Raw genomic sequence first — 60,948 nt, 5'->3', positions numbered from 1 at the left:
AAACAGATCAAATGGAAAGGTGACTCTGTAGTGATTTCTCGTCTCTTTTCTCACATGCCTCCACTCTATACCCCTTTTTAATAGAATACTGCCCTACCTAGAGGTGTAGGCAGGGATCCGCAAGCTGAACTCCGTGTGTCATGTTACCAGTGTGGATTTCAGTTCCATTATAGCCTCCCATCCCCATTCTGAAAATCTGGGTGATTCTGGAGCTAGCTCATCAGATACAATGAAATGCTTTCACCCTGAGAAAAATCACAGAGCTGATGAAGTCTTACCATGACCACTGATAAGGTCACCTAATTCTCAAAGATTTATATCAGCACCTGGTTCCTTTCTAGGCTTTTCCTATTAAATAAGATATTCATGCCATAATATATAAAATTATTCCTCTGAAGTCAAGACATTAAGATTATTTTTTCCTCTCTTCAGCGGAAACCAAGTTTTGGCTCTAAGATTTAAAGAACTTTATTACTTTAAAGTCTCAAGGTATTAGTCTTTATTTCTCCACACTGCTAAGGGCAAAAGTACTTTCAAAAATTTCATCTTTACAATAAATGCAAATATGTTGCAATTGAGATATTTGTGATATGAAAGCACCCAGCATCACTCTTGGCACATAGTAGGCACTCAAATACTTTGAGTTGTGTGGGGCTCCTTTCTCAATAGGTGTTGTGCTATAAAATATGCAAAACTCCTGAGCTTCAAATTAATACCAATCACACCTAATGTGTAATCACTTTATGACTGTCTTCTAATTAATCTCTGGCTGTGCTCCACCCAGACAGCCTGTCCCTTGATAAAGCAGTTAAAGTCCCTGATTCTCTGCTGTAAAAGAACTTATTTCAGGCCCATCCTCACATCACATCCAATTTGTATTCTTCCATACCTTCAACCAGGGTGTTTTAGAGTTGTACTTATACCCACTACCAAAGTTAAGATTTTTCTCCCAACTCTTCGCATTCATCATTACATTATTTTCCTCTAGAAATAGAACAGCTATAACCCTGAAACAGATTCTTAGTATTTGGAGGTAAAGGTGTTGGAATTATACGAGATAAAGTGTTTATAATTGCAATTTTAAAAAACTCTCAATATCCAATAACAGAGAATGGACAAAATTGTGGATGGCTATATAATGGAATGTTACGCAGCCAGTACAAAAGATGAGAGGACTCTACACACACTGATAATGGAAGAACAGTAAAGATATTAGGTGAAGAAAATCTCAGTGCCAAAAAGTATAGGGTACATTTCTAAAAACACATATAAAAGTATGTTTGAAATACTCCATAATAAAATTGCTTAAAATGAGCAGGAACAGAGGGGAAAGTTAGAAAGGAGGACCAGCTGGGCAGTAAAGTTACCCACAGAATTTTAAAAACAGATATATCTAAGGATTGTTAAGTTGTAGGGTAACCACAATTAAAACTCCTTCCCTCTCCCTGAATTGCATCAGGTTGTCAATCACACATACACACACACACACACTCACGCACAGAAAATAACTGAAATAGATATTTTTTAAAAATATGCTAACTGATTGCCTTGAGGGAATCAGAACTAGGATGGGATTGGTCTTAGCGGTATCTTTCTGAACGTCTCCTCAGGCAAGGGAAACAAAAGAAAAAATAAACAAATGAGACTACATCAAACTAAAAAACTTCTGCACAGCAAAGGAAACCATCAACAAAACAAAAAGACAACCTACCAACTGGGAGAAGATATTTGCAAATCACATATCCAGTAAGGAGTTAATATCCAAAATATAGAAAGAACTCATAGAACTCAACAACAAAAAAAACAAACAACTTGATTAAAAAATGGGCAAAGGATATAAACAGACATTTTTCCAAAGATGATATACAGATGGACAACAGGCACATACAAAGATGCTTAACATCACTTATTAGGGAAATGCAAATCAAAACCATAATGAGATATCACCTCACACCCATCAGAATGGCCATTACAATGACAAGAAATAACAAGTGTGGAGAGGATGCGGAGAAAAGGGAACCCTCATACACCGCTAGTGGGAATGTAAATTGGTAGAGCCACTATGGAAAACAGGTATGGAGATTCCTCAAAAAATTAAACATAGAACTACCATATGATCCAGCTATTCTACTTCTGGGTATTTATCCAAAGAACACAAAAATACTAATTCAAAAAGATATATGCACTCCTATGTTCATTGCAGCATTATTCACAACAGCTAAGACTTGAAAACAACCTAAGTGCCCAACGATGGATGAATGGATACAGTGGATGTGGTATATATATACAATGGAATACTACTCAGCCATAAATAAAGATGAACTCTTGCCATTTGCCACAGCATGAATGGACCTGGAGGGTATTATGCTAAGCAAAATAAGTCAGATGGAGAAAGACAAATATCATGATTTCACTCATATGTGGAAGATAAACACACAGATTTAGAGAACAGACTGGTGGTCACCAGAGAGGAAGGGGAGGTGAGGGACAGTGAAAGGGCTAAAGGGAAACGTGTACGGTGACAAACGTCAACTAGACTTTTGGTGGGGAACACAACGTAGTCTATACAGAAGTCAAAATATAACGATGTACACCTGAAATTTATATGTTATAAAACAACATTACCTCAATGAAAAAAATAAAAAAGAACTAGGATGGAAGACTTTTTTCATAAAATACTTTTTTATACCTTTGAATATTTTTGCCTTGTGCATATTACCAATTTCGATTTTTTTTTTTAAATTTGCAACACAAGGCAAGGTTCTTGAACAATCTACTCTCTCCTGCTTGTCAAACAGGTCAACTATGCTCCCACCTTAGAGTCTTTCCATCTGCTCCCTCTGCCTACGATGTTCTTCCCTTCAAATATTCAAACAGTTATTGATCTCCCACCTCAGAACTCCATTTATATACTATCTTATCATATAGAAAGAGAGACAACATCCTCCCATTTAAAATAAACATACCTCCTGCAATTATGCTACTCTATCCCTCTACTGTTTTATTTTTCTTTATGGCATTTATTGCCATCTGACATTAAATTTCACATTTGTTTACATTATTTCTTCATTCTTTATATTCACTCACTAAAATATAAGCTCCTTGAGACTAGGGTCATTTGTTGATTTGTTCCCTCATAGCCGCTAGAATACTGCTTGGCACAAACCTACATTCAAAACATACTTACTTAATTTAAGGAATAAATAATTTGAAAGGTGCACTGGATCTCCAAATTAATTACAGAGCATTGACATATACTCTAGTGTTTCTCAACCTGTACCGTCTACTCATTGGGGGAAGAAATCTGTAGTGTGGTTGGAAAGAGCCCCCCTTCCTCTTTTCTGAAAGACACACTTATACAGCACAGCAGCTAGTGTTGAAAACCTTGGGTTGGAAGTTTAAGGATGTTAGAACTACTAACTCCATTAATCTAAAGGATGCTGTTAACCTAAATGCCACCAACCACCTGAATGAAGATTACTCAGGAGATTCAGAGTACCAAACCAACCATGCTGACTGCTGAACTCAGACGTGAACTGCATGTTCTCAAAGGAATCCCATTTCCTATGATCTCAAACGCATATGCCTACGTTTATGAAATAGCACTAATCCATCTTTACATGTGGCTTTGAGTTTACTATTAAGTGAATGAAGTGGGGGAAAAAAGACAAAACATATGCTAAGATAGGAAAACATACTCCAGTTATACATCTTTTCCTTTCAAAGATAAAAATTTTATTTTTGAGGAACTTTATACTGCACATTTCCAAAGAGAGTCACATAAGAAAGCAAAAATGTTATCCTCCCCTCATCCTAGAAATAAATAAGAAGGGCACAAAATTTCTTTTTAAATCATGACACTTGGAAGTTTAGCACCAGCATCCAAAATGAACAAAAAAGGAAAAAAAAGCATTCACTATATATTTCGGATTTCTTTGGTTGGGGTTCTCCCCCTGTGGTATTAATATTTCTTCTTTCAATTCATATTACCAAAACAGTAAAAACCAGGAAAAAATATAAACCTAGTGGTTGCCAAAACTGGGGAGGATGCTCTCTTATCTTCTGTGCAGGAATTTCCGGATCTCAGCTTGCTGGAAAAATCTGCTGACATTTTCCTTTTATAAAGTTGTTTGTTTCATAAAGAATAACAGTAAACATGCTAATGTCCACATCTTGGTTAATGTTCCACTTTATTGCTTGGATGTTTCTTTGGTGTTGGTAAGGTCGTGGTCTGCTTTTTGCTTTGTTTTATTTTTTGAATGGTCATTAATTCTTTAGGTCACCTGGAAAAAATTAAAATCAAACTCATAAGGAGTGACAAAATGACCAAGAGCTAAAGAATAAAAAGGCAAAAATTATCTGTTTCAAGTAATTCAAAAAACAATGTTTATTTCAGAAGCTCTAAACAAATCTACACATGTTCTTCTTCTATAGATTAATTTAATACAAACTCTTACTTTTTGATAAAGTATTTTTATAACCCAGAAAATCAGTACACAACAGTAAAAATTTTGTAAAATTATATAAAAGAAAATTACCAACACAAAGCCTTTCAAATAAACAATACTATGGTATAATTCTTCATAATCATTTTAGTGGCTGCACAATATCTCCTAATATGAATATACCACAATATTTAGCCACTTTCCCAATGTTAGACAGATTGTAAATAGTAGAAATATGTACATATATATATATATTTTTGTTTGTTTGTTTGTTTTTGCTGAGGAAGATTAGCCCTGAGCTAACATCTGTTGCCAATCTTCCTCTTTTTGCCTGAGGAAGACTGACCCTGAGCTAACAGCTGGGCCAATCTTCCTCTATTTTGTATGTGGGTCACCACCACAGCATGGCTGCTGACGAGAGGTAGGTCCGCACCTGGGAACTGAACCTGGGCCACCCAAGTGGACCATGCTGAACTTAACCACTAGGCCATGGGGCCAGCCCACTAGAAATATTTTTTTGCCTCCTATGTTTTAGATTACTTTCTTAGGAACAATACCTAGAAATAATGTTACTAAATAAAAGGTTATGGCCAAATGATTGACACATAATTCTAAGTCAGTTAATACAAGCAAGTTTGAATAGGGAATTTCTTTCTTTTTTTTTTTTTTTTTGAACTTTATTTAGTTATTTTTCCCCCCAAAGCCCCAGTAGATAGTTGTATGTCATAGCTGCACATCCTTCTAGTTGCTGTATGTGGGACGCAGCCTCAGCATGGCCGGAGAAACGGTGCGCTGGTGTGCGCCCGGGATCCGAACCCGGGCCGCCAGTAGCGGAGCATGCGCACTTAACTGCTAAGCCACGGGGCCGGCCCAGGGAATTTATTTCTATGATAAATTGTCCACGCTACCCCGAGATAAAATAGAATGTTCCCAGCCTAGCAAAAGTCTCCCTAATGGAAGGCTAATTTAAATCCCAAACCACTGCATATACAAGCAGATGGCATTTAAAAAGTAGGACCTTATACTAATCTCAAAACTATGAAATCTTAACATTTTATGAGTTTTACAACCTCTCTTTTTAAATAAAAGCTAATTCCTATTTATTTAATGAAAAGAGCAACAACCAAGAAATACTGAAAAATTAAAAGTCTCAGAAGTTATTATATGAAAAACCCAAAATGAAATCAACTAAGGCTTATAAATGCTTTTAAGACTGGCTCCATAATTGGGTCAGTCTTTTGAGTTACATTGTTACCTAAGTAAATAAAATTTCCAAGCTCTTTACAAGACAACAGAAAAAAGTAGGAAACAATGAAGATAACAAGCTAACCCTTGTGGAGAGGCTATTCTTTACTGTGCCCTGTGTAAGCACCTCACACGTGTTACCTCACTCAAGCTTTGCAATAACCCTCGTGGGTGCGCCTAGCTAGTATCCCCATTTCACCAGCAGCCAACATTACTGAGGCCGAGGGCAAATAAACTGCTCAAGATCACCCAGCAAATAAGTAGTAGGTCCTGCAATGGAGACATAAACCCGCTGGCTCTCACATATTATACTGCACTGCCTCAAAATAATGTTGGTTATCGAAGGGAAAAAGGAAGAAAAACCATTCTAGTTTATTCTACAGATCAGTCTGCTGTTAGTAAAATGAGGCCTTTGTCAGGCACTCTAAAATTATCAAATTGGCCACTAGGTGTCACAAAAGTAAAACTTTCAATAGTTTTCTTATGTGGTATTAATAGTTAAAAATTGTCTGTCTAGAAAAAAGAATCTGATCATCATTAACTCTGTCTGAATGTTTATGCCCCCAAAACCCAGCAAAAATAAGGTCAACCCTAGAGACAGTTAACCACCAAAACCGCTCTTTCTCCAGAATCCCAGTGGAGATAAGGGGTTGGCCCAGATGACTCACAGAACGAGGTCAGACTATTGCTGAAAAATTGATGATATTTAAAAGAAATATCAACTCAGGCCTGGGCTGCCCAAGCTCTTACCTGCTGATGGTGAAGGTGCCTGGGGAGCCTGGTGTTACTCAGCACTGCTCTGCTCGGTGGCTGGAGCAGGGTTCTCAGATGGTGCTTCACCTGTCTTGGTCTAAAACACAAAACAGAACCACACGCCAGAAATGAATCCATTCAGATGACAGTGGGAAGCTCAAGAAAAAAGGTCTCAAAAGTTGGAATCTTCCTGCCAATGAAGGTAAATCACTGTGCAAAATTTTAACTACTCAAGTATGAGGCAAAAATTAGTATCACAGAAGAATGGCCTCCAAATGGCAACTACACAGCACCACTCTCCAGAACAAAAAGTCTATGACATCCGATTGCTTTCGACACATGCTTAGAGGCAGGTTCCTCTCTATAAAGGCTGTCCTTTGTTTGGACAGCCCTAAAAGCTTTAGCTCTGAATCCCAATTGGTATGGATAACTCTCTCAGAGAATGCTGAATTAGTTGAATTCAAATATTTGGTTTGTGTTATGTGCAGGGCATACTCTCTCTCCCTCTATATATATGCATCTTAAGCAAAATGTTATCATACATAAAAATTTATATATAATACATATATGCTATTTTATATATATGTAAAGTGTTATATGTAAAATGTATCTATAAATGGTATTATAAATTACATTCTATATAAAATGTAGTATATATTATATATATATTTATAACTGTCAGTTATCAGACTATAAAACCACTCTTAGAATGGAATCCAGTTTCACATGATTAAGGACCATATGGCAACATCCCTCTGGCTGGATATACCTCTTTGCCATCTTGTGAAGGAGCATTAGGAGGACGGGGGCGACGCCGATAGTTGTACGGGCGCCGGTACCCACGGCGAGCAGACGGCTGGTTTGGACCATTGGTCGCTTGTTGATTCTCTTTATCTTCAGCCTCTCCGACAGCTGGGGCAGGTCGTGGGCGAGGAGGGCCCCTGGAACAGAGAACACAAGAGAAAAGAGAACAGTGCAATGGGACTGAGGTCCTCAAGAACATAAGGTTTTATTTATTCTTAAAGATTAAAAGGGTCAGCCCAGTGGCGAGCAGTTCAGTGCCTGCGCTCTGCTTTCAGCGGCCCAGGCTCCGCACGTTCGGATCCCAGGTGCACACTGCTTGTCAGGCCCTGCTGTGGTGGTGTCCCATATAAAGTACAGGAAGATGGGAGTGGATGTTAGCCCAGGGCAAATCTTCCTCAGCAAAAAGAAGAGGATTGGCATTGGACGTTAGCTCAGGGCTAATCTTCCTCACACACAAAAAAAAAGATTAAAAAGTCAAGTGATCCGTATTTATTGCTAGAATTATGCACGGGCTGATGCAGCAAATGGAACAAAGACTTGGTGGAAAAACCCTACTTTTCCATCATTTTCCCCCTTCAGCCGAACACCTATTTGTAGTGGACAAACACATACTGAACACATACTATGGTCCTACCAGGCACTTTGACAGGCACTGAGGACAGGAAAATAAAAAAGAAAAGTGGCCTGGTATCTGCCCTCCACAGAGTTTAGTAGAGACTAAGGGGATTAAATATGCGAAGAAAATTAACATCACTTACTACGTGCCAGAGCCCGTACAGGTATGTTTGCACGTTAAATACTGAACTCAATGCTAATTCTGTGAGGTAGCTTTATAGCGAGAAAATCAAGAGGTTTAGAGAGAATACCTATTTGATTGAACCATATGGGATTGCTCTTTTTTTTTTTTTTTTTTTTTTTTTTTTTTTTGTGAGGAGATCAGCCCTGAGCTAACATCCGCCAATCCTCCTCTTTTTTCGCTGAGGAAGACTGGCCCTGGGCTAACATCTGTGCCCATCTTCCTCCACTTTATATGGGATGCTGCCACAGCATGGCTTACCAAGCGGTGCGTCGGTGCGCGCCCGGGGTCCGAACCAGCGAACCCCGGGCCGCCGCAGCAGAGCGCGCGCACTTAACCGCTTGCGCCACCGGGCCGGCCCCGGGATTGCTCTTTTTATAGGTCAAAAAATGTCAAACACAGCTTTCCCAAGATCACACAGCTGGAGACTGAGAGCGCTGGGATTCACCATGAACTACTGTCTCCTCCCTGTTTTCATTAAGACATTTCTATGAAGTCTCTTTTATTTCAAAAGTCCTTAGTAATTAATCATTAGAATGATTATGTCTAAAATATCTAAAACTGGAATGAATCTTGTGAGGAAAAAGGACATAGAGTGGTACAAATCTTTTCCCCAAATAATATACTTACTCTCCTTTCAATAAACCCACACTGCCCAACTTCAAGGTGGTGTAGATGCCATTCAGGCATGAAGTTCTACTTTTTTCACTTCCCTCAAGAATACAGAAAAGGAATGGGAAGCCTCACAATAGAAAAAGCTTAAAAAGGACCTTATGGAGTCTAGCCTAATTCACAGCCTTCACAAGGGATAAAGCACAAATAAAATAACCCTCTCCTTCACTAATATTAACATCATTGGTAGCAATAATACCTAATGTTTATTGAGGGCTTATTATACCAGACACCATACTAATTATCTTAGATGCATTAGTCCATTTAACCCTATTGACAATTGTAGAATGTTCCTCAATGTCCATTTTACAGACCTGGTGACTAAGTCTTAGAGAGCCCAGAAACTTGCCAAAGGAGATACAGCTACTAATTGCAGGGTGGGAATTCAGACACAGACAATTTGATCTGTAGCCTGACTTAACCCCTATACTACACTACCTAAGGTATCAGAATCTTCAGGATTCCAAATACTCTCCGGCATTCAATTCTTCCTCTATTTATAGCACTATCACTGAATTATCCATCAACTAATTTATTTCATTAAATACAATAAAAATTAAGTATGAATTATATCATGCAGGGCCAGCCTTGGTGGCCTACTGGTTAAGTTCAGAGTGCTCCAATTCAGCAGCCCGGGTTCGGATCCCGGGCGCAGATCTACACCACTTGTCTGTTAGTGGCCAGGCTGCGGTGGCAGCTCACATAAAAGAATAAAAGAGGAAGATTGGCAATGGATGTTAGCTCAGGGCGAAGCTTCCTCAGCAAAAAAAATAAAAATAAAAATAAATAATTTATATCATGTAAAAGTTATGGAATACAAATAAGGTTTTGATACAGGGATAACTAAAACTTCTAATTCTTAAGTAGGGGGGCAATGTCACAGTCATGTGAAAACATGTACTGCAGAATCCTCCAGAAAACTCAGGCATATAGTCAAAGCAGACACATCTGCTAATTATATAATATACCCACAAAACAGACCCACAATATCCTCACCCATTCTACCGTCGCTCACAGTCCTTCAACTGGTCATTAGTTAGAGGAAAATGTTACGTACCTACGGTACCTTGGGCGATAAGTTGGATTTCGATGAACTGGTCCCTGAAGTTGTGCTCCCTCTGGGACTCCATCCTTCATTTCTCCTATCTCACCAGCCTAGAAGAGGGCAATGAGAGCTGAAAATGAGCGTCATGCTACAGGACGTAAGAGACACAGAGCACACAGCTGCATTTGATGTTTTTTTAAAAGTAAAAACTAAAATGCTTCATTATAAAGCTGGGAACTCTCAACTATAACACAGAACTACTTACTGATTAGATCTTTGTGAATGATAGGAAGGAAAGAAAAACTCATTCTCACTAGAATAGTCTTTTGCCTTATCCCAGAGCACTTAATTTTATTTTACAATATTAATTTTTGTGTGTGTGAGGAAGATCAGCCCTGAGCTAACATCCATGCCAATCCTCCTCTTTTTGCTGAGGGAGACTTGCCCTGAGCTAACATCCGTGACGATCTTCCTCCATTTTATGTGGGGCACCGCCACAGCATGGCCTGACAAGCAGTGTGTCTGTGCCGCCCAGGTTGCGAATCTGGGCCGCCAGCAGCGGAGCGCACACACTTAACCGCTACACCACGGGGCCGGCCCCTACAATATTAATTTAACATTTTGAAGTGTTCCACTCATCTCTTGAAAGAAAATCTATATTACAAAAGGAAATGGAATGATTTACTACATTTGAGCAATGAAAATCTTTTCAATCTTTTCAAACCCAAACTCACTAATTCTACAAATTACGTGTCCCCTCAATACCATTAATAGTTTCTGCATTCAAAAGTTCTCACACACCTCACGATGACAAGCCTTGCATCAAAATCTTAACCACACTTTCACTCCTGATTTCTTACTTTTACAATTTTTTCCTTTCATCTGTTTGCATTATTCATTACAGAATGTTAGACAATTTAATGCATAAAATTTTATTAAATTAAATAAATTAAGTAAATGTTACTTAAAATACACTTCCTTGATGATAAATTTTAAGATGGAAGAATAAAATTAACTTATTTAGAACTTCCAGGAGAGGAAAGAACAGCTAAAAACAAACAAAAAAAACCTCACCAACAATCTCTGAAATTCTTTACAATACAGCCACATCTCAACCTTCTTTTCTCAAAACTAATACCCCTTTCTCTTTCATATTTCACTAAGAAAAGCGAAGCAATCAGAAAAGAATTTCCACATCTTTTTCACTATCAAATACCAACCTTCCTGCATTTATATTAATTTTCTTCTCTCTCATGACCCTGAATAAGTGATCTATGCTCATATCCAAAGCCAACCCCTTTTTCTCGCCTACCAGAGCACTTGAACACTCTATCCCTCCTTCTCTCCCTCCCTGTATATTTTTTCCCTTCTCTACACCATCATTTCCATCCAGGGATATAAACATGCTGAGACAGTACCTACCTTTTTCAATTTTTTTTATTATTTTGAAATAATCACAAAACTTACAGAAAGCTGGAAGCACAGAATCTAATCCTTAGACGCCATTCAAGTTTTGCCAGTTGTCCCAACAATGTCCTTAACAGCAAAAAAGGCCCATTGACAATCAGGCTTTGAATTTAGTTGTTTCTTTGTCTGGAACAGTTCTTTAATCTTTACTTGGCTTTCATGACCTTGACACTTTTAAAGACTACAGGCTGGTTATTTGGTAAAATATCCCTTAATTTGGGTTTTTTGGTGTCTCCTCATGATTTAGTCTATGCATCTTTGGTAAGGAAGCCACAAAAGTGACACTGCATTCTTCTCACTGCACCCTGTCAGACGGTGTATGGTTTCAATTTGTACCGTTACTGACCACGCTCACTTCAACAAGTAGTTAAGGTGGTATCTGCCAGGCGTCTCCACCATGCATTTGTTATTCCCCTTTTGTAACTAATGAGGATTTTGTGAAGAAGTACTTCCAAAGTCTGTAAATAGTCTATCCTTCATCAAATTCTGAATATATTCATTTATTTATTTGTATCTGTGTAGGCTCATGGTTTTCTTTTTTATTCAATGAGTTATAATCTGTTACTATCATTACTGGCCAATGAGAACTCTTTCAAGCTGGCTCATTTCCTTTTGACATGTCTCCAACATTCTTTGAGTACTTCCTTGCTTTCTGGAACAACAAGATGTTCCAGGCTCATATTGTACTTTCTCTGGCCCAGCTCTGAAATCAGCCATTCCTCCAAAGGAGCTTCTTTTTATTGGAGAATGGTATTCAGAAATGAAAAACTGAGGGCCAAGTATGCTCAATGCTATTAAGGGGTCACTGATTTCAGGCTATCTCAGTAGACAGAACTAAGGAGCACACACGTGCACACACACACACAAAGAGTTACACATATATAAATGCGTGCGTGTGTGTGTATGCATGGCGTATTTGATCTGCTCATCTAATGGCTTTAGGAGTAAGTTGTTGGTGAGGGAAGGGCTAAGGGAGACCAGGAGAACTCACTCAATGTAAAAACAAAACCAAATCAAATAAAAACCTCTCCCTAACCCCATATCCTCCTCCAGCTACTGCCCCATTTCTTTCAGTTCCTTTACTAAAGGAAAACACCACCACCATCACCACAGAAACCTCCTCCAAGGAGAATATAATCTCTCTTCTTCCTCACCCTTTACTCTCTCAAATTCATTCTAATCAGACCTTTGCCTCACCATACCACTAACTTCTAAGTTACCAAACTCAATAATCAATCCTCAGCCTAATTTCCTTTACTTATCAACAGCATTTAACACAGCATTTCCTTCATGAAATACATTCTCCCTATCTGATCCTTCTCATTGTTCTTTGCTAGACTCTCTTCATCTTCCTAATCTTTAACTGCTGATATGCCCCAGAACTCAGTCCTAGGATCAATTTTCTACCCACATGCATTTTATAGTTAATCTCATCCTGCCCTGATGCCTTTCAATATTTTTTTTTTTGGTGAGGAAGATTCATCCTGAGCTAACATCTACTGCAAATCTCCTTTTTTTTTCCTATGTGGGACGCTGCCACAGCATGGCTTGATGAGCGAGCAGTGTGTAGGTCTGCACCCGGGATCTGAACCCACGAACCCCAGGCCGCCAAAGCGGCGAGTGCGAACTTAACTGCTATGCCACTGGGCCAGCCCCAGCTTTCAATGTTTTTATGCCTCCAAAGTTATATCTTCAGGCCCATTTCTCCTTTTCAGGCTCCCTTGGCCTTTGTACTTGCCATTCCTGCCCTTTCCCGGTACCTCAATGACTTGCTCCATTGCTTCATTTAGGTCTCTTCTCAAATACAGCCCCAAAGTTTGCCACCCACCTTATCTAAAACTACACCTTCCTCCCTTCAAGCCACTTTCTACCTCTTGACTCTGCTTTGTTTTATTTTTCTGCTAACCTGACATCTCCACTTGGAGGTAAAATTTAAAGTAGGAAAAAGATCTCCAAATGATTTCCACTTCTCCCCCCAAATCTGATATTTCTTTAGTCTTCTTATAGTTGTTTAAATAAAAAACCACAGAGGTATTCTTTACTCCTCACATCAAATGCTGTCACTTCAATGTTTAAAACTGTTCCTACAGTCAGCTCTGGTGGCCTAGTGGTTAAGTTTGGCGCACTCCACTTTGGTGGCCCAGGTTCGGTTCCCGGGCGCAGACCTACACCACTCAGTTAGCAGCCACGCTGTGCCAGCGGCCCACATACTAAAAAAAATAGAGGAAGACTGGCACAGATTTTAGCTCAGGGCAAATCTTCCTCAGCGAAAAAAAAAAAAAAAACAAAAAAAAACTGTTCCTAAATTTGACCACTTATCACTTTCATTGCTAGCACTTTAACCCAAGCCAAGATCATTTCTCCACGGGGCAAGTATAATAACTGGTCTCCCCACTTCTACTGTTGCCTCCTGTGGTCTAGCTTCCATAAGCAATCTGATTATCTCTTAAATGTTTCTTCCCTATTTAGACCCCTTACTGACTTCTCATCACATGTAGAGTAGGTCAACAGTCCTTATCATGGTCTACCAGGCATGCCTGATCTGCCCTAAGATATCACCCTGATCTCACCTCCTACCCTCTCCTCTTCACACACACCATCCCAACCACATGAGCTTTCCTTTAGTTCTCTGAACAAGCAAAGCTGCTTCTTCCCCAGGGAACTTTGATTCACAAAAAAAGACAGACAGAAACATGCATAAAGGATGCGAATGGGAAGAGCACAGGCAGACAGACTGAGGTTAAATTAAGCTCTACCACTTCTTGCCTGTGTAACTTTAGGTAAAAGTTGCTCATTTTTTTAAGCACTCAAGTCTCTCCATTTTTAACAACAACAAAATAAAGAAACCATGGCCAACTTCATAAAGCTGTAAGGAAGACTGAATAAGAATTGATTTCAAACATCTGCAACTTGGTAGATGCCAAACAATGTTGCTCCCTTTCCTCTATCACATAATTCTTTTCTCAAAGACTACAAATAGTTGATATTCACTCAGTCACCAATTCTACTTAATGTTCAAATACATAGAATTATCATCTTCAAAAAATGGAAGTCATTTGGTAACTGATGTATCATGCTATATTACACCTGGTACATAGGGAAACACTATTGGCCTATATATTATCATTTTTATCCTGTTGTGTCCAATGAATTTCATAGTTTTGTATATAACAGAAAATGTTGGCAAAGACATTTCTATTTGACCTCAATAATTTTTACCATCCTAGAGACCTCTCTATACTTTTAAGCCATTATACTGACAACCTTGAAGTAGCCTAACTAAATGGAAGAAAGTTTTAGGAATTTTCATTTGATGCTATTGGTTGGCTGAAGCAGACTTCTTAGTCACTGAACATCCAAACATGGTATATATTAGAACAATTCTAAGGAAAAACTGTTGAAGGAATCTTTTATTTCAGCTTTTACTTCAGATATGGAATGGGTAAGAAATTTAGCCCAACTTAAAACAACTTAATGCAGTTATCAGAATAAGCACATTTTTTCAAAATTAGTTTTCAACCAACTTCCACAAAAAATGTTCCAACATGGCACTGAAGAATCACTTTGCTCTGAACCTTTAATTCCTAAGGTAAAACACACTTTATTTCAAACAATATGGAAAAAAATCATGTTCTCAAAAAATATGATACAAATGTATATGCTAAATATTAAGATTGATTACTTCAGGAAGGTACTAGTAATGCACTAAAAATAAATGTGTATTACAATCTCACTGACTCTTCCTGTTCTCACTTCCTAGAAGCCCAGAGTGCTGCGCTACAGAAAGCTACTATGCCTCATGTACCCAATCTCTCCATATATGTAAGTCTACTTGTTATTTTTAGCACATTTGTCAGGGACAGCTGTTAAAGAGTGGAAGGGAAAAAACAAGAAGCAATGTAGAAAGAACACTGTCATGCACGATGGGATAGGAGAAGGGTAGCAAAGAACAGACAGAACATAATGTTCAGTCAAAACACTTAGTAGAAAAACAAACAACAAAAACCAAGGACACTAAGAGGAAAAAGTTCTAGCTAGAGATAGCAAAAATGATGTCCTATCCCAAGTCTTCCAAGTTTCCTGGGAACTGCAAAGTTGGTATAAGGCTTATTAATTACTCAAGTTCACAACAGCCGTATCAGTATTTTGCAGTAAAAAAGGAGAATCCATCAATAATCAACAATCTCCACTCTACATTAGACTTTCTTAATAATCAACACGATCTCAACCGAATTAAGGACTTTATAGATGTTATCTACCCTGAGGCATTGTGCTAAAGTCTTTACCTTTGATTTAATCATCATAATCCCATAGTGAAGGCACATTATTAGCGCCATTTAATGGATGGACAAGTTAATCTCTCTAAAGTTTGGTTTTCTCAAAAGATCACAAATAAGTAGCAGAGACAGGATTCAAATCCAGGCCTGCCTGACTCCAGAATTCAAGCTCTTACACATAACATCTGTCTCTCTACTTTCTTTCTTTTACTCTTCCATAAACTAGAACTATCCATAAACTATCCACCAGGGTCCCCAGTTACAGGCATGGCTCCTGTGTGGTGCTTTTAGAAATGTTACTGGAACGACTGCTCTGAAAAAGCTGACTAAAGGCTTGCCTCAGCTCTTGGAGTAACGGGAAGCCACAAGCAAGGTTTTATTTCCGGCAGCTGGTGTTGGAGGAGGAGGAGGAGGAAGAGGAGGCAGAGGAAGGACGGAAGGGTGAGGATTGCTGAAGAGAAGGCCCAGGTGCAATTTTACCTGCATTCTGTTGGGATGGGGAAAGACCCGTGAGCGACGGTCAAAGGTCTGTCCCACGTGGTAAGGCGGGAACCGCCGCCGGTACTGAGGGCGATACTGGGGGCGGCGCAGCTGACTCCGGGCCCCAGAGAACTGCCCGTCAGTGGCAGGGGGCTCAAATCCTTCACTGCTGCCGCTCCCTTCCTCCTCCTCCTCCCCAGCGTACTAGCGAAGCAAAGAAACAGAGATTCAGAAGAAGTTTCAGCAAGGAAAGAACCACAGAATACCATTTAGGATGAATATCACCAAAAGAAAAATATCTCCCCAAAAGGAATAATCTGTTCTGCGATACAGACAAAACACATTTAACCCAGATTATCATGTGATTCCCTGGGATAAACTACATTAAGATTAAAGTAGACCTCTGCAGATAAAATACCAAGAGGCAGAAAAGCAAGAGCAATCAATCTACAATGAATTTAATAGTCACCTATTTAGAACTGATGAATATCAGTTGACCAACCACCCAAAGAACATTTACAAAGTTTATAATATTTAGCTCCACCAAACGTGTGTCTCCTGACATTTACCATCCACTGGGGCAAAGTCAAGAAAAAAACACATTTTGTAGTTATCACCAGGTTTATTCTAAGTGGTATACTTCCTGCAGCAGTTCTCCAAGTGTGGATGGGGTCTCTAAAACCCTTCCCGGGGTTATCGAGGTCAAACTATTCTGATAATGCTACTAAGATACTATTTGCCTTTTCCCATCTCATTCTCTCAAAAGTGTGCCGTGGGGTCTCCCAGAAGCTACAATGACATGTGGTCTCTTGGGGACTGAATGCAGAAGGAGCTTTGAGAATCCAGCTGCCTCTTATTAAACCAGACATCAGAGATTTGCAAAAATATAAGGAAAAACCACTCTTCTCGCTCAATTTAAAAAAATACAGTTTTCATAAAAAATGTTACTTATATTTGCATGTAATGAGTTTAAGTCAATTAAATAACTTAAATTTCTGCTTTAATTTCTATCACAATAAATATTAGTAGATATAAACACACATAAACAAAAATGTTGGAATCCTCAATAATATTTAAGCATATAAATGGGTCCAAACACCATAAAGTTTGAGAACCACTGACTTATGGCATGATTTTCTTCATATGTTTAGGCATAGTTTTAATCGCACTTTAATAGACAGTAGTTAAGTAATAGATACAGGCAGCTTCTAAACATAGGCCTATTAACAAAGGGAATTATCGACTCATTTTATATTTTTTCCTGTATTTAAACTACTATATCACATACTAATATTTTATATTAAGAAATATAAACAAACAGGCAAATATCCCTCAAAGAATTTTAGATTTCAAATTTTACTTTCAAGGGAGATATGCAAATGCAAAAGGTAGTCTTAAGGGAAGTAACTATAGTTTTTAAAAATGAATAAATTAAAAACTAACAAAATAATGACCCAGTTCTTTTGGGGATGAGGGCATTTAAGATTTAGAACCCTCCAGACCCAGCTGACATGGGCAACTAAATTCCCAAAGAGGAAAATCTTCAACTATAGCCTCAACTAGTCTAATTTCAGAAAAATCAAGCCATTCTATATTTCATAAAGCTGTATCAGACATGATCCCCAATTATGTAAAGAGTATTAGCATAAAAAATGTTCACCAAAGTATTAAGTGTGAAACTGCATAAGTTGTTTTTCATGTTAGGCTTTTCTATATCTTTTTGAGTTTTATACAGCCAAATCTTTCACTAGGAGTTTTCAAAATTAAGAATAACAGCACCACCATCGCCAAACATACTCTTGAAGATACTCAATAAGCTGTCAGGACTTAAAGACATAACAACAGAACACCTTCATTCATGTATACTTTCAGCATTTTGACAATTTTATTTCTAAATATCATTTACACGCATGACATCAGAATTTCCAGCCCTCTGAGGAGAAAAGTCTTTAAAGGAAAATTTTTCACTGAAGGTTTTCTACCACTTTTACTTCTGAATTAACCTAGGAATCTAATTAATCAGAATTAGGGCTCCATGAATCTGATGAACCTGGAAGAGGTGACATGATGTGGTACATGCTAAGGTAGTTCATTCCCTTCTCCCGGCCCCTGCACATATTATTATTAAAAATCAAGTAGGATAAGCAAAACATGGGTAAACAGAAGAGAAACATATAGAAACATAAAAACAAGGTGTCATAAGGAATCCGATAAAAATCTATTCGCACAGGGTGTGAAGATGATAAAATGAAGAGGAAAAGCATTTAGGTAAGCAGAAGGATATAAATCTATCAAAGCACAGCCATTCTCAATCTGTAGATATTTTATTCTGGTGAGATTTTTCAAAAGTTTTCCTTGGATAATAAAAGTAGCCACAATCCTGTGCTCACAAAGCATGTTGAGTTTTATTCTATGGTGCTGATCCCATCTACTAACTCTAGAAACATCAAAATGATTCAAATCTAATAGGATCCTCAAGACCACAAATGAATGGGATTCTTTTTGAGTGCCTTGAGAATACTTTAAATTGAGCCTCCTAAAAAAGCTCCAGCCAGACTTGGTTTTAAATCTTTTCATCTGGATTGGTACCAATCTAAAGGACTAAAAATTTGGAGAATTACTTAATACTTCTCTACTTTAAAATAATGGAAAAATGCTATGCTAAATGAAATAGCTACTTAATCAAGGGAAATTATTTAATACTTTTGTGGCCAGCACTGTTTACTGCCCATTCCTGAGCTATTCCCCATTCTTCCTTGCCAACAAAACACCGGTTTTCTTAAGAGGTCAACACTGCCAGTGCCAAGAGATGATCAACAGGTTTAAGCCAATTACAGACAGCCCATTCCCTTTGCCAGTGAATGCCGTATGACTAGGTTCTGGCCAGATAAAAGCCTTTTTGACAACCTTGGCATAGCCTACTTTAATTAAGTCTTCTTGTGACAAGATAATTAAATGTCTATTACTTGCAGCCAAACACATAAAAACTGATACAAATTCTGAATGGCAAGTTTCCAATGAGGCTACATGGATAAATTCTGGGCACTAAAAATTTCCCATCCAAAAAAAAAAATCACTTTGTGTCCCCAGAAGAAGACACAGCATTTATCTGCTCCAAGTATGTACACTTAATTTTAGATGTGTAAATTCTTTCAATCACTGAGAGAGACGACATACATTACGGGGAGGTCCACGGCGTCTGCCATAGTAGCCACGTCTGTAACGGCGCCGATCAGCAGCATAACGGCTCCCTTCTACAGGAACTCCATCTGGCCCGGTCACATTGGCTGCTTCTGCACCCTGAGAAAGAAAATAAACAAAAACGGCCTCAAAATTAAAAAGAAGCTAAACTAAGCCCAAAAAACAGCCTTAGCCAGCCAAAGTGTTAGAGACTGGCAGAACATACTAACAATTCCTATTGTGACCTCAAAAACACATCCAAGTTTCGGGGCCGGCCCGGTGGCACAAGTGGTTAAGTGAGCGCGAGCAGCCCGGGGTTCGCCAGCCCGGATCCCGGGCGCGCACCGACACACCACTTGGCAAGCCATGCTGTGGTGGCGTCCCATATAAAGTGGAGGAAGATGGGCATGGATGTTAGCCCAGGGCCAGTCTTCCTCACAAAAAAAAAAATCCAAGTTTTAATAAGGTGAGCAAGGTGCTTGATGTCCTAAATTAAATATATACGATGTAAACTTTGCCTTCTTATTTGGTTATAGTAAGTTCAAGAACAATATGTACCCCTTTAATGAACATAAACTGGTAAATATGATGCAACCGTAAAAGAAGTAACGCTAGACCAGGAAGAATATTCCTCAATGGAAAATAACTGAGATAATGCTATCTTCCTAGAAAATGCTGAAACTTAACGTTACTCTAAGTGGTACTAGGAGAATCTCTATTCATGGGCTCACGTGGCCCTGTCCAGCACTGAGTTACTGAGAGTGAAACTTCTCCCATCTTGGCAGCAATAGGAAAGAAGGGTCCCTGATTTAGTAATACATAGTTTCCACACATGGAGTCCCTCTTTCGACCTCCTTTTTATCCTTGAGATAGACTTAGCATTCTTATTCTCATATGGACAAATGGATAAAATAACGCTTCAAAAATATAAAAAATTCAGAGGAGATTCAAAAGAGTGTATTTCATACTCTACATCCATTTGTAAAACCTCGAGTTCTGAAAACATACAGAGGTAAAACCACCCTGGCAAAACAATATTTTAAGAATTGGATGGGATATTAGAGATCATTACAGGCCAGCATTGGCTGGGAGACGATTTGAAACACCAAGAGACTTGCAAGATACTCTGGGGATCACATTGGTAAAGGTATCATTTAAATTTCTATATTAAATGATATAAAGTGTTTTTCTTTTAAAATAAAACAGTTTGGGAGCCACTAAGAATATGGACCATGGAATAGCGTGTATGTATGTGGAAAGAGCACATGGTTGGGAGTTAACTAGTCACTCACTCAGTTAGTTTATAATTCAGCTACCATCATTAGCTATACCAAATATGGCTTTAAAATGTTTTTATTCTTATTCTACGCTGTTTTACTGATAGCTATAACAGATTATTAATTAAAAACAAAGCATAAAGGACATTACTAATATTGGAATTAAATATCGAACAGCAGAAAAAAAATTCTGTAGATGCACTTCAAAATGATCCATTAGCTTCTTGGGTTGTTCTTCATCTGAACCAAGTTGTGATACAGTCTGTCAGGATGCCTTCAGTTTTCCCAAATCCAAGCCAAAGAGAAAACACAATGATCATATTCAATTTGATTCTTATTTTATTGAGATTAAAACGTTCTTTATTGTGAATTATTTGTGCAGAAGTGCCTACACATCACAGCCTGAAAATTTTATTTTAATAAAAAGAAATCTTTTGCCCCACAGCAGCTTTTTATCTATTTTTAACACTACAAAACAGTTAAATTTTTATCTACACTTGAATATACATTTGGTACCAAAATACAATATGTCATTTTAAATCTTGAGAAATTAGTTTTTCCTTTCAAAATTAAATAGGGTTCATCATTTACTAAAGGAAAAATTAAAATGTCCTTTTATAATATATCAAAGAATGTTTATAATGACATTCAATAATGGAAAATATTTCTACTTAAAAGTCACTTTTTCCTGTCATACAAAAAATCCAAAGTAATGTGAATTCATACCATTTACTTTGCAAGAAAACTCTGTGCCAGCACACTTTGATACCCAACCACAATCTTCTCTCACCTTCTCTCCTTCAACCACATCAAACTCCACAGTCTCTCCATCTCCTACGCTGCGCAGATATTTCCGTGGGTTATTCTTCTTGATGGCAGTCTGTCAAGAGAACAGAAAATTCTAAAGGAAGTATATGTCAATATTGGCCACAGATTTCATCACTTTCAAGTTTACTGGGTATTTGAAGAAACCGTTGACTATTATTACTTTTCTAAATTATTCTCCTACTAACCTGGATCTCCAAAATAACAACAACAAAATAAAATAAAACGAACAAAAAACAGTATAAAACTATGTTCCACATTACTTTCTTGATTCATGTTACCCTTCAAAATTCATCGTGGTAGGTGTATTAAACAGAATGTGTAGTTATGACACCTGTTACAGCCTGATCACCTAGTCATGATATTGGACATCAGTCACACCTGCATGTTTCAGTCAATGACCGACCCTCTATTCGAGGGTGATCTCATAAGATCGGTACCATACAGCCTAGCAGGGCAGTAGGCTACACCATCTAGGTTTGTGTAAGTACTGTGAGGGAATGAAGAAATTCTACTCTATCCTTCTAGGTTCTTCTGGCTGGTCTAAGAATTAAATTGACATGAGACAGCCTTACAGGAGGAAAAAACAGAAGTTTAACAACATGTATACATGGGAGAAACCCAGGAAAACCGAGTAACTCGCTAAAATGGCTAAAGCCCTCACCTTAAACACCCTCCTCAGCCAACGACAAAAGAAGTCGTCGGGGGTGGGGAGAGTCAGGGACTTCAAAGGAAAGAAAGCCAGTTCACAGGTCAGTGAAAAGGAGCAAATGTTTGAAAAACAAGTGTTTGGCCACACAGAAATAGAAAAGCACAGAGGGGAGCCCAACAAACGGGCTTTTCTAGGTTCCTCCCTGCCTACCCTCTAGTTCACGTTATGCAAGGGGAGAGCTCACTTCCTGAGACAGGTTTGTAACCTGAATTCTTTTAGAGAGTTAAGGGGGAGATAACAAGAAAAACTTTCTAAATCTTTTGTTAAAAATAATCAGCCTGGGGCCGGCCCAGTGGCACAGTGGTTAAGTTCACCCGTGCTCCACTTCGGCAAGGCGGCCCGGGGTTCACAGGTTTGGTTCCAGGGCATGGACCTATGCACCACTTATCAAGCCATGCTATGGCAGGCGTCCCACATATAAAGTAGAGGAAGACGGGCACGGATGTTAGCCCAGGGCCAATCTTCCTCAGCAAAAAGAGGAAGATTGGCAACAGATGTTAGCTCAGGGCTAATCTTCCTCACCAAAAAAAAAAAATCAGCCTAAAATAATCCTCATGTTAAACTGACACATTTCAAGGTGGCAAATTTTGTTCCCCTTCAGTACACTCTATGATGTTTGCACAACGACAAAATAGCCTAACACACATCACAGAATGCACCCCTGTCGTTAAGTGACACGTGACTGTATTACTTCCCTCAAACTCTTAAGAGTCCGAGATTCAGACTGCAGCTCCATCAGTAGGTGGGAAAAATGCCTTCATGAAATCTTACACACAAACACACTAGCAGACATTTTAGGAATAAAGATTTCTGTAGACAAGAGAAACTGCTAACCTCAAAAGGAATTTAAAAATGTGTGAACGGAAGGAGGGATGATGAAGAATAGAAAAAATGGAATTAAAAAATGCCAAGGGGATCAATATTCCTGATAGAATGTACAAAATGACCTCAAGAACCAAAAGAGTACTGGTAATCTGGCCTCTTCCCCTCCACTCCCCACCCACTTTACGGATGAGGAAACATGAGGCTCATATGATTTATCTGAAGGCATCAAGATGCAGCCTGGGGGGGCAGGGGGGGCGGGGGGGTTCACATCCCTGTACACTACTGTATTTACGTGATAGTCAATACTCTTCCCATCACACCATTCACGCGTCGGCTCATCCCTACACCTTCCCTGAGCATACACGAAAAGGTTAATGAAGCTGTCATCCTGCATTAAATATCTGCACCTAAAGATCTGCTTATCAATAGGCTTCTCTTCTTCAACCAGTGGAAGGGAGAGCATCATTCCCGCAATGAATTTCCATTTCTCTAGCTGCTATCTCTAAACAGTCAAAGGGGCTCTGAGTTTCTGTGGAACTAGGTCAACCTTATTTTATAAAGCGATTAGGCATGTGTAATCCAGCCCTTCTCCTACTCTGAGTAGGAGGGAGGAAAATACAAAAAACAATGAGCCAATAGGGCCGAGACCTCAGCCACAGAGGCAAAAAGCCAGTTCAGGACAGGATACACACACACGCAGTCTGAAGAGTCAGCCATTCCAAAAACAGCCCCTCCCTGCCGGCTTGTTCCTTTTTTCCTGTTAAACTGGGCAGGCCTTGACACACAGAGGTGACTCACCACACAACCTCACGGGGCTGGAATCAGGTCACACACTCACAGGCTAAGGAAGCTGGCCACCGGCACACACACTTCTGAGGTCCTTAACTCCAGCAGTCGCCGAACGGGGAGCTCTTACCCCAAAAAGTGTGCTAACCTCCAGGTATTATAAACAACACTTCCTTTCAGTCTGCTCTAACATTAAGTCACTGTATCTGAACAAAAAAGTCCACTCAAATTATCTAGGTACAGCTGAAATATATCCAGTCAAGCAGAAATATAAATGACAGGAACCACAATTAGAGAGCTCACTCTTAGATATCACTGTCTCCATCACCACACCCACCTCGATACGCACACAAACCTAAACAGAAGGAAACAAAAACCCAGAAAACCAGATGCTTGCCCGAGCCCGGCAGGTAAAAGTGCTGGTATTAGTATCTGCCGCTATACTTCCCTGTGGTTACATGCTAAGAACACATACATATTTGAGATAATTCACTGAAAATCAAATATACAAAAAGAACAGTAAGGGTTGGTATTCCTTCTTTTAACCTATTTTGTAAAGCAAGTCAGGATACATAATAATAGAATAAATAACATCTAGGATAATAATGTAAAGAAAGACTGAGATACCTGCAGCAGAGAAACCCGTGTTTTCCACATCTTACCTATTTTCTCCGTTTCCTTTCATTCTGAGGGAATGCGGGCCTTCTGACCTGGACATGTGCTAACTGTGGCTCATTGTAACAGGAGTCAGGACTATCCTGGGAATGGGGAGTTTCCTCATGTCTTGGATACACACACCCTAACCATCTGCTTCGCTGTGCTGTTTACTTCAAGTTAGAGTTGCTCTCATAGAGGAGCTTTAACCAATACCCATTCGGGCAAAAGCCAGATGGGTTCTAGCCAAACACTAAGGAGGAACCACAAGGTCAGAATAGGATGCTGACATGGAAAGAAAAGGTTTTTTACTAAGGACTCAAAGGCTTTAAAAATTAGTAAGTGGTCTAACTGAATATCAATTCATTCAACTGCAAAAATAAAAACTACTCGAAAACAGTTAATATGATGGGACAGAAGAGCTTATCTGCCAACCTTAAAACGTGGAATTGAGCTCTCTTGCCAAAATAAAATCACCAGAAAGAGGTCAGAGTAGAATAATTTATAGGACTTCATTTTCAGAAAGGGAAAACAGCAGATTACAGACACCTCTCTCCTCACACAGCAAATGTAACATTTATTATCCCGCTTACCTGATGTACAAATACATCTTCTTTGGTGTCATTTCTGTTGGAAGACAAAAAGCTCACAATTAAAGGTATTAAGTACATGGAAAACTTACAAGAACAGATGTTTTATGAGTTTAAATCCAAGACCTCAAAATACAACATAAATTCTTGTTTATCCTCTAAACTTAATTCAGATGCCTAGAATCAATCCTTGTTAAAAACTTCCAAACCCGTGAGATACCCACCTTACTCCCCCATGTTACCACAGGGCTTAGATCCAAGCATGCAGATTCAACATGCAGAAATACCCCTTTCCTCTCATCTCCTTCTAAATCACATGGCATGTAATCAGAGCCCCAGACATCCCTCCCAGCAAAAGCAAAGCAAGACAGTTAAAAGGATAGGGCACAGCTGTGAACTAGGCTCTCCTTACACTGAAACCTAAAACAGTCCCCCCACCACCACCCTGCCCTAGCTCCCCCCCACCCCCAACAAAACAGACAAGGAAGAAATTGGAGGAATTTTTTAAGTGTGGGGGTGGGGGGAATGGGGAGGGGGGGAGAGAGAGCAAAGAAAAGGACGACATCATGTAAAAACATCATAATATTCCCAATGGCTTGCAGTCGCTTTCTCATTCCTATATGGTTAGAAGTTACCACGGTTTAAAGAAAACACTACGGTATCTACACAGGACTTGGAGCAGACCTGGGTTACAGATCCAGCTCAATTACTCACTAGTTGTATGACCTTAGGAAAGTTGCTTAACCAGTCTAAGATTCCATTTCTCCATCTGTGAAATTATGGTTATGGGCTCAATTATCCTAAAGCCTTTCCCATTTCGGATTTATCTCCCTCCTCCCCCTTTTCTTTTAATGATTAGGTTTTATAAAACAAGTTATTTATCAGTATTCTGGAAATGTACTTTAATTAATATTTAATGACTACTAGCTTAGAAATGAGAATATTTACAGTGCCTAGAAATCTTAAAACTTCCACAAGCCATTAATAAAGTATGTAAGGATTTGTAACTGCTGGTGACACAACGTAAGTATGTATTTAAAACATGTAGAGATAACACACACACATACCGATTTATAAATCCATATCCATTTCTGACGTTGAACCATTTGACAGTGCCAAGGACTTTGGTGGCTAAAATAGGATTAAGCAGATAAATTAGTATCTGACCTACAAAGAGATAAAGCTCATATCACTAAGGTCTTCAGAGCCTAAACATACCTGGGGAAACCATTAAAAGCTTAATTCCAAAATATTTTAGGAAAAAAAAATGAAGCAAGTGAAGATATCATAAGGAATACTTTTCAGAAGACTAAACCTTTCTTCCTTGTAAAACTTTTCATTAAAGTCATAAGATAAGGAGTGGTCATAAGTCTATACAATTCTGTAATAATTAAAATTGAGAAACACTGTTAAAGGAAAAATAAAAATAATGCTCTGTAAGACTAAAGTTTTAACAAAGAAAAATTTTTAAAGTGCAAAAGAAGGGTCACAAGGAAAAAGAATGTAGGTAGATGAACAAAATAAGTACCAACAACCTTAACACATCCTTTCACACTTTGAAATATTAGGCAAACTTCAATAAGTGAAATAGTTGCTCCTTGTTAACAGCTAATCTACAAAGACATAATGTTACTTGTCTAGTTGCCAGACAGGGGCCTATCGGAGGAGTCAAGCGTAATAATAGAACTGATGCTCTCAATCCAGTTCTGTACCTACCACCCTGAGATGTGATGCAACAGGCCTTTTCAAACCACAGTGATGCATTTGGGCTTCTGTTTCATTGTTTACTCTACTCTCTGCAGTTGGTGGGAATCAAACTCAGCATTTCTATAAAATCCTCCTCTCTAACTTGATTACTGTCTCTACTTTCCACCACGAGTAGGACCATTTCTGTACAACACCAGATTTTAACAGAATTCAAGAGAAGGAATCTAAACAGTCTGGTCATATAACTAGTACTTTTTAGATTCATATTTATTTCAGTCATCAAGCATGATTTGAGATGACTTCTTTGAATCAATTATGAATGCCAAATTCAGTACGTCTAGGAAATGCCTATGTCTAAATTCAGGAAATGCATAAAGCAATGATCAAGACTCAATGAAACAGGAAATCCTACAATAGAGTACCTTAAAAAAATGCTTAGTAGAGAATGAAAGTAACAATTAACATTAATCCATGTTGCCTCTTTATGAGACACAAAGTTTATAATTTCTAAGGATAAACAGTAAGGATTCAGTTTTTAAATTCAAGACTAAAATAGTAATTAGGAATTGCTTTGTTGTGGGCAGGCTTACTTCTGAGTTTTGCTAGACTGATACGCTTCAGAAAGTATTTTAGCTCTCTTTGTAAAAAGAAAACAAACAAACAACTCTTTATGCCCCCACAGTCATTCAGTCCACCATTGACTGAGCAATCTGCAGCTCTATTTCCAAGGAAGGAAGGTCTCTCCAATCAAGAGATTAAACCACTGGAATCTTCACTTCTAGGCCACTCTAATTAGAGCAGCAGGGCAAAGGAGAAAAAACATTTTATGTTTTAGATTAAAATGTCAACAGAAGAGGCCTGTTTTTGATAAATCATATGCTTTTAAGTCACACATTATTTCAAAAGACATGCTTTTTGCGCCTCCTTTCATATGCCCCAAAATTAATGACCTAGGAAAATACAAGGATAGGAACTGTTTTCAACTCATTTTCATACAGTTAATGTCTAGCACTGTCAAAGGAATAATCTTGATTAGAAAGGCAAATCTAATATAACAGGAAAAAAGATGAAAAATGATTTTCAAGTTTAACTTCAATCCAGGCTGAAGGTTATTTTTACTCCCCAATGTAGTTTTAAAAAATTTCCTAATTCTACAAATATTTCCATTGACTTCAGATAGCCAAACACATTTATGCACACTTCCTGCTTTAAAACCACAAACTCATTTCACATACACAACAGGGGAAAGGGGAACAGAGGAAGACCATAAGGCTTCCACAATGTTCATTAGAAGGAAAGTTTTGTTTCACTCAGGTAAACTACTTTCCCTGGCCTATGGGAAAGTTCAAGACAGTTTGTAACGGGAGAATCCAAAACCAGAATTCCATCTCAGTCAGCCCTGTGCCTGGCACATTTTAGGCACCCGTGTGTTTGTCTGGCAAAGGAAAGGAGATGGCAGAACACACTGGACAGAGACAGTGTTGAAATGTCATGTAGAAGGCTGCCCTTCATTTTGAGAGTCGGAGTTACTGTGGAAAGATGAAAGACCTCCAGACTCATCACCAGGGATGTGGTAGAGGCTTAATAACAGTTGGTGGTTGAGGAAATGAACTTTATCTGTTTCTTTCATCTTTAAGAACATCTGCTTTAGTTTAAAATCCAGAAGTTTAGTTTAGATCCAGAAGGGTAAAAGGATCAAGTGAAAAACTGCAAAATTTCCTTTATACAAAAATAAATTATTGCTAAGAGCATATGTTAACACTATGCTGGATAACCCAAAATTGTCTCTATCAGGCATTTTGCATGGAAGTGTTCCAAGAAACACTTGTTGGAAACAACATCGCAATACAAATACTGAGTAGATTTAAGCGATTTTTAGTCCAGCAAAATGAGGGCTACATTGTTTCTTAACCCACACAGGTTACATCTAACATATTATTTGGCAGTAACTGAGTAAAAGCCCTGGAAAAACAAAACAGGCCTGTCCAGGTGGGGAACATGGAATAGTATTAAACCTCCTTCACATTATTCTCTCAATTTTCCTTCTAGAAACTTGGGCAGGTAAGGATCAGAGAGATGGAATACAACCCACCCAAAATACTGAGACTTTCTCTGGAGTATCCAGCACCATTCTCTTAACTTTCCTGTTTAAAAGAGAAAAACTGATACACACATTCTTCAGAGAGCTTATTCACCACCCACCTGCTTTGTAAGCCTCAAGGCCTCACAAAGGACGTTACTTAAGGAGAGACCGCTGAAAAATGTGACAAACCCAAACGACCACAGAAACCCTTTCTAATGCTCTGCCTCCAAAACCTGAACTTCTCATCTTCCTGTTTCCTTTCCTAAGTTACAAGTCCCAAGATAACGATGTTTTGAACAAACGTCACACCCACACTCCCAAGTTTTTTCAGCTGCTCCACCAAGTGCGTTCCCACAGTTTAGGGAGAAGAAAACGTGTAGCGATTGCTACACTGAATGCTTCTCTGCGCCAGCAGTGGATACAGAGAGGGAGGAGGACGTGGGACCGAGACCCAAGTTTCCCAGAGAGGATTGCAACACCTCTTTGCCGGCATGTGGCAGACAGAAGCATGGCGTCTTTCCCATGCCCATGTGGGAAGGGCGTCAGGGACAGACACCTGAGCCCTCCCAGCAAGAAGCCTTTCCACCTTTCCCTCCCCGTCTCCTTTTGGGCCTGACTCGTCCCCAAAAGAAATCCTCTCCTCACCCAAATCCTAACCAAGGACTCCAAAGTCCCTGTCCCACGTGTCTGTCCCTCCCCTACATCCACATCCATCCCTCCCCTGGGTCCCCTCTCCCAGACTGCCGCTCCTTTCCCCTTCAGACAGAGGGACAGAGGCATTCTCTACAAGGGAATGTGCGACACTGCCTGCCTAAGTGACCACAGTTAAGACCCCCAACTTGCCGGGCCAGGCCCAGGCCCAGGCGGGACGCGCCCCGGACGGCGAGGAGCGCAGGGCGCCGCGCGCTCACCTGGGAGCGCCTGCAGGACGGGCGGGCTGCGGCCACGGCGCCGGGGACCCGAGGTCCCCGGGGACCCCGCACTGTCAGCTGGCCCGCCCCCGTGGGAAATGCAGCGGGGGCTGCCCACACGCGCTCGGCGGCCGGCTGCAGCCCGCCCCGCTCGCAGCAGCCCCTACCTTCCCAGGCCTGACTCACCGAGAACTTTTTTCTCCGCGTCCTCACTGCCGGCGGGGGCCGAAGAGGCGGGGGCCGCGGTGCCCGTGGCGGCGGGGGCCGCGTCCCCGCCGGGGTTTCCTGCGACCAGGGCGGCGGGCGCCGGGGCCGCGGCCTGGGGCGCGCCGCTGCCCACCGGGCTCTTGGGCGCGGGGTCCTGGGGGGCCGCGGGGGCCGCCTCCGCCGGAGCCTGCGGGAGGGTGGTGGTGGTGGCCTCGCCCGCCTCGCTCATGCCGCCTCGTCTGCTCTCACTCGGGCGCCTTGGTGGCGGTTGGTCGGCGGTTAGCGCGGCTGGTGGTCGCGGCGGCCGGGGCTCGCTCTCGGGGAGGCCGGCGCGGATCGCGCGGCGCAGGCGGCGGCCGAGGTGGGTCTCGCGGCGGAGGCGGCTCGAGCTCTGGGGCTGCGCGCTCGCTCTTGGGCTCCTCGCTCGATCTTACTGCCCCAAAAATGGCCCCGCACAAGTTTTTCTAGGCGGCGCACCGGCCCGGGAGGGAAGGGCGGGCGAGGGAAGAGGGTGGAGAAAGTTGGCTCCCGAGTTGGGCATCGGCTTCATTAGCATTTAAAGGCGCCTGATGCCCTTTCCCACCCACCAGGCCGCCCGGGACTGGGGCGCAGGGGCCGAGTTGGCGAGTCAGGGAAAGCAAGGGTGCATCTGAGGTTTGCATTGTGATCTGGAGTTTTCTGAGCTAGCGCTGCTGTCCCTTTGTTGGAGCGGGGCAGAGGGGCTCTCCCTCCTCACGACATCTTGACATCAGAAACTGACCTTTAGGAGAGGTAAAATAGGGCATCCAAATTTCGCTGCGCTTCTCCCTCCCAAACACTTGTGTTTAAATCCTTTGTATTTATTCATTCAACATGTATGAAGCACCAGAAACTGTGATACAGCAGTTAAGATCTTACGACTATTTGGCTTACTCCTGAAAGATAGTTTACGGATTATTTAGTCTATAACCCACAGATGAGGAATTGAGGTCCAAACCTCGGAGAACTCATGTAAAAAGAGTTTACACCAATTTAACAGCAGCAAATAATGAGCTGTTAATATGTATTTGATACTGAAACAAACCCGAATAAATCCACATCCTACCTTCTGCTGCAATTGCCTCTGCCAGCTGGTGAAGGCTTAAGCAACGGAGCCCTCTTAGCCTCAGGAATGAGAAATACAGAGAAACGATCACCCTATAAACGTTTTCCCATTTGAAGAGCCCACATGGCCTTTAGAGAATGGACTGGATTATGCTAAACACATGGCCAGAGGGACTGTGACCGGTAGCCAAGAACTCCTGGAATACAGGACTATTTGGTGTTCGCCTCTAGGGTCCAGACAGACCTAGGTATAAATTCTAGTGCTGCTCTTCGTTAAGTTGGGCTAGGAATACTACGTCCCAGAGTAGGTTTCCTCGTCTATGAGAGTTTCTGAAAGGTGCTATGGAAAGTAGATGAGATTATTATATGTAACTGCAGTGTCTGGTCTAACAAAAGATCCTTTTTTTCATTACCTATTCTACTATACCATTTACCTATTTTTTTTCCTGGAATTGTCTGTTATGTGACTGCATCAAGAAGGTAGCTATCAAGTGTAATTCATCATTGTATCCGCCCTGGTTAGCACAGTACCTAGCATAGAGCTAGAACACAGGAAATGTTTATCAATGAAAACAAGCAAACAAGAAGACCTCTCCAAACTCCATTACTTATCAACACATTCATTATCAATAATTATGAAACTATCCTGTCTTATTACTTTCTTATTCCATCCATGAAAAATACAAATTAAAGAAAATAAATTCTGAGCCAGTGCTGATAACCTAGTAGTTAAAGTTTGGTGCTCCGCTTTGGTGGCCATGCCTGGTTTCCACTGGTAGAACCACACCACCTGTCTGTCAGTAGCCATGCTATGGTGATGCCTCATGTAGAAGAGCTAGAAGGACTTACAGCTAGAATATACAACTATGTACTGGGGCTTTGGGGAGGGAAAAAAAAAGGAAGATTGGGAACAGATGTTAGCTCAGGGTGAATCTTTCTCAGCAAAAAAAAAAAAAAAAAGAGAAAAGAAATTCTTAGAAAAAAATGGCAAAATACAGAATTTTTGACTTTTCCATGTAATTCATCTATATTTTAAAAATTACAAACATCTAAATGTTACATTCATATTTTAGTTTGACTTCAATACAGAGCGTACAGTAATGTTAACTATATGTGTGTGTTTAAAAAATGCTGGTCTAATTCGAAGCATGATTAAATTGTTTCTTAATTTTTAAAGGTTATAGTCTTACAATTAAATTATAAGCATGATTTATTTTGGTGAGGATTGGCCATTGACTTTAACAAACAAAATGATTATTATTGCTATTTATCATGCAGAATTGGATTCCAAGAAAAAAAAAGAGGACTTGAACTCTTCAAACTCCAATCTAATAGTCCAGCCCTTTAAAAAAAAAAAAAAAAAAAAATATATATATATATATATATATATATATATATGTATATCCACCCTTGGAAAACAATTCATAACAGCAGGTGTGATCTCCAACCTCTGGAAGACCCTAAAATAGTTACAGATGTATCTTCGGATTTCCTAGAATTTTGTGCTGGAATGGCTCCCAAAACTACTCATCATTTTCATCCAAAAAAAGCAGCAAGCAGTTGCAAGTCCTTGGTATTGTGCTAAATAAATCTAGAGAGAATTAATTAAAACAACCATGATCTATGTTTTAATAATATGAGTACAGAGCAACTTGGATACAGATGCAAATAAAGTCTTCCATTCCTTCACTCACTCATTAATTCATGCACTCACTCATTAGCAGTTATTTACTAAGCACACACTATAAGGCAGATAAAGTGCTACATTATGATTATCCAATGTTGGTCAAAATGGAGCTTGCTCTGAGGTTTTTTTCCTGTGATGTTAAATCATTTTTTTCACTATCATTTCTATTGTAAGAAAATCTCATTTCTTAAATTTGAGATTAAGTGGAAGAAAAAAAAGAATCATAATCTAATTGTTCATGGCAATCATTTTTAAGCAATGACCAATTTGGTCATGGAAATAAAAGCTACACTGTTCTTAGTATGAAGGGAGTTAGAGCTTCCACAACTGTTGGAAGAGCTGGAGGGGAGAAAGAGAGGCTTCACTGAAGATCTCGGACTCCAGCCCCAAAGTCGATGGTTCTCAGGAGCTCTCCTGAAGCCACTGGAATCATAAGATCTCTGGGAAGCTCTCTACCATTCAGGGGTAGAGCCAGGTATTGTGAGACTTACAGTTTATGCAATTTAGAGAGCTCTCTCCAAGAAAAAACAAATAAAATTTTGAACATAAAATTGCTGAAGGCACACCCAGAGTCTTAGAAAGGGCTCATGTGAGAAAAGAGCCCTTCATCTTAAACTTCCTTAGCTTCACCATGAGTTCACCCCACACTAGCTATTATGGTTGGCAACATAGATGCTGGAGTTCCTCAAGAAGTTTATCTGGAAGCAACTTTGAACCTCTATCTGCCCACGCATCTTCCTGTAACTGACTCTGGAAAACAATGGTATTCTCTCTTCTGCCTTCTAAACCTTGAACTAGTGCCTCTCATTGACAGGTTCCAACCTGGAACCATACAGGAAAGGAGATTCTGGGAAATGTAGTTCCTGCCTTTGAAGAGGCTAAGGATGATGTTGAGTTGATAAGAGACTATCCAGCATATCACCCTAAAGCAGAAAATGCAACTGGCTAAGGAGATTAAGGAGAGTTGAAACCATTCAAAGGACTAGAGCCTTAAGACATGGAAGCATTGATATATTAGCGTATCTGGTAATGCTGGGAAACAGTGAAGTATTAATCTGAACCTAATGGATGCTAAAACAACGCAGAAGGGAAATGTTCAGTTTGGAATAAAAAAGTAGAAAAGTAGAGGAATAAGAGAGCAAAGGTTTTTCATGGTCACCAGCAATGTTCAGGGGAGAAGTTACCCTAATTATAAGTCTCTGTTTGGCATTCACTAATAATGCATTCAACATATTTATTGATTATTCACATTAGGTGCTAAGGATATCATGCAAATCAAGACCAGAACGGCCCCTGTAGTCAAGGAGCTTATGGTATAGACCAGCACTGTCCAATTGAAATATAATTTGAGCCCCAAATATGAGCCACATATATAATTTTAAAATTTCTGGCAGCCAGAATAAACAAGTAAAAAGAAACCGAGGAAATTAATTTTAATACATTTTACTTAACCCAATATATCCAAAATATATATTATCGTTTCAACATTGAATCAATAAAAAAATTATTAATGATATATTTTATATTCCTTTTTTTCTTTTTCTTTTGGTACTGTCTTCAAACTCTGGTGTGTATTTTAAACTTATAGAACATCTCTATTTGGACTTGCCACTTTAAAGTGCTCAGTGCGGTTAGTGGCTACCATATTGACTTGTACAAGTCTTGTAGACAACTAGGAATTTAGCCTGAATAATTCTCCAGAAGCCCATTGTGAAAAAGTCTTGGCCCTGCAATCTGGACCACATCAGTCTGTGGTAACTCATCAAGATGATGCTACCTGTTAGGCTTGCTTGAGCTTCCCTATGACATATAATATCCAAAGAATTGGCATGAATCATAATTCCAAAATTCTGGATAACTGTATTTGATGGTGTCACTGATAAGTTCTAGAATATGCAAATAAAGTTAATTTACAATATCCATTCCATGCCACTGCTGCCTTTGCAGACATACACTCTCCTTTAACTTTCACATCACCATACCAAAGTGGAGATATATTATTGGCTTTCTTCCTTTGCATTAAGAGAACTAAGAGTAGAGTGGGGGATTCTCTGTGACTTAACCCTCTCCTATAGGAACTGGATTTAGGATTTGGAAAATGTTGCACCTCTAGGTCTGAGATTATTGAGAGGGGAGAAGCAATTGCTGAGAAGTTTAAAAAACAGGTGTAAAAAAACCTCATTATTTCAGCATATGTTGATTTTGTATAAAAGTTCCAGCTTTTAAAAGACTTTGTTCTGTTTTCCTTCTATTGTTTTTTTTCCTAAATTGTTTAGATAAGTTCTCAGTGTTTCTCTAAAGACTAGCAAATTGGTATACTTTGGGTGGAAGAACTTGAAAAGATTGTCTCATAGATAAATAAAAACTGGAAAGGAATCTTAGAAATTGTTCATTTCAACTCCACTCATTTTACAAATGAGACTCAGATTAATTTCTCAAACTAATTCATCTATTTAGTGGCAAAGCTAGAACCAAGACCTGAGTCTCCTTACACTCAGTCCAGTGCTCTTTCTGGCTGAAAATACAATTCTGGATGAAAAAATCCACATGCTCTGGCATTCAGTCTAGTGGTGTTTAAACCCTCCTGTTTGATTAAGTAAATAATAATTGAAATCTGTTAAAATGTAAGAAACATGCAGAGAAATCTGTAAACACTCTGAACTCAGCTCAGAAATAGTCAACTGAACAAGGCTCTAGAAGACGTTCATATCTTTTCAATTAGGACCCCTGGAGAGGAAACCAAACAGCTGTGTGCAATTTTTATTGCATTTTGGAACAAACTCTCTGAAACAATGAATAAAATATATTTTCTTCTTCCTGAAAAAGCTTTCTTCTGTCTCTTTCTGCACAGATTACTTCTTTTTTTCTTGTGTTAATTTGCTGCCTCTATTTATCTTCTTCATCACTTCCCTTTATGTCCTCGCTTGTTTAGAAATTAAATCTTATGTGATATCTAATCTAAATTCTTGTCTAGAAGATCTAATGTCTTATGTTTTTTGGTAGATATGACAATTCTGGGAAATAGATCCTCAACCAGCAAAAGAAAAAATGAAAAGCAGCCAATAGATCGCTTTCTCTCTCTCTTTTTTTTTTTTTTTTTGGTGAGGAAGATTAGCCCTGAGCTAACATCTGTTGCCAATCCTCCTCTTTTTGTTGAGGAAGACTGGCCCTGGGCTAACATCCATGCCCATCTTCCTATACTTTATCCGTGGGACGTCTGCCACAGCATGGCCTGATAACTGGTGTGTAGATCCTCCCCCAGGATCCGAACCCGCAATCCCTGAGCTGCCGAAGCAGAGCGTGTGAACTTCACTATGCGAGCAGGCCGGCTGCCAATAGATCTCTTTTTCAGTTTTTGCTCTTTAACAATCTTTCTCCTCTCCTCTTTAATCTGAATTCTTCCTCTTAGTCAGACTTCCATTTGATCTTTGTTAACATCCCTCACTGCTCACTGTAATGATCTATTTAGTACTCATTTTTTGGAAACACCTATTTCCTTTGATTGTGATACTCCTCCAACACTGGAACTTTCGAGTAGAAATTGAGAATGAGAAAATTTGAGAGGGTAGGAAGAAACTAACTCCTAATAAAATTGCAAGAATGAAAGATTAGTCAAGTGCCATCAGAGTTTTGACTTCCATGTGATAAGGTCATGATATTGAAGAAAAAAATATATACATATATACACACAAAAATTACCATAAAGTAATAATATTTTCTAGTATAGATCTGAGTGTGTATTTATTTTGATATTATGAACTAAATATAAATCAGGAGAGCAGTACCTATCTCTTCCAAGTTTTTGGATCTCTAGAAATCTTACTGCACTGTGAGTAAACTATTTCTAGTCCTCTTCCTTTTATTCTGCCTTTACCTGAATCCCTTGAATCCATCACTGTTGGTCTTGGTCTTTTAATAAGTATAGGATGTTGGGGAGCAGAGTTTGAGCAAAAATAATTATTATGAAAGGATACCTGTGTCCTGACTAGGTTGTGTTTTACTACGATTTATAATTACAGATAAGCTTGTTGCAAATTTCCAGAAACACATCCACCTAATGCTGTTTTGCTTTGATGCATGAAATATATTTTGAAAAATAGTTTTAGAAAAATAATTTTTCCTTTATTTGTGTTCTTGTTTAGGCAACTTACAGTGATTTTCCACGTCTTGACTCTCAAGCCAGTATTTCCTTCTCTTTGGCTTTTTAAACCATTTAAAATGAAAAGGAATAATAAATAAAAGAGTATTTTATTGGTAAAGATGGAGTAATTTTAGAGTTTTTAAAGATGAAAGAAGAAGTTTTAGAGTTTAAAGCTATACCACACCAGGAGTCCCTACAGTGAGAGATTACATGGAAGATGAAAATATTAGGAGTTGTGAAATATCAACAAGGAAAACTTAAGTTCAAGTAGGCTAATTTTTAAAAACAAGATTGCAAGAATCAAGTGGATTGGTTTTGTTTGTTTTCCGAGGGAGTTACTTTGTTTTGGTGGTGGTGGGGTGATGATTTTTTTTATATATGTATTATTATTATTTTGTCACTGTAAAAAAAAAAACCCACTAAGCTAAAAACATGTCTTCAGGATGATGGGCAATATTAAGAAGTATGTTACAGTAAAGACATATATTACATTGTTTGGCTGTGGCTACTCCTGTTCTCTTGTATCTCAATTTCATGAGTTCCTATTCACATTCAAAGTTCATAATCTATAACTATGATGAAATAAAGTATTGCCCTAAAGCTAGAGTATGGAACCTGACATTTAAAGGGACCCAGAAGGCATATTGAGACCTAAAAATGCCATTTTATTTAAATTTCACTAATGTATAATAATGAGAGCTAGGTATTTTTTTGTGTCTAATAAGAGTAAACCAGAAGAACACAAGTAAAGTTGTACCAAGAAGGATCTCAGTTTAATATCATCTAACTGTGAGATAGTGAGAAATTCAATCACGTGACAAAATAGCTTCCCTGTTTGGAAAGGTACTGAAGACAATCTTTGTGGGCAGGAGGTTGGTTGGCTGTTGGATGAAGTCTTGACTTACTGTGAAAAGCCCATAGGTATGTGCTTAAGTGATATTTTATTACCCAGATTTGACAGGAAGAGGAGTCTGCCCTGGAGAGTGATATACACTTTACTCCATCATCCAACTCTTCGTCATAGTTTAGGAAATAAGATTCACTATGGCTGCTCAACAGGTATAACTGGGCACACATTAGCCTTAGTTTCTGATCTCAATATATTCTGGTCCCTCAAGATTAGTTAGCAATTTCCTGACCTCTATTATAGCTGAAACTCTTAAGCAAGCCTTATATACCTACAGAAATAGGCCACAGTGTTGTTTGAAATAGAAGTCTGTCAAGAAAATGCTAGGTTGAGATTACTGATGCCTTTTCCTCCAGATCAGGACCAAACTCATATTGAGAGTAAGTTTTGTAATCAGAGGATCCCCTCCCATCACCCTCTCAAACAAAAACTGGAAAGAAAAGGCAAAAATATTTCCTAGGTATAAACTTATTCTCTTCTATTGACCCTTTCCATTTGCCATTCTTATCATTTCAATTGTCCTTAACTCAAGTGCAGTTCATTTTTGAATCCATAAAATTCTCAGATCTTTCTTGCAGTTGCTATTTTCTATAGTAGTGAGGGTGACACAATTACTTGAAGATCAATAGAAGTCATTATTTATCTGATATCTATCATAGTCTAGGTACTAAATAGGGGCCTCATCATTATCATTTCTAATCCTTACGTTAGTGATGCAAAATTGGTATAATTATCCTAATTTTACAGATAAGGAAACCAAAACTCAGAGTGGTCATGTGACTTGCCTAAGGTCACAGAGCTAGACCTTAGGCAAGTCACAGGTCATAGAACAGAGATTCAAACTCAGGTCTTTCAAGGCCTAAAACAAAGACCATCTCTTCAATTCTACACTGATGCTTCCTCCAGCTCTTATCCATATAGATTATATGAGGCTACCAGCTCTAGAAAGTAATCTAGCACTCATTCAGAGAGGCAAGTTTGTTTGAAAATTGTTGATTAAGCCATATCACTAAATGATTGCCTTCATCCTCCCACATCCCTCCACTTCTACCAAACTCAGAGGATCAGACACGTGGAAGCAAAGAGGAGGGGGTGGGATATATGTGAAGTGAGATAAGTGACTAGGCTATGACTGTTTTTCTGTCTTTTTATACACAGAGTTTCTTTTTTTATTTATTTTTTTCTTGTTTTTATCTTACATGCTAGGATTAATCTCAATTTCCCCTTCTGCTATAGTACCCCTACACCATTTAAATTTCCAATTTGATTTATGTAAATTAAGTTGCATGTTATTTACATTGCAATAGAAGAACCAGAGAGAATTCTGACTAACTGGGTTTGTTTCTGTGACTTTCTTTTTCCTTATTCCAAAAAGAAAGCCAAGATTTTGGCAGTTAGTAGTTTGAAGGACTGAAGGCAGAAACAGATTTAAGAAGACCTCTTTTTATGTTGTGAAGATCTAAACCCACTGAAGATAATATGCTAGAGTGTTTCTAGTGAAAGGGGAGAAGAGGCTACTTTGGGTAACTGGGACTGTGGCCTGCTCCCATTAGTGCCTCCTGGCAGGACTTCGTAGTGTGTGGGATCTCTGCATGGTGGGCACATTTGGGTATCACCTTGTTGCTTGGGGTTCTCAACTCTGGTAAAGATTCTCATGAACATTGTGGTGCAGAGCCACAGGACCAGTGGACTTGGGCATTCTTGCAAGTTTCGACAATGCCCATCTCAGCAGCAAGCATGAATACAGCGTAGACCAAAGTTTGCTCTGTGTAACAAGGGTCTTAGATGGGATGGACATGGATGGGAAGGGGAAGCACAACCCCATTAAAGACTGTGTGAATTTCTTACCACTTTGGTGAGATAGGTTCCCCAAATAAGATTACTTTTAAGTTAAAGAAAATAATGTAGGCTGAATATTTTTGTTTGTCTTGTAGATCCATTCTCCAACTTTCTCGTCCCTAGTCTGTGTCCCAGGGAGCTAACCTTTATGGATGGCTTCTACAGACTTCTTTGCCCCCTGGATTCCAGTTGTGTCCAGCTATTGGTAGGCACTGGAAGGAGATCAGAGGAAAAGTGGGGAATTAATTGGGATATTTATGTCCAATGATCCCTTCCTATGGATTGACTGGGTGTCTTTACTGAAGACAGCTGATCCTGTCTGGTGGCCCTCCCTTATAGTTACTCTCTCTGGATTGGATTGGGTTCTGGTAACCATTCCGTCTCCTTGCTCTCTCAAACCTAAGATCTTTAGAAGCTTCCCCATTGTTGTTAGCCCCGGGAGGGGGTGGGGAAGGGAAGGGGGTACTGCATTATTTCTAGTTGGTTTCCCTTAATCCTATCTACACCTTTTAAAGGAGTTTCTTTTTTAAATCCTCTTCAATTAATTACCTTTTATCATGCCATCTTTTTCCTGCCAGGACCCTGACTAGTGCATTAGGTGGCTTTTTTTTTCACACCTGACTATGTGGACTCATAACCCTTGTGTGTGCTATTTTTTTCTGCAATTACCAGAAGTCCTTGTGCAGTCTGTACCAGAGCCGTGTGTAGATTACCACTCCTAGCACTGAAGCCAAATCATTTTGAGATTTTAGCACTGAAGGTCCCACATCCTGGGAAATGCCTCAGTCCCAGGCAAATCAGATGGTTCATTAGCCTAGTTGACTCTGATGTAGAGTTGGGTGTGTGCTCAGAAGGCCTTAGTGGGGCCGGCCCTGTGGCTTAGCGGTTAAGTGCGCGCGCTCCCCTGCTGGCAGCCTGGGTTCGGATCCCGGGCATGCACCGATGCACCGCTTCTCCGGCCATGCTGAGGCCGCATCCCACATACAGCAACTAGAAGGATGTGCAACTATGACATACAACTATCTACTGGGGCTTTGGGGGAAAAAATAAATAAATAAAAAATTTTAAAAAAAAGAAGGCCTTAGTGATTTATGTCTAGTGGACTATGATGAGACAGAGTTTAAAAATTAGTACACAAATTTTTAATATTGTCCAGAAGGGGATGAGGTAAATTAGGGTTAAGACAACCCTGCTTAACTATGGTTTGGAGAATACTTTTTAATGGGAGCGTGGATATAAGACCCTCATATCAGAATAAATTGTTAAAAATTAAACCACTTCTTAAAGATGGAGGAGTAATGTTGTCAGAATCCTGTGTATGAGGTGAAAATTATTCTCCAAACCTGGGCATGCCATCTGAGGCATGGTTTAACAGGTCAGAACAGATGATAGAGCTAGGAAAAGGCCATTTAGCTTGTGATGGACATAATTACCAGAAACTCAGAGTGTTTTTAGGAGATACAATTTCCGTCCCAAGAGAAAAGACAGTTCTAATTTGAATAAGGCTCATATTGAGATGTTAGGGAGCAGAGAAAAAGAACATGACCTGTGGAATGTCTGAGGAGGTCAACCTGAAGAGGCCACTAGTGCTCTCAAGCAAAACATTTCAGTTGCTTGTACTTGAGAGCTGGTTCTGGGGGCTTAAATCCAGAGAATATGGTAGGCAAACCTCCTAAGTGTTGCCAGAAAATTAGGGAAAGCTGACAATATTCACAGTAAGGTTAGAGACTTCATTACAATGGAACCGGCCCTTGAAGCCTGAGGAAGAGTGGAGCTGACCCACTTAGCACAGGTGTGAGCAGGAGCAAACATGAGCATCTTTGCCTGCACAAATCTTAACCTGACTGAACTCAACCCCTTTCCAAAATTCTCCTAACTAGTGAAGCTGGAGAAATAAAGGGAAGAAGAAGAAGCTGTTTCCTTCCACAGCAGGGATGTGGGATTCAGGCAGATAGGTCCATTTTCAGTCTATTGGCTCAGACCCTGTGAAAGAGTAGATGGGGAGTTAACATGGCAGTCAAAGGCTCTGAATGCCAACCACTTTTCAAAGTTGTAGTTAAACATGGGTGGATACCCTTCTCCAGTTTTCCCTGAGAACCAGGTTCTGTGATGGGTGAAGCCTGATACTCCCATCAAAGTATCATAAACTTTAACCTGCCATCAATATAGTGGCCAGAGGCACCTACAGAAGGCCTGTGACTTGAAAAAGACTGGACCCCATAGTGAGACTAGACTGACTAGCATCTGCAGTGTTAAGAATGGAGGTCTGAAGCCATATTTACTGGGATTTCCATCTTATAACTTGTATAACCTTGGAAAAGTTCACATCTCTTCACTTCAGTTTAATTATCTGCAAAATTGGGATAATAATAGTACTTCTTTTCTTTTATAAGGTTGTTGTGATGACTAAATGAGATAATGTATATAAAAGTCTTAGAATAATACCTGCCATATGGAAAATATTCAGTAAATGTTTGTCTATCCTTCTCCTCCTCATCAGAAAGGAAACATTTATAAAATAGTTGTTTAGAGTTTAGTGAGTACAGTCACGCTTCTTTAATTTTGATTTTGAGGAAGATTGACATTCCATGATTGACCATGCAATGAGTGCTTGTGATGAAAAAGCTAAGGCGTGCTTTGAAGTTCCCAAGGGAGCACTGGTGGAGCCACTCTCATCTCAGTAGAGGCCACATTCAATTATTATATCTTTAGTTTGACTCACAGCCACTTAACTTAACCCTCTTATGATCTACTTTATGTGCCTATGAATCAAATAGCATTAGCCCTACAGAGTCTGCTTAGAAAATGAGTTATTAGGTGTTACCAAGTAATTTCTTTCTACTAGAGAATTTTATGTGCTTTATTTGGGGAAGATTTTTAGGAAATAAACTGGAATTTGAAAAGGGAGGAAAGTACAGTCTAAACCCTCACCAGGTAATGGATGAAGGTTGAGGATGGATAAAGGGCAAGGAGAGATATATCACCTTCTCATTCTTCTCCCAAACAAGGACGGATGTGAGCAGGAGGCTATGACCCAAGGGGTGAGGAGAAAAGGAAGGAGGTGGTGCCCCTAAGGATGAAGAATGGTGCCTCTAAGGATGAAGAGGCTTGGCTGAAGATTTGACTTGGATGAGCAACTCACATTGCTTGCCACCAATAGACCTTATGTTTCTGCCTTAAACCCCTGTTAAATTAATTAAACAAGGAGGCCACTAAACTAAAGTGGTTTCAATGCCTTGGTAGCCTATGTAAGCAAACTAAGACCTAAGCCTGTAATGCCTCAAGGTTAAGAAATTAAAACCTAAGAATAACCAATCACAAACAGCCAACTAGTCTTTTCCAAATAATGCAACTGCTGAAGCTGTAGCCAATCAATTTCCTTGTTTTGCTTCTGTGTCATCTCTATAAAAGTCTTTACCCTAGCTCCTGTTGGTGGAGCACTCTTAATCACTTCTGGTTTGGTATTGCCTGATTCAAGTTGATTTTTGCTCAAATGAACTCTTATAGTTTTTGATATGCCTCAGTTTATCTTTTAAAAGTTCTGGTGTCAGTAGTGGGATCTGAAGGCGAGCCCTAATGGCCCTTGGGAGCAATGAGCAATGAGAAGGATTGGTACCTTCTGACCCCATTGTGCTTCCTGCTTTCTCGCTGCATCTGGAGATTGCAGGTAAGTCTCTCTCAGACATGCAAACTCCACAGCTTTTGTATTATGAGCTCTCAGACTTTATTTGAGCACATTTTTTTACTGGACTAGGGTCTGACTTAAACCAGACTGGGTCCAGAGTCAGACTGGGCCCAACTTACACTGGAACGGGTCCAGTGTGAGGCCTCAGGTAAATAAAATTTTATTTTAAGAAAAAAAAAAAAAAGAGAAAATAGGTTCCTTTAAGTCCAAAGAGTCTGAGACTCCTCCGTCTGGGACTCTGGCTGACTATATGTATAAAAATTATGAGCTCAGAACCTACATTTGTCTGAACAAGTAGGTTAAACTTTAGAAAGATAATCTTGAATTATAGTGGCCACAGTGGGAAACTTTTAACCTAGAAAAGCTTATCCATCTATGAGGTGCCCTAGAGAAAAAGGAGTCTCAGCCAAGAACTCAGACCAGTAGAGGGAAAATTATTTTTTCCCCTGCAGTTTTTGGTGATCCAGACGGGACCTGCTGGGACACCTCTCTCACTCCAGAGCCTGCAGATGAGATCCTGGGAAAACTGGCAGAAGCCAGCAAAGTGCAAGAATTCTTACCAAAGTTAGCTTTGCAGATCTCTGTCTGTAGTGCCTGGTTGAGAAAGGAAGGTAAAATTTCATGTTTTCCCTTGCTTTCCAAATTCATACTCTTGTGAATTTGGTTTGGAGTACCTGTTGGATATTCATTCTTTTCCTCCTAGGGACAGCTATTGCTTTCTTATTTGTCTTGTTTTGTGTCCTGAGAACTTGGCTTGGCTTTTCTTCTGTTGGGGCATGCAGGTTGTTAGTTCTTGTATGTGCAGGAAGCTCAACCATCAGGTTTGGGCTCCAAGAGTATGGCCAGATAGAAATGTGAGTTGAGCAACTAGAAGGATGTGCAGCTATGACATACAACTATCTACTAGGGCTTTGGGGGAAAAAATAAATTAAAAAATTGTTTAAAAAAAAAAAAAGAAATGTGAGTTGTACCGCATTTGCAGCTAATGCCCTACTGACTGTTGTCAGCTCTCATGGGAATTGTCTAAGTCTTTCTTTCTTTTGGTTATCTTTGGGAGTGGTTCTGGATCTTGGGAGGCCTACATATTTTGCACCCTCTTTGAGATGCCTCCTGTGTCCATGGTTAAGCCATAAAAGGCTTATTGGTTTGGTTTTGAGTCACTTGATAGGTATGTCTTTGGTTTAAAAGAAAAAGGAAAAAATAATAATTTTAAAAAGGAGTTCAATACAACCAGGAATATCTACTGTTTGTCCTAGCTAAAATCTGATAATAAGATATTTGAAAAGATTTTTTAAATGAGCTCTATGGTCAGAAGTTGGCCAAATTGGAAGTTGATATTCAGAGCCTGATAGAAACTTTTTAAAAAGGCCTTCTCTCCTAAGCTAAAATGGAACAATATACTCAGAGGAAAGAAAACATCCTGAAGCCATTGTGTGAGGATTTACTAAAACATTCCAAAGACACACAGCTCTTAATCTAGAGCATAGGAATCTTTTGATTTCCATCTTAGTTGGAAATCTTCTCCCTGATGTAAAGAAGCAAGTTGGATGGGTGGGTCAGCCCCTTGATATCTTTCAGGTTGCAACCTAATTCTCTGAGGAATTAAAAACAACTGTACTTGTTTTATAATAATAGAAACGCAGCACTAGAAGCAATCAAAGCCCATCAGTCCTTTTTTAACAATCCTTAAACATTCCCTATTCATCTCAAAAGACTTCCAGATATTGCAAAAGATCAGGACTTTGGAAACAAAACTCCTTCTTGGAGAAAACTTACATCCTTTCTCTGTGCCTTTGAGATGTAAATTTTTGACCCCGTCTTCTCTAGGAACCCAGAGCCATCTCTTTGAAATTCAATCTTCAGAGAGATAATTCTTTTGTGTGTGTGTGTGAGGAAGATCAGCCCTGAGCTAACATCCATGCTAATCCTCCTCTTTTTGCTGAGGAAGACCGGCTCTGAGCTAACAATGTCTATTGCCAATCCTCCTCCTTTTTTTTTTTCTTTTCCCCAAAGCCCCAGTAGATAGTTGTATGTCATAGTTGCACAGAGAGATAGTTCTTATCAGAAGAGAAAAAGAAGAAGCTATTTGGAAACTAGGCAAATAAAAAAGTCTTAAAAGTCTTCTTCATAAATACTAGTAAAAAGCTTAAGCCAAATGGGCAAGTAAACTTAACTTATTCCATCTGCCAGAAACACAATTTGGATCCAACTGTTCTATTATAAACTGGTGAATTTTGTATTATTGTACCTGTCTCATGGCTAAAATTTTTAAATGAAAGCTATAAAATCTGTCTGTATGTTTATGTATGTCTATATATGTATGTATAGAGATGTGATTTTTCTAGTTCTGGATGGTATTGCCAAAACTAATTTGTAAAGGAGTTCTATTTAATTAGCTTGAATAAAAATAAGTGCTTATATAAATCAAGTATTCTCCTAGAAATATAGAAACTAGCCCAAATATTTTTCAAGTTCAAGTGATGTAGGATAATCTTAAAGAATAAAAGCTACTTTAAAATGGACTATCTCATACACAAGAGTTTTTACACAAACCTCAACGTAACCACTAAACAAATAATCAAAACGAAATCACATATGATAAACAAAGACAAAACTAGAAGAGTCATAAGACAGAACAACGAAACTGAATTGGCAGTCCGAAACAAATGGGACAAGAAACAAAGGAAATGCAAAAGACCCAGAAAATAAGTGACAAAACTTCAACATTAAGCCCTCATATATCAATAATTACCCTAAATGTAAATGGATTGAACTCTCCAATCAAAAGATACAGAGTGGCAGGATGGATTAAAAAGCAAGACCCAACAATATGCTGCCTCCAGGAAACACATCTCAGCTCTAAAGACAAGCACAGGCTCAGAGTGAAAGGATGGAAGACAATACTCCAAGCTAATGGCAAACAAAAGAAAGCAGATGTTGCCATCCTCATATCACACAAAGTAGACTTCAAGATAAAGCAGGTTAAGAGAGACAAAGAAGGGAAATATATAATGATAAAAGGGACACTCCACCAAGGAGACATATCACTTATAAATATATATGCACCCAACATAGGAGCACCAATGTACATAAAGCAACTATTAACAAAGCTAAAAGGAGACATTAACAACAACACAATAATAGTAGGGGATCTTAATACCCCACTTACATCAATGGATAGATCATCCAGACAAAAAGTCAATAAAGAAATAGTAGACTTAAATGAAAAACTGGACGAGATGGACCTAGTAGACATATACAGAGCACTCCATCCAAAAACAGCCGACTACACATTCTTCTCAAGCACACATGGAACATTCTTAAGGATAGACCATATGTTGGGAAACAAAGCAAGCCTCAATAAATTTAAGAAGATTGAAATCATAACAAGCATCTTTTCAGACCATAATGCTATGAAACTTGAAATCAACCACGAACAAAAACCGGGAAAGTGACAAAAATGTGGAGATTAAACAACATGCTACTGATCATGATGAAATTAAAGGAGAAATCAAAAACTATCTGGAAACAAGTGAAAATGAAAATATGCCATACCAAACCATATGGGATGCAGCAAAAGTAGTCCTGAGAGAGAAACTCATAGCGATACAAGCCCACCTTAACAAACAAGAAAAAGCCCAAATAAGCAACCTTAAATTACCCCTAACAGAACTAGAAAAAGAAGAGCAAACAAAGCCCAAAGTCAGCAGAAGGAGAGAAATAATAAAAGTCAGAGCAGAAATAAATGAAATTGAGACCAAAAAAACAATAGAAAGGATTAATAAGACAAAGAGTTGGTTCTTTGAGAAGATAAACAAAATCGACAAACCCTTAAGCAGGCTTACTAAGAAAAAAAGAGAAAAGGCTCAAGTAAATAACATTAGAAATGAAAGAGGAGAAATTACAACGGATACCATGGAAATACAGAGGATTATAAGAGAATACTATGAGAAATTATATTCCAACAAATTGGACAATCTAGAAGAAATGGATAAATTCTTAGACTCATACAACCTCCCAAAACTGAACCAAGAAGAAATGGAGAATCTGAATAGACCAATCACAAGTGAAGAGATTGAAATAGTAATCAAAAACCTCCCAAAAAATAAAAGTCCAGGACCAGATAGCTTCTCTGGTGAATTTTACTAAACATTCAAAGAAGATTTAATACCCATCCTCCTCGAACTATTCAAAAAATAGAGGAAGATAGAACACTTCCTAAATACTTCTATGAGGCCAACATCACCCTGATACCAAAGCTAGACAAAGACAATACAAAGAAGGAAAATTATAGGCCAATATCGCTGATGAACATAGATGCACAAATCCTCAACAAAATATTGGCAAATTGAATACAGCAATACATTAAAAAGATCATACACCATGATCAAGTGGGATTTATACCAGGGATGCAGGGATGGTTTAACATCTGCAAATCAATCAACGTGATACATCACATCAACACATCAAAGAATAAAAACCACATGGTCATATCAATAGACGCAGGGAAGGCATTTGACAAGATACTACATCCATTTATGATAAAAACTCTCAATAAAACGGGAATAGAAGGAAAGTACCTCAACTTAATAAAGGCTATTTATGACAAACCCACAGCCAATATCATACTCAATGAGGAAAGACTGAAAGCCATTCCTCTGAGAACAGGAACAAGGCAGGGCTGCCCACTCTCACCACTCCTATTCAACATAGTACTGGAGGTATTGGCCAGAGCAATTAGGCAAGAAAAAAGAATAAAAGGAATCCAAAGAGGTAATGAAGAAGTGCAACTCTCACTATTTGCAGATGACATGATTTTATATATAGAAAACCCTAAAGAATCCATTGGAAAACTATTAGAAATAATCAATAACTACAGCAAAGTTGCAGGGTACAAAATCAATCTACAATAATCAGTTGCATTTCTGTATGCTAATAACAAACTAACAGAAAGAGAGCTCAAAAAGATAATACCATTTACAATTTAATCAAAAAGAATAAAATATCTAGGAATAAATCTTACCAAGGAGGTAAAAGACCTATACAATGAAAACTACAAGACATTACTGAAAGAAATCGATGATGACATAAAGAAATGGAAAGATATCCCATGCACATGGATTGGAAGAATAAACATAGTTAAAATGTCTATATTACCTAAAGAAATCTACAGATTCAATGCAATCTCAATCAGAATCCCAATGACATTCTTCACGGAACTAGAAAAAAGAATACTAAAATTCATACGGGGCAACAAAAGACCCCAAATAGCTAAAGCAATCCTAAGAAAAAAGAACAAAGCAGGAGGCATCACAATCCCTGACTTCAAAACACACTGCAAAGCAATAGTAATCAAAACAGCATGGTACTGGTACGAAAACAGACACACAGATCAATGGAACAGAATTGAAAGCCCAGAAATAAAACCACACATATACGGACAGCTAATTTTCGACAAAGGAGCTAAGAACATACCATGGAGAAAGGAAAGTCTCTTTAATAAATGGTGTTGGGAAAACTGGACAGCCACATGCAAAAGAATGCAAGTGGACCATCTGCTATGGCCATTCACAAAAATTAACTCAAAATGGATCAAAGACCTGAAGGTGAGATCTGAAACTATAAAACTCATAGAAGAAAATATAGGCAACACGCTATTTAACATTGGTCATAAAGGAATCTTTTTAGATGACATGCCTACCCAGACTACGGAAACTAAAGAAAAAATAAACAAGTGGGACTTTATCAGATTAAAGAGCTTCTACAAGACATATGAAACCAGAATCAAGATGAACAGACAACCCACCAGCTGGGAGATAATATTTGCAAAACATACATCTGACAAGGAGTTGATCTCCATAATATATAAAGAACTCACACAAATGAACAACAAAAAAACAAACAACCTGATCAAAAAATGGGCAGAGGAAATGAACAGACACTTCTCCAAAGAAGATATACAGATGGCCAATAGGCACATCAAAAGATGTTCAACATCACTAATCCTCAGGGAAATGCAAATCAAAACAACACTAAGATATCACCTCACGCCCGTTAGAACGGCTATAATCACCAAGACAAAAAACAACAAATGTTGGAGAGGATGTGGACAAATAGGAACCCTCATACGCAGCTGGTGAGAATGCAAACTGGTGCAGCCTTTATGCAAAAGGGTATGGAGATTCCTCAAAGAATTAAAAATAGAGATGCCCTATGATCCAGCCATCCCACTACTGGGAATCATCCAATGAACCTGAAATCAACAATCCAAAGAGGCTTATGCACCCCTACGTTCATTGCAGCATTATTCACTATAGCCAAGAAATGGAAGCAACCTAAGCGTCCCTCGACTGACGACTGGATCAAGAAAATGTGGTATATATATACAACGGAATACTACTCAGCCATAAAAAAAGACAAAATCGTCCCATTTGCAACAACATGGATGGGCCTGGAGGGTATTATGTTAAGTGAAGTAAGCCAGAAAGAGAAAGACAAACACTGTATGATCTCACTCATATGTGGAATATAAACCAACACATGGACAGAGAAAACTGTATTGTGGTTACCAGGGGCAATGGGGGTGGGGGGTGGGCACAAGGGGTGAAGGGAGACATATATATGGTGTTGGACAAACAAAAATGTACAACCCCAAATTTCACAATGTTAAAAACTATTAAAACATCAATAAAAAAATAAATAAATAAAAGAATAGTCAGAAAAAAAAAGCTACTTTAAGTTTTGTTGGTTTAGTTAAAACAGGCATGTCTTCAGAGTTATCAACATTAAATAAAATGCAGGCATACAACTTTTATTCTACCTAAATTTACTAAAAGTCAAATAACTTCATGTTATCTCTGTTACAGAATTTATCAGCAAGAAAAATAACTTAAGAAAATGGTTAGCTGTTTAATGTCTTGTGAAACTTTTGTGAGTGATCTAAACATAATTATTTAAAAAATAGTTTCCAGGGCCGGCCCTGTGGCTTAGCAGTTAAGTGCGCGCGTTCCGATGCTGGTGACCCGGGTTCGGATCCCGGGCGCGCACAGACGCACCACTTCTCCGGCCATGCTGAGGCTGCGTCCCACATACAGCAACTGGAAGAATGTGCAGCTATGACAGACAACTATCTACTGGGGCTTTGGGGGCAAAATAAATAAATCTTCAAAAAAAAAAAATAGTTTCCAAAATCTTTTTGGTAACTTGAAACCTAAAGTTATACGAAATTAAATTAAATGATGGAATTAAAGATGTTTGAGTCTATCGGTAAACTTATCCTGTGCCACATTGAAAAATTTACTATGATGAAGAGTGTACTTCTGGAAATTACAAAAAGCTTTTATAAATTTACCGGTCCACAGAATGCTAGTGTAATAGACAGTCTATGATTGCTTACTTTTTAGTTTTCACTAGAAATTATGGTTTCTAAAGGTTAAGAATTCTAATCAATATATGTAATTAAAATTACTGGAAATAACAAGGGTGAAAGGAAAACAACTGTGTATGAAGAGTAGGTAAAGAAAGTAGAATGTGTTTTTAGGATAAGGAAAGGAATGAAGGACATGCTTTTGTTAAGAGAAAAAGAGAGTAATTTTGTCCTAAAGTAGAGTGACTGGCTGTTCCAGAATGAGAAAGGAAAAACATAGGACAAAAACTGAAGAGATACAAAAAAGTTGTTGAAGGTTTGTGAAAAGGACTTCTGGGAAAGGAATTTCGTGTGTGGTCAAGCTGACTATGATTGGAATGGATTTATTTATGTTTTTAAATAATGATCCCTAATACCAAAAGTACACTGGTGCAAATTAGAACTTGATTTTCTCTCTATTAAAAGGACAGTTTTCTTGGACTATTGGTCTGCTCTTGATAAGAGATTGTGAAAGGTTTTTCTTTACCTTTTGGGTAATCTGCCTAGAAAGCAAAGATTTTATATCTTATCAAAATAATTTCCTGTGCTTCATGTTGTTTTTGTCAGGTCTTTGATTGCTGGGAAGAACTAAGTCATCTCAATGTTATAAGAGCTAAGTTTTGTTCACAACTACATAACCTTCTGTATTTGCCTTTAAAATCTTCTATTGTCACTTTTGTTAAATAGATAATTATTATTTCATAATGACCTGTGATCCTATTTAATCAAGTGTTCAAACCTTTTGACACTTTTTACAGTTTCTCCAAATAAAATCTAAAATGGAGCCTTTTTGACCTCAAACTAACTTTGGGATTTCCAGAGTGTCCCTGGAAATTTTCAAAGGATTTGTCTTTCACTTTGTAAGCGAGATTAGGTTAAACTAATTAGGTTTATTTGGCATTTAAATTACGTGGGAAGCGTTGTCAAATAAGAAGTGATTGTAAACATTCTTAGGTTATATATGTATGAATATATGTTACTAATATAGGTATTCCAGAAACTAAGTTCATAAAAATTTGTCAATACCCTCATTGCCCAATTATTATCTTAAATCATTGTATGCCACAGAAATAACTAAATTTCCTTATCAAATGAATTCTCATCAGATCTTTAACCATGGGCATTTAAAATGTCTTTTTCTCTTTTATAGACAGTTATTGTTTTACATTGATGCTTGTGCAAAAGTACTTCGTCTTCAGAGAGATTCACGGAAAGTACTCCAACAGGTCCTCTAGAACACAGGTTCCTGACACTTTAAGATCATACCACTGAATTGGGTAAGAATTTTCAGAACTTTAATGGAAAAGTTGAATTCAAGCAGAAGAATTAATAACATGGGATTGAGTGAAATGATGAGGATGATTATAATTTTTAATGACTTTATGTTTGAAACATTGCTAGTTCTTTAATGTTTTGGTTTTCCAGATTTAAGAAAACTCTTTTCTCTTAAGCTATCTATGACTTGGTAAAGTATACCTTTGTACACAGAATTGAAACATTTACTTTTTCTCCCTACATGATCCCTCCAGAATTTGGATTATCTTTTATTGAAATGGGGGTGACTGTAGAGAGAAAAATTATGTTTCAATGGAAAAACATAGCACAACCTTGTGGGTATTTTTCATTGTCTTTGAGGTTTTGTCACCTACCTGTAAACTGTATTGGATCCCGAATTCCAGTTTCCTCAAATATCTGGCTACAACTCTCCAAGCTAACATTTCCAATTTTCTCTCATCTTTCTGACTTAGAATCATTAAGAACAAAGACTGCTCTTGAACCTCTTTGGAAGGGACCATACCAGGTCACTACCTAGTCGACAGCCAAACTTCAGGGCCTTGAACCTTGGATCCACATGTCCCAATTAAAAAGGGCTCCTACAGACTCTTGGAACTGCACATCAGCTGAAGATCTAAAATTAAATTGACTGGGAAGGTTCCTCCCCAGAAGTAAACGACATCTTAAAGTGAAGAAATCTCCCAAGATCACAGATGAAGATCTTCATCTCCAATATAAAACCTTTATTCCTTTTACCTTTTCTCTATTTGCTTTTTTCTTCTGTTAATGCACTGGAAGAGAATGCTCCTTAACTCTAGCAACTATCCCTAAATCTACTGCGAAGGCCATAGCTGCACAGCAAAAGTCCTTAGGCTTTCTTGCTAAGGTGATTTTAGATAATAGAATTGCTTTAGATTACTTATTGGCTGAACAAGTAGGCATCTGTGCCATAGCAAATACCTCCTGCTGTACCCGGATCAACACCTCTGCTACTGCAGCAAATAAAAGAAATTAGCAAAAAAGCTATTTGGCTAAAACAGGTAGATGCCTCTTTAGGTACATTCTTTGATTTATTTGATACCAACTAATTTGGTTCGTGGTGGCCCTGATGAAAGAGCATACTTCAGTCTCTTGGAATTATACTCCGGATAATCAACATTGTAGTCTCCCTGATGTGCTATGTTCTCTCAAGGGTCTAAAATACATGTTCACAGTCATCAGTGGGACACTGGATGGTCTCACTGCATTTAGAGAAACAGAAACAAGATAAACAGCAAAAACAATTCTTCCATGGACCTGATATCACAGCCCATGAGTTTCGGGATGAGACAAGAACAACTTAACACTATGGTGACTGAGAGTGGTGCTAATACGAAATTTCTGGTCAATCTATCATACATGAGAGGATGACCAAAAGACGGAATTGTTAAGTTAATTTAGAGGCCATTAGACTGAGGTGACTTTAATACCTATTAGCTTATGTAAGCAACCTAAATCCAAGTCTGTAATGCCTTGAGATTAAGAAATTGAAATTTAAGGACAATCAATCACAAACAGCCAACTAGACTTTACCAAATAATGCAACAGCTTAAGCTATAGTCAATCGATTTCCTGGCTTTGCCTCCAAGTCTTTTCTATAAAAGTCTTTCCCCTACCTCCTGTCAGTAGAGTGCTCCTAACTGCTTCTTGTTTGGCACTGCCTGATTCAAATCGATTTTTGTTCAAATAAACTCTTAAAATTTTTAATATGCCTTTTTATCTTTAACACCCCACACAGCTGCTCCATTATCTGAGACTCCAAGTTATTGGAGACTAATACAGACTCTGAAACTGCTCTTGCAATGGGTAGATTTGGGGCTGTTCTGGGAGAAAGAAATTTTTCCAAGAGGACTCATTTCCTGAAAAGGATAGGCAGGAAATGCCCACTGTGCTCAGCTTACATATTCAGCTCTTGGGGAAAATATTGCTGTGATACTGTGATTTATGATAAGAAATATATATTTGGTTCCTCCCCATTCCTGGCACAGAGCTCCTAAAACTCTTGCAACTTCCTAAGTGGTAAGACTGATACAGGTGCCTTTTGTTATTCATAACATGCCCCTTTCAACCACACCTGAGCTTCTGTTAATGAGGTGACTTTTGGAAAGTGCTTAAGACGGGGGACCTGGTTGCCAAGGGAATCAACCAAGTGATTAAAGGGTTGAAACTTTCATCCCCACCCCCTGACCTACAAGGAAGGGACAGGGGCTGGAAACTGAGTTCAATCGCCAATGGCTAATGATTTAATCAATCGTGCCTACGTAATAAATCCTCCATAAAAATCCGAAAGGATGAGGTTTGGAGAGCTCCTGGTTTGGTGGACAAGAATGCTGGGAGAGTGGTGCACCCCAAACTCCAAGGGGACAGATGCTCCTATGCTCGGAACTCTTCTGGAGTTTGCCCTATGCATCTGTTCATCTGCCTGTTCATTCATATCCTTTAATATCCTTTGTAATAAGTTGGTAATCTACTAGTGAGTAAACTGTTTTCATGAGTTCTTAAGCGTCTCTAGCAAATTAAAAGGGAGGCACGGGAACCTCAGATCTACAGCTGATGGGTCAGAAGCACAGGTAACAACCTAGACAGGTGATTGGCATCTGAACTGTGTTGTGTGTGTGTCTTTGTGTGTTTGTGTCGGGGGCAGTCTTATAAGACTAAACCCTTAACCTGTGGGATCTGATGCTATCTCCAGGTAGATATTATGAGAATTGAGTTAAATTATAGGACACCCAGTTGGTGTTGAAGAATTGCTTGACGATGTGTGGAAAACCTACATATCTGATGTCAGAAGTGAAGTATTCTGTGAGTAGATAGAAAATAGGAAAAGTTTTTTCTTTACAATTGCCCATATATCCAGGCATTGATTTTTCCGACAATTTCTGTCTTTGAAACACCTCTCATTCAGACCAAATTTTTTTTTTTAATGCCATACAGAGGATAACAGAATAGGGGTAAATTTTCTTTACAGAAATGTAAGGATTAATAGTGGGAATGGAGCAGAATAATGTATTAAAATATAATATGAAATTGTATGTATTTTGCCAGTCTGGTTGGATGAGAGGTTGGATTTAATTTTTTTCTTTTTATTTATTTATTTTCCCCCCCAAAGCTGTGATAGTTGTATGTCATAGCTGCACATCCTTCTAGTTGCTGTATGTGGGATGCGGCCTCAGCATGGCGGGAGAAGCGGTGCGTCGGTTTGCACCCAGGATCCGAACCCAGGCCTCCAGCAGCAGAGCGCACGCACTTAACCACTAAGCCACAGGGCCGGTCCATGATTTAATTTTATTTAAAGAAAATTAATGTAACATATATTCATACATATATAACCTAAGAATGTTTACAATCACTTCTTATTTGACAACGCTTCCCACGTAATTTAAATGCCAAATAAACCTAATTAGTTTAACCTAATCTCGCTTACAAAGTGAAAGACAAATCCTTTGAAAATTTCCAGGGACACTCTGGAAATCCCAAAGTTAGTTTGAGGTCAAAAAGGCTCCATTTTAGATTTTATTTGGAGAAACTGTAAAAAGTGTCAAAAGGTTTGAACACTTGATTAAATAGGATCACAGGTCATTATGAAATAATAATTATCTATTTAACAAAAGTGACAATAGAAGATTTTAAAGGCAAATACAGAAGGTTATGTAGTTGTGAACAAAACTTAGCTCTTATAACATTGAGATGACTTAGTTCTTCCCAGCAATCAAAGACCTGATAAAAACAACATGAAGCACAGGAAATTATTTTGATAAGATATAAAATCTTTGCTTTCTAGGCAGATTACCCAAAAGGTAAAGAAAAGCTACCTTCTGGTAGCTGTTTTGAAATTTTGTTTCATTATTCATTTGATTCTGCTTAGGTACATATATAAGACAATTCTTAAATATCTGAGTATGGGAAGGTTAATGTCCTTATATTATTATGTCCTCAAAACCTTCTTGAAACGACAGCAAGTTCTCTAATAGTTAGAGATGTCTTCATAATAGTTAATTTAGCTTCCAACATTTCTTAAGCAGTGCACTGTAGAACTAATTCTAACTAGGTAACTTGTGTACCCAGCCAGTTGATTACAAGATTAGCTTAGAGGCCATGAATCATCGGTGCAAATTCTTTAATACTACTGGAATTATAATTCCAAAAATTTGCCTTTCTTTTTTTTTCCTTTTTCTTTTTTTTTTTTTTTTTTGCTGAGGAAGAGGAAGGTTGTCCCTGAGCTAACATCTGTGCCCATCCTCCTCCATTTTGTATATGGGATGCCGCCACAGAATGGCTTGATGAGCAGTGTGTAGGTCTGTGCCTGGGATCCAAACCCATGAACCCTGGGCTGCTGAAGTGGAGCATGTGAACTTAACCACTACACCACCAGGCTGGCCCCCAAATTTGCCTTTCTTATGTTAGCTTCTCATACTTATATAAGAATCAGAGCATTAGAAATATCCACCTTGTCAAGGCTGTGACATGCTGCCTCTAGAGTGCCCTACGGAAATTTTCTCTCTCACAACTTACTTTTTTATTTTTTCCTTTGATTAAAAAAAAAGACAGATACATACTACTTATGTTAAAAAGTTTAAACAATAAAGAGTAAAAAGTTAAAGTTTCCCTTTTAAAGCGTCTTTCCCTATATCCCACTCACTGGAGATAACCGCTATTAAAAATTTGTTTTGTACAATTAAGTACAGTGATAAATTATAGACCATTGAAAAAATAAAGAGTTCATGAGTCATACTCTTAAAAATAAATAAATGGTGAGAAGGGAGGGCTCTTGTTCAACAACAAAATGCTCGGTGCTGACTGGTGATTGTGGAGGTTGTGTTGGAGTTGTTGTAAGTCAGCATTTTGCAACCGTAAGAGTACAGATGGTATCAGGTAAGATTCATCATGGACACTACATGAGGAGGAAATGTTGGTGAGGACCAGGACATTTCTATGGATTTAAAATATCTTCCCACAGATTGCTTATTAATTGGAAGGGAAAAAACAGTAATGATACAGTGGAGAATTGAACAGCACCTTGACCAGGGGATCAGAATTAATACCACCAATGAGGGGCAGATGGACATCTTGTGTCTCTAGATGAGGTGTCCTCTGAAGGACATAGCATCATCTAGGTAGTCTTTCAGCTGCAAATGCATAATCTGAATCTAATAATGAAGAAACATCAGACAAATCCAAAGTGAGAAATGTTGTATTAAAAAGAGAGGGCACTATATTATTCAAAAATGGCAATATTATAAAAGACAAAGAAAAGCTGTGGAAATATTCCAGATTCAAGGAGACGGAAGCGACATGATAACTAAATGCGGTACTAGAATGGATTTGTATGCTGGAGGGGAAAACAAATGCTGTAAAAGACATTGTTGGTTTAATTCACAAACTTGGAATTAAGACAGTAGATTAGATAAAAGTATTCTATCAATGTGAAATGTATTGAAGTTGATAACTATACTGTGGTTATGTAAGAGATTATCACAATTCTTAGGAAATACACATTAAAAGTTTAGGGGTAAAAGGCCATGATTTATGTAACTTACCCTCAAATGATTCAGGCAAAAAGAGAGAGAATAAAAAAGCAAATGGGGTAAAATGCTAATATGTGAATCTAGGTAAAAGGTATGTGGATTATTTTGGTACTGTTTTTATAGTTCCAACTTTTCTGTATGTTTGAAATTATTTACCAATAAAAAGTTAAAACAATTTTTAAAACATGATTTTTTATCCTTTCAGGGTTTTTATATGCATTTATAATGTTTGTATAAGTATACCATACATTTAAATACATCTTTCTGTCATTACAAATCAAATGTACTTATAAATTTATTAATCTGTCAATTGCTATGATAAACCACAGAGCTAGGCACTGAAGAGGAGTTGGAGTAGTTCTCAAAAGTAGAAGGCCTACAAGCAGACAGTATGGCATCTTTGTAATTGATTATGATTGTTGTGGTCACCTGGCAGGGTGAGGAAGGGAGCGTAATAAGGGTGATGAAGAGGAGAGCATAATGTGAATATCTTTCTATGTCTAAGCACCCAAATTAAACTATACAGCACATTATGTATAACAAATGTGGTCCATTATACATTTGACATATTGTGTCATTTATTCATCTTAACATATGTGAGATTTGTAATCTGTGCAGCATCTAACATATTGTGGAGATGTAATAAAATTCCAAAATAACTAAGAAAATAACATTTTATTAATTCCTGTGGGTCAATCACAGGGCTCATGACCAAACAGCATAAGAGATCCTAGCTGTAAGAATGACTCTACTATTGATTGTCAGCCCTTCAGAAAGTAACCTGCTAAACTTGTAGCCTCTTTTTCCTATCTGTAAAGAGCCATAACAATGCTGACCCATTTCTCAGTATTGTTCTGAGAAGCAGCTTGTAAAAAAGTGTAAAAGACTTCCATAACTTAGGAGTGCCTCATAAAACTTAAGTTAATAATGACAGAGTGTCTCTGCCCCATACAGCGCTGTAGCCTCTGATTGCCAAAGGTGGAGTGAGGGGGAGTTGTGAAGACCCACCTACCGGAGGCAGTAAAGAGCTTTATGTAATATTGTGTGTGAACATTGTGACAGTAAAGATATAAGTTACTGTTATCACTTGGGGACATAATTCTTAGAGCAATGCACAATGTACCTAAGCAGAATCAAATGAATAATGAAACAAAATTTCAAAACAGCTACCAGAAGGTAGGCATTCAAAGAGCCCAGGAAGGTTGTTTCAAGTGCTTACCTACTTCTCCAGTGAGCAGTCTGTTTGCCATCACTCCCCTCAATGGTAAGAGGAAGAAACAATGTACTGGAGTTCCCAGGGCTTGACTCAGCATGTCCTTTCCTTGCTCTTTTAGTCACTCTTCCGCTCTCTCAGCCTCTGGTCCACCTTCAGCAACACTAGCATCTCTTTACTCTCATCTGACATATAGACTGCAGGCTGTCACCATCGAGAATTAATTTTAGTTATTCACACCAAAAGCTTCCCTTGCTATAAAATATCTGCCCCACTAGATGGAAATTCTACAAGATAGATATTTATACATTTCAGTTAGTGAAGTTTTGGCAAATAGATTTCATATTCCATGCAAACTTCAGTTGATTGGTAATGGCTCCCTGGACTGCCTTGTTAAGAAGGACTCTGAGGAAAGGATACATCTGAGCTTGGTATGAAGGAGATCCTTGATGGATTAGCGATGTCTAGTATGGTTGGATAAGGGGTTAGTGGGTCAGATCTGACAGTCTAGGTAAATGTATTGCCTCCTCTAGAAATCCTCATTTATTTGTGTGCTGTCATGTCTCCACGCATTTTTATAGTTTGTTTCATATCTGGTATACCCTTTCCCCTTCTGCACATCTGAGAGCTTTCACTATTCCTTCAAGATTGTCTTCGAACTTTACTTTCTTGATGAAGCCTCCCCTAGCTTCTCTAAGCATCTTCTGAGATCACTAGATTGTGAGCCTCTGGAAATCTGATTCTTGGTCTTCCTTACCATACCGTCTCTGCAGCACCAGCAGAGAGTCTGACTAAAAGCAGGCAGCAAAAGAATGATGAGTAAGTAAATGTTCACTCTCAAGAAAAATCACAGTCTAGTGAGGATAAGAGAAAACAGGTAGTATTTAGTATAGAAAGTTGAGCACGAAAAGAACAAAAAAAAGTGACAAAGTATTGTGGGATTTGGACGATAAGAAAAATCTGGGAATAAGGCAAAGAATCATCAAGGAAATGATATTTGAATGACACCTTGACAAACAGGTATTTGACTGGAAGTGGTGACAGCTGTCATTGGACAAGTATCTATCTCCTCATGAAGAAGGAGTAGGGGAGGATGAAAATGCCCTCCAAAGTCATTTTTATCATTTAATCGTTGACAATATAATACAGACTAGTTTATGTTATAAAATAGACATTTTTGTATCAAATAGTCAGGATAAGGAACTATGTTGTAGCAGTTCAGGGTCAGCTTTTTTCCCCCTGGGAACAGAATATAATAGCAGAAAGACTAAAGGATTATTGGAGCAATGTAGGAAAAAATGGAGACTAGATTACAAAAAATAAATTTTCCCACATCTAAGTTTTGCCTAATTAGTTCTGTCAATAAAGTCTTGATAGAGTAAGATATAAGAGTAGTGAACATTCCTTAGATAGAGGAAAGCTGAGAGCAAGGCTGGGAAATCGACTAAAGGAGGAAGTCATTCTGCAATGAGAGCCTCTAGTTCATAACTGTAGCCAGGGAACTTGAGATGAGAAAGATAATGGGGATAAAAAAACTCATCTTTGTAGAAAAGCAAGCATTAGGCCTTAAACTCTTGGGGGTTTGACTTTGAAATTTGTTTTGTGTGTGTGTGAGGAAGATTGGCCCTAAGCTAACATCTATTGCCAACTTTCCTCTATTCTGTATGGGGGACGCTGCCAGAGCATGGCTTGATGAGCCATGTATAGGTCCACTCCTGGGATCTGAAGCCATGAATCCCTGGCTGCTGAAGCGCGGTGTGGAAACTTAACCACTATGTCACCAGGCCAGCCCCTGACTTTGAATTTTAGCTTAAGTGATTCTGGGATTCTGTTTTCTTGTTTGCAAAATGGGAATGATGATGGTTTTGAGGATGATGACAATTCAAGGGGCTCTTGTGAGGATTAAATAAGCTAATGCACCTAGTTGAGTGTTTTGCACATAATACGACTCTAAGATGTGGTGGTTATTATTTTGAATGCCTATTATGTGCTAGACATTTTAATATATGTTATCTGACAGTGTTCTCAATATCACTTTTAATAGGTATTATAAAAAAAAATATACAAGATTCTGTACTTTGTAAATGGAAGACCTAGGCTTTAAATTCTGGATGGCCTGACAATAAAATCTGTGATGATTCTATTATACCATGATCCTTCAAAAACAAGTGACAATATGAACACATATTTCTTTGCCTTTCACTTTGTCTAGTACTAGACTTTACTTCAGCTTTTCAGCTTTCGTTCTTCTTGAGAGGATATGGGGTGTCATTTGTGAATATGTATCTATATATATTTAACTCACCCAACCACCATTATTCCCATCACCAATTTGGATAAACCAGAACCCTGAGAAGTAAGTCAGTGAAATATTTTGCTGTTTGTTTGTTTGCTTATGGCTTTCGGTG

The 60,948-nt window shown here is 38.7% G+C and overlaps 1 protein-coding gene across 2 annotated transcripts; it reads right to left on the bottom strand.

The window, feature by feature from the left end:
* Positions 1-3,712: 3,712 nt before the first annotated feature.
* YBX3 (Y-box binding protein 3) lies at positions 3,713-30,217 on the bottom strand. Of its 2 annotated transcripts, XM_058558755.1 has the most exons (10): positions 29,721-30,214; positions 25,901-25,964; positions 24,837-24,870; positions 21,232-21,321; positions 19,162-19,284; positions 15,985-16,188; positions 9,773-9,870; positions 7,213-7,384; positions 6,441-6,540; positions 3,713-4,283 (listed from the first exon to the last, which is right to left on the bottom strand). In XM_058558755.1, the coding sequence occupies exons 1-9, from the start codon at positions 29,968-29,970 to the stop codon at positions 6,475-6,477; spliced, it is 1,101 nt and encodes a 366-aa protein (XP_058414738.1). In that variant the 5' UTR covers positions 29,971-30,214; the 3' UTR covers positions 3,713-4,283; positions 6,441-6,474. The 2 variants fall into 2 exon arrangements, with proteins under 2 accessions (XP_058414738.1, XP_058414740.1); XM_058558757.1 differs by lacking the exon at positions 15,985-16,188 and having other exon boundaries at positions 29,721-30,217.
* Between the last annotated feature and the right edge of the window lie 30,731 nt (positions 30,218-60,948).

Source organism: Diceros bicornis, chromosome 17, assembly GCF_020826845.1.
Source record: "Diceros bicornis minor isolate mBicDic1 chromosome 17, mDicBic1.mat.cur, whole genome shotgun sequence".
NCBI lineage: Eukaryota > Metazoa > Chordata > Mammalia > Perissodactyla > Rhinocerotidae > Diceros > Diceros bicornis.
The sequence above is the reverse complement of the archived record's forward strand: the minus strand, read 5'-3'. Positions and strand labels throughout refer to the sequence as shown.

Coding starts and splice junctions, on each gene's coding strand:
- YBX3 (XM_058558755.1), bottom strand. CDS start 29,970: ATGAGCGAGGCGGGCGAGGCCACCACCACCACCCTCCCGCAGGCTCCG. Junction 24,871..25,900: donor GGATATGGATTTATAAATCG/GTATGTGTGTGT, acceptor GTCTTCCAACAG/AAATGACACCAAAGAAGATG. Junction 9,871..15,984: donor CCCATCCCAACAGAATGCAG/GTAAAATTGCAC, acceptor GCCCTCTTCTAG/GCTGGTGAGATAGGAGAAAT.